This window comes from Cololabis saira, chromosome 12, assembly GCF_033807715.1.
Source record: "Cololabis saira isolate AMF1-May2022 chromosome 12, fColSai1.1, whole genome shotgun sequence".
Classification (NCBI taxonomy): Eukaryota; Metazoa; Chordata; class Actinopteri; order Beloniformes; family Belonidae; genus Cololabis; species Cololabis saira.
In genome coordinates, this window is record NC_084598.1 from 3,771,391 (window position 1) to 3,835,587 (window position 64,197).

Below are 64,197 nucleotides of genomic sequence, written 5' to 3' on the forward strand. Positions count from 1 at the left end.
GGCTCTATAGTGGTTTACCAAGCGGTTTCCAGAATTGTTTTATGTATTCAAATCATTGTATTAGAGTGAGGTCAATGAACAAGTCAGGTTCTTATATACTTCATGGTTAAAATGTACTTTTCTGCTCTTACAACACCATGTACGGCAGCACAATGAACCCTCAAAATATATTATTAATTTATGCATTAATGCTGGGATATTTTCCCTAGTTCTTGTTAGTATGTCTACGATCTACGGTCTTTCTGTGTGGAGTTTGCATGTTCTCCCCGTGCTTGCGTGGGTTCCCTCCGGTTACTCCGGCTTCCTCCCACAGTCCAAAAACATGCGTCGTAGGTTAACTGGGGATTCTATATTGCCCGTAGGTGTGAGTGTGAGTATGTCTGGTTGTGTGTATCTATGTGGCCCTGTGATGGACTGGATACCTGTCCAGGTTAAACCCCTGCCTCTCCCCTGTGATTATCTGGGATAGGCTCCTGCAGACCCCCATGATCCTGCAAAGGATAAAGTCGGTATAGAAAATGGATGGATGTCTGTAATGTGCTTTGGTCAAAGTGCAACATATCCGTCTTTGCCATGCCTTTAGAGCTCAGTTTGAAGCAGCTGGTTGTAGTAGATGAAATCACTCTTTTTTTTTTAGATTATTTTATTTTCAGCATTTTTCAAGGTATATACATGAACACACAAACACAGAACTTCAAACCCCCCCCCCCAAAAAAGAGAGAAAACATAAGTAACAAATAAATGAGGTTGAGAGGTAAGGTAGACAACAGTAAGCACTGACAGCAAAAAAAAGCTTATAAATCTACAACCCGTCCATCATAGAGGCTGACAATGTGTCCATATATGCCAAATAGGGTTGCCACATCTCTGTAAAAGTTTGATAGTCTTTCCTGAGTGTATATGTAATTTTTTCAAGTGGAACACAGCTATTCATTTCTGAAACCCATCTTCCTATAGAAAGATGGGAGTCAGACTTCCATGTGACGGCAATACACTTCCTGGCAACACACAAGGCCAGTGCGAGAAAATTATTTTGAGCTTTTCTTAATTGAGCATCAATATTTGTAGTATAATGCATGTTTGAGGAGCTAATGGAAGACGCACTCCTAGAAGTTTTGTCATGATGTCAGAAAAATCATGCCAGAACGTGTTAAGTTTTGTGCATAAGATGAAATCACTCTTGACTCCAAGTCATCCTCCTGATTTTCAGAGTGCGCATCTTTTGAAATCCATGTTACAACTATACTATTTAAAACAATTCTGGAAACCGCTTGGTAAACCACTGTAGAGCCTCAGCACTAAAGACACCATCCAAAAAAAGACAAACACAAATTGAAACTGGGCAGAGATACACAACTCTTTCAACTGTATGCATTTTGGTTTTGGTTTTTATTTAAGAAAGTTATTTATTATCTATTTATTTTTATCTCTTATGTTGGGGTCTCTGGAAAGCGTCTAGAGACATCTGTTGTATTAGACGCTATACAAATAAAATTGAATTGAATTGAATTGAATTGAATTGAATAACCACTTAGACCACAACAGCCAACTACATGTTACTACACTGCAACCTGTTAATAAGCATAACGTTTGTAGTAAATTAAAGTAGATTTTCCTTCACTAGACACAAGTTACACAAGTTAAACATACAAAGTAGGACTGTTGTTTGATGCTCCAGACTCCAGAAACCCCTTGTCAGATGCTGTAGCAAGTAAACACATTTTGTACAAAGTAGTGCACTCTACAAAAAAATAGGGTCTCCACCCACATGTCAAGTTTTTACCCTGGAGATGATAAATACCGGCAACCATGACAGCAGGGTCATTTGACATGAAATTGAATGCCAGTTGTAATCTTTCTCATTGCAGAAAAAAAAGAATTCAGTGGGTGTTAGCAGATTATTTGTCCAGAGTGAACTCTCTAGAAAGTCTTTAGAAATCTCATATTCTAGCAACTAGTCACTTACATAAAGCACTTTAGGCCATACAATCCTTTTGCTTGAAAAAATTATTAAGGAACATAATGCTTATGAAAAGAGCTTTGTGTTCTTCCGAGCAAACATACATTTCCTTAAAGACAAAAGACCAATTTTCACTTTGAGAACTTACTGGTCAGTCTAAATCTGCAACCTGTAGCTTTTCACAAAAAGCTGGTTTAGGATCTATTCCATCCATTACAAACGTGGATAGTAATAATTAAATAATTTCAATCTAAAGAGTTGCCAACAAAAGTATTGTTTGTGGTTTTTCAACTACCGCTAAAATGGTGTCCTTTGGGAGTTGGGGATGGGAGGGTGCAGGGGATAAACTTTTGGATTAGACAGATAATACAGCAACTCACATATGGCTGCTTTTGAACTTTTTCCTATTGATTTTCAGAGTGCTTAAGAAGCACAAGAAGCTTTGGAACACGAGCTGGGGAATCTGTTATCCAAATCCAGTGCACGATTTTGCTTTGATTGAAGCACCTTTAGCTGATTAAAGTAAGGGTTTCAGCTCTTGCTCAGGTTGAATATTCTCAAGTGACTTCATTAAAAAAATCCCAAGCATGCTCTCCATCTGACCCTCAGACAGGTGATTTGCTGCACTTGCTTGTCAGGAAATCAAATTTACTCTTGACGAGCTTTCATTGCTAACCTCCTGAAGTTTTTATGCTAGTGGGAATCTTGTAATAACACGGCTAAGGTATAAAACAGAAAGCCTAACTAAATATAAAGAAACACACATTATTATAACACATATTCAAACGAATCTAAATGTCAAAACACACATTGAAATCAAAGGTGTTTGAAATGCATTTCCTGTCAATCAATATGTGTTTTGTGACATTGAAGTTCTGGCTACATCCTGGACAGGTTGCCAAGACAGGCTCATTATTATACCAGTGATCAATTTAGAGTCACCAATCAACCTAAGACACTATTTTGGACTGTCAGAGGAAGATGGGGAATCCAGAGAAAAACCTACAGAGGCACATGGAAGACACGGAAATGCCACAGAAAGGCCCCAGGTGAGAGTTGAATCTAACCTTTTTGCTGTGAGATGGCAGTGCTAACTGCCACATCACTATATTGACCTTTATAAATCTATAAATGGGAAACAGGACTGTAGGTAGTGAGGAGAGTGAGGCGGTGAATGGGTCAACAACAGTTCACATTTAAGCAAAGAAAAAAAATACCTCTTACCATTTGCTTTTATTTCCCCTTGGTATTTTTTTGAGCATAACTCCATCCATCCTTTCATCACTGCAAAGTATTTATTATTGTAACCATGACAACAAAGCTCCTCTATGCTAAACAGGTACTTGTTTTAAGAAGTGTTGCCTTGCCAATGGGGATGTTAAATCAGAAGTGTAGTTTTTCAGGGCAGGATAAAAACTGTATTGTTAGAATTGATTATTTGCTGGTAATCATGGAATCAGAATCCAGCTGTGACATAAGTACAAACAAAATAGAGCCAACAATTCAATTCAATTTTATTTATATAGTGTCTATTACAACATAAGTTATCTCTAGGTGCTTTCCAGAATATGACCCCTGAGCAATTATTACATAAAAAAAGGCAGGTAAAAATCTCCCCCAGTGGGAGAAAACCTTAAACCAAACAGTTGAAATAAAAAAAACCCTTTATAGGAGGGAAGAAACCTTGAGCAGGATCTGGATCATAAGGGGGGACCCCCCTAGCCGGAGGCCAGCAGGGAAGAGCAGGATAAGAGAACAGAGAAAGGAGAGACACAGACACAATATCAAAGGTACAAAAGACAAGATATTACTGTCCATGAGTTCTATGTACATATGACTGATGCATGGTAAGTTGGTATAATACAGGGATGACTAAAAAAACAGTAGACACTGAGATGGTCAGGGTGGTGGGGGGGTGTCTGCAGGTGAGGATGTCAGCAAGCATCTAGCAGACATTCATACAGACAAGTGGAAGCAAGCAGTGGGATGATCAGAGAGGGGACTGCAGGTCAGCATGCAGCCCCTGAAGCTCCGGCCTGTACTCGTTTCTGTACTTGAAGCCGTTTTCCTTAACTGAGACGCATTAGGCCGTTGCAGTGCGTTTGACCCTTGTCGGCCACCGTACAGAACACATCAGTGACCTCCTGACCCAGTAAGAACCTTCAGACCCCTCGGATCACCTTGATTCAGTTTCTTATCAGTTTCCAGAGTCAGAGCCAGACACGGAGATGCTGCGTTCAGCTTCTATGCTCCACATGTCTGGAACAAACTCCCAGAAAGCCTCAGATCAGCTGAAACACTCGGTTTACTTCAGTCCCGGTCCAAGACTCACCTGTTCTCACCGGCACTTTGAAACTTGAGTTGCAAAACTTAATTACGTTTTAAGTACCATCTTTATCTAGTTTTTTCTTTCACTCTTTTTTTTCCACATTTATAATCATTCTTTTGTTTCCTATGTGATTATGTTTTAATGTATTTGTAAAGCACTTGAATCATCTTGTTGAATTGTGATGTACAAATAAACTTGCCTTGTCTTGCCTTCAAGAAAAATGTATTTGATTGGAAGGAAACAACCATACATTAACCGTATTAAACATCAACATAACGTATGAAACACAAACAACAAATCAAGGAAGTATAGCTGCATTTTCAGTTTGGCCTATTGCCTCTATGTCCTTCCCTTAAGCCTCATTCTTGACTTCCTCACCACCTGCATTTCTATGAGGTTTTGCTGTCATTGTCATTCTCCATTCATCCACACTCCCTCTGACTTTGCCACCTGTGTTAGTCTTCACTCCCACCTTCAATATGCTACCCTGTCTCTCATTCTCCAATCGCTCTGTCAGTATTTACACCAATCCAATTTCCCTGCCTTTTACTCGAATTGCTGGTGCTGCTTTGATTCTAAAGTTGTCGTCTTGTTTTCTATACCCTGCTTGTATCCGTGTTCTTACACTGTGTGTGTGTTTTCACTGCGACTGATGCTCAGTTTAAGTCTACCTACCTGTCATTATTCTAAATTATTCATATATCTACCTGATATTATATCTACCTGTACATTCAGAAACTCAGTGTTGCTGTCCCTATGCAATAAGTGATGTGTTGCTCTCCTGAAGGACTTATATTCAGAAAAGGTAAACATGAAAACAAGTTTCACAGGGTTTTCTGTGTGGCTTGCATATACAGTACCTGGATAGTGTTACGCTGTCCACTTGTCATAAAATCTAAACTGTCATCAGCTGATAGCAAATTGCATCAATATTCCAGTTCCAGTTCTACATTGTTGAAATTTCATGAATTAGTAGACTATAGTATTCTGCAAATTATGTTTAAAGCTCATAAAAAAACTTTACCAATCAACATTCAGAAAAGATTTGAAAAAAGAGAAAGCCAGTTTAACTTAAAAGGAACAGAGATTTTTTAAAAACCAAGATGCAGGACAAAATTAATGGAACGTTGTGTTTCTGTGAAAGGAATCAGTTTATGGAACAATCTGAATAAAGAAAACAAAGAATCCAAATCAAACATTACATTCAAAAGAACAATTAAAGCCAGAATGTTAAGTAAATATAATGAAATATGTTAGTTAAGTTTGATTGACATACCCATAGACGGCTGTAATTTTATTTTATTTTAGTTTTTTATTTACTTGTTGTTTTTTTTTATTTTTAATTTATGTTATTTGTGAATTTATTTTTTTGAAAAAGGGGCAGATTAGATAAGATTCTTCTTCTTTCTGCTCCCTTTTCATTCACAATTTATGAACATTTGGATTTGTATTTGTATTGAATTGTTGGTTTTATTTTTTGAATGAAATAAAGAATAAAATGAAATGAAAAATGAAACATCTTTTACTCTTTTGCGGTGTTCAACGTGGATGCAAGGAAAGAGACCCGAATGTAATCCGCCAACATTAATCAGATGACAAACAGAAACCTCAGAACATCTCAGAAATCTCATCTCTGCATATAGATTTTGCTTATCAATATGCCGACACGCTGTCTGATACCATTACCAAAAATGTATCACTGCAATCAGCTAAAGATGAAGGGCCATCAACATGCTGAATGTGTCATACACTTTAAGCTCATCATGTTGAGGGCCTTCTGCATAATACTGTAATTAGATCTGTGATACCATGTTCAACAACACACATGGAAGAGTAGTCATAGGCTTTATTTCAAAATGTCGCAGTTACATGGCTCTTAAAGGGAAAGTTTCGTTTTTTACAACCTGGAGCTTATTTCTGGCATTTTTTATGGTTGTATACTCACCCAGAAAAGTTTGGTGTCATTTGGAGTCCTTCGGAAGATATTAGGAGTTTTTTGCGAGCCGCTTCTCCATATAACGGTAGTGAACGGGGCACAGCGGGACACAGACGATGCAGCGTCTAAATAACACATGATTGCCGCGAAACTCTTAATTTATTTTATGAATCACTAGATCAGCTTCCAGGACCTGTTGTCTACATCCGGGGCTGTGTGTGTAACAAATAAATCAGTTTGTAAACAAGACCTCTGACCTCATGACGTCATCTCTGTGCGCGCATCCCGGACAGACAAAACGGTACAAAACGGTACAAAACGGTACAAAACGGTACAAAACGGTAAGGACGTCCATCATATTCAAAGTTGTCGTCCACAACCTCAGAATTTGACAAATATTCAGACATGTTTCAAATAACTATCAGTAAACTAACAGTAGAACTCCAGCTGTACACAGAGCTGTGTCTGAGATGCGCGCACAGAGATGACGTCATGAGTTCAGAGGTCTTGTTTACAAACTGATTTATTTGTTACACACACAGCCCCGGATGTAGACAACAGGTCCTGGAAGCAGATCTAGTGATTCATAAAAGAAATGAACGAGTTTCGCGGCAATCATGTGTTATTTAGACGCTGCATCGTCTGTGTCCCGCTGTGCCCCGTTCACTACCATTATATGGAGAAGCGGCTCGCAAAAAACCCCCTAATATCTTCCGAAGGACTCCAAATGACACCAAACTTTTCTGGGTGAGTATACGACCATAAAAAATGCCAGAAATAAGGTCCAGGTTGTAAAAAACGAAACTTTCCCTTTAAAGTAGCATAGGTATAATTCAAATAGATTTGAAATATGTGTCAGCCAATGTAGTCACCGATGGTATCAGTCAATAGTGAGTATAACAACAGATATGAAGGAAAAATCAAAAGGGAATTTATTGTTCTGGGCTGCTTAAAGGTATTGTGACATGAAAAACACATTTTTCTTGATTTTTTGTGTTTTGTTGGGTGTCTTGACATCAATTACACCCAAAAAACAATGAACTTTTAACATTCAGTGTATTGTGTGCTTTCTGGGATTTTCCACATAACTATGCAAAAACGGCGCATCTGGTTTGGTGGCGGGCCGTGACGTCAGGGCCCGCTAAATCACCGCCCCCTCCACCCAGCTCCCTGCCTCCTCTCCTCTCCAGCGCACCATAAAGGCTGATTTATGGTTCCGCGTTACACCGACGCAGAGCCTACGGCGTAGGGTTACGCAGCGACGCGCACCGTATGCTGAACCCTACGGCGTAGGCTCTGCGTCGATTTAACGCGGAAACATAAATCAGGCTTAACACGGAGCTGTTTAGAGCCCCCTCTGTTCTCATCACCGGAGGAAAACTGCTAAGAAGACCCGCGGCCACTGACTGGACTTAAGATAAGGGGACACTGCTGCTTGCATGCCTTTATTTTTATGATTGTTTGCGGTGGACTACTTCGCCGTGCTGCTTTTCCGTGCATGCTTCGCCTGTCGCTCCCGGCTTAACTCTCCGACGCCGCTGTTAGAAGTCCGTGACCCGACCAGAGGACTCGTCTTCCAGTCGAGTCCTCTGGTCCCACGGACTTCATCCCCGGGCTGTAGTCGCCCTGTCTGGGCTGTGTTTGTGGTTCGGTGTGCGCGCGTGTGTGTGGAGACGCCGGCAGAAGCGTGTAGCAGGAGGAGGAGGAGGAGGTTTGGAGGAGGAGCGGCGCAATGATTGACAGGAAAGGGGGAAAAGGACCCGTTTTTCACGGCGCAAAAAAACACTGTCATAAAAAGCCAGGAATGGAGTACTGGAGTGAATTTTTTCTTGTTACACCCTTTTAGACACATTTGAGGGATGTTGGCCAAGACTTTTAATAGTGTTAAAAGCATGTTAAAAATGATGTCACAATACCTTTAAGAACCAATATCAGATGTCTCTTTTCCACTGTACTTTGTTCAGTTTCAGTAAAGTATTAAAGGTCATTGGTCGATTGGTTGATGCTGTTGCTATTTGCTCATGCTTGATAACTCCTGTGACTTTTTTAATATTGGTATTTTCTATACAGGAAGATAGAGTATATGCACAAGTTACATCCTGATTGTCTATCAAAACCACTAATGGAATTTTGATTTGAGTCTTTCTTGAGCCACCTTGCCAGTAAGTACCCCCCTTGCCTATCCACCCTAACTCCCTGCCTTTAGGCTACACCGGAGACGGGTGATAGGACAAAGCCATTTCATCTTCATTGTAGTGTTCACATTACCATTAATGTGCTTTTTCGTACATAATGCATCTCATCTCTCCCACAAATGCAGTCAAAAGAAAAGTAAAATATCCTGAGAGCTGAGCTTGTCACTTGTGGTTATCATCAAGTCACTGAGTAAGAGTCAAGTGGAAGGTGACTGAGTTGGTTTTCTCTGAATACGCTGCATATGTGTTTAATGTAATAGCCTATTATGAAAGAAAATCACATTACAGAGGCAGATTTAGGAGTATAATTTCCAAATAACCAGGACAGAGCCCTGAAAGTGTGCATTCTCAGGTTGTAATACACCATTGAATACTGGTTTATTCTTTTGGGAAAATCTTCTGCTACACTGCTATTTGCTAACTGTTTTAGATCTATTTAAAAGAGCCACTATAAAATGTTATGTATTTCTTTGTACATATTTGTAGATGTTTGTAATGCTGAAATAATAAACACTAGTGGATACCATAAGACATGCCGCAGTTTCAATGCAACACCATTGCCAGTTCTATAAACTTTATTAAACTGATAAATACAGGACTGTCTCAGAAAATTAGAATATTGTGATAAAGTTCTTTATTTTCTGTAATGCAATTAAAAAAACAAAAATGGCATACATTCTGGATTCATCACAAATCAACTGAAATATTGCAAGCCTTTTATTATTTTAATATTGTTGATTATGGTTTACAGTTTAAGATTAAGATTCCCAGAATATTCAATTTTTTTTAGATAGGATATTTGAGTTTTGTTAAGCTGTAAGCCATGATCAGCAATATTAAAATAATAAAAGGCTTGCAATATGAATCCAGAATGTATGAAATTTTAGCATTACAGAAAATAAAGGACTTTATCACAATATTCAAATTTTCTGAGACAGTCCTGTATGTTCTGATTTAACTCTTCCATTTGTGCTTTCCTCTTCCTCTAAAGTGCTTTGGTAGAAATATCTAACATTCTCTCCCCAACACTCAGTCTCTTTAGACACTGACAGCTGTCCGAATTACAAAGGTACGAATGTGTATAATTAAATAGCTGAAATCTCCTCAGATAAAACCTCCCAGAGTTGCCCCGAGCAGCCTGCCTGACCCAGAATCTGCCCCTTAGCCTGATGAGCCAGATGAGCTTTTTGTTTGGTATTCAGAGTCAGAACGAGGCATAGTAGGCACACGTGGGGGGACTCTGAAAAACTCTGCATACAAATGTAACCCTGCAATTCTTAAACCAAACAAATCAGAGACGCTGTTCCAAGCTTAATTGCATACATTATCCACATATTCTGCACTACATTAAAGTACACATTTTACGGGAGTCTTGTTTGATGCATCAAATTGTTTGGAACTTAGTTAAACTGATGCTGATACCACACTTTCATATCTTGTCTGTATTCCTGTGGAGCAAAACATTTTATATTTGAGGTTTGATTTGACTAATATATAATGCACCAACGTTAAAGATCAACTTTATCTGAGCTGTTTGATGAATAAAACAGCAATAAACATATGTTTTGACTGAATGTCCCCCGCACATATAGAAATGTGCATCTCTGTAAAATATGATAGTCTGCAGCTCGTGAATGTGGAAACAATTTTAATGGGAGCCCTAAGATTGAGGCGACACACAATACAGTGCAAGGTTTGATTAGTATTCAGAGCAAAGTTTAACTTATTATTATGGTTTTGTTCTTATCCATCACACGTACAACCAGACTCTGTCTGCATGCTACTATCTGATCTGTCTCAAAATCATTGTTCAGAGGAACAGGACTGTAAGAGGATTTTTCTCTTTTGTTTTATAAGAATAATTTGCCAAAGCTCACAACATACATGTCATACTTCAGCTGATTACTTGTTGGTGAGCAATTTCTGTCTATTAGCTAAGCTATGGATAGCTATAATTGCTTCAAATGGCATTAGAAGGCTTTTTTCTTTTTTTTCTTCTTTTACCTGTAGCAATGCTCATAATGATAGAATTTTTTCTTGTTCATGCTTTGGTGACCTTATGACTTAATCTGTAGTCACTGTTAAACAGATGTCCGGTTCAAACCTGATGTTACAACGGAGATCGGCCACAAGAGGAAGGTTAATGAACTGCTCAGTGTGAGGAGTAGCGGAGAAGTGAAAATGGAGGACTTGTGAAAATTGTTGGTCCAGTGAAGGGGGATATGTGTGATATGTGTTCTTTGTGGAAAGCATTGACATATATACGTAGACGCCCCATCGAGCTGCTGCGATACATCAACGTCGCTGCCATATTGGATGTGGCAAGACTGCGCTGTAAACTAATACAAGTAAATGGACTTATTTTCATAAAGCGCCTTTATACAAATAAATTTACGTTTTACGTCTCATTTATTCATTCTCACACGCACTAATATACTTGGGAAACAGTTAGGCACCAAATATAATATATTTAATCTTCTCACATGGCAAAAATAAGAACTTTATTGATCCCACATAGGAGTAATTCATGTTCTATCAGCTATAGAGAACAAGGTAGTGCCGAAAAACAAAAATAGTGGTAGGTAGTGCCCTCACAAAAATAAGAAAAATAGAGAAACATATTTTCTCTTCAACAACACAAATTTAAAATTTTTCAAATAACAAAATAACATATGTGAACCATTTTCCAAACAATAAAATAACATTTGAACGATTTTTCAGACAATAAAAGAACTGAAAAAATCTGAAAAATGTTTCAAATATATTTGAAAATTTTTAAATATGTTTATGTAAAATATGCTTGTATCTCATCACCATCATTGTTGTCCATTGTTCTTGTAGTTTGTTGTGCTGGTCTGCCCCCCCCCCCCCCTCTCTCTTTGTCTTTTGTTCAATTCAATTCAATTCAATTCTATTTTATTTATATAGCGTCTAATACAACAGAGTTGTCTCTAGACGCTTTCCAGAGACCCATACCCAGAACATGACCCCTGAGCAGTTATTACATAAACAATGGCAGGTAAAAACTCCCCTAGTGGGAGAAAAACCTTAAGCCAAACAGTGGCAAGGAAAAACTCCCCTTTAGGAGGGAAGAAACCTTGAGCAGGACCAGGCTCATAAGGGGGGGCCCTCCTGCCGAGGGCCAGACTGGTGGGTCAGGGACGGCAACAGCACAGCAGGCAGGTGGAAGCAGCAACGGGATGACCAGGGGTGGGGACCGCAGGCCAGCACGCAGCTCCCGAAGCTCCGGCCCAATCAGCAAGTCCCAGGTTGGGGTGCAGGGTCAGGGAAAGACTTGTGCTCCGTAATGCAAGCTACAAGCCACCCACGACCACCTGCAGAGAGAGAAAAGGGAGGAGAAGGGGGGCCAGAACGGGATGACCAGGGGTGGGGACCGCAGGCCAGCACGCAGCTCCCGAAGCTCTGGCCCAATCAGCAAGTCCCAGGTTGGGGTGCAGGGTCAGGGAAAGACTTGTGCTCCGTAATGCAAGCTACAAGCCACCCACGACCACCTGCAGAGAGAGAAAAGGGAGGAGAAGGGGGGGCCAGCACAAGAAACTACAGTAGCGACTCTGACACACTAAAGTTTACACTACCTAGAGATTTACCAACACCAGCTAGAGGTTTACTAAACACTAACTATAGGCTTTACTAAACAGAAATGTTTTAAGTTTAGTTTTAAACGTGGAGGTGGTGTCAGCCTCCTTAACCCAGATTGGAAGTTGGTTCCATAGTAGTGGTGCCTGATAGCAGAACGCCCGCCCTCCAAATCTACATTTAGATACTCTAGGAACTACGAGTAAACCTGCACTCTGAGAACGGAGAGCTCTGACAGGAACATAAGGCACTATCAGGTCTTGCAAATAATGCGGAGCTAAGCCGCTTTGGGCTTTATACGCAAGCAGAGGTGGCAAATCCGGCTTCAGAAAGTAAAAGTCCTGCCATATATTTGTTCTGTCCATTCACTAAAACCAGGTGAGTTCACTAATTAGCTCATCTACCTGGCTGAAGAGCTGTGCTGATTAGAATCAGCTGGTTGAGTGAATGGACAGAACAAATACATGGTAGGACTTTTACTTTCTGAAGCCGGATTTGCCACCTCTGTACGCAAGTAATAAAATTTTAAATTGGATTCTGAATTTTACGGGTAACCAATGGAGCGACGCTAACACTGGAGAGACGTGGTCTCTCCTGCTAATTCCTGTCAGTACTCGTGCTGCTGCATTTTGGATCAGCTGGAGCCTATTCAGCAAATTACTTGGACATCCTGCTAACAACACATTACAGTAATCTAGTCTAGAAGATACAAACGCATGAACTAGTTTTTCTGCATAACTCTGCGAGAGGATTTTCCTAATCTTTGCAATATTACGGAGATGGAAAAAGGCTATTTTACAAACCTGATTGACATATGGTTTAAACGACAAATCCTGATCGAAAATAACACCAAGGTTTCTCACAGTTGCACTGGAAGCCATCGCAACACCATCTAATCCCTTCCTAAAATTTGTACATGTTTGCAGGCCGGAGCATCAGGAGCTGCATGCTGACCTGCAGATGTCTGCTATATGCTTGCTGCCCCCCTCCCCCTCTGACCACCTCAGTGTCTGCTGTCTACATCTGTTTATATAGACATCCCTGTAGTGCACCAGTTAGCCATTGTGTCTGTGTCTCTCCTTTCTCTGTTCTTCATTCTCTCTGTCTGTTTTCTCTTTTCCTGCTCTGTCCAGCTGGCCTCCGGCAGCAGGGCCCCCCCTTACGAGGCGTCTGCCTTTGTAATAGGGAGAAAGTCACAGGGAAGCACTAGATTTTTATGCAGGACTTTTGTTAGACCTAAGCCGTCCTCTGGCCTCACTTCATAAACCGGACTTTCTTTGTGCCTTCTCTCTGTCACTATGTAGACCTGGTCCTCCCAGAACGGTGTCAACTTCCCTGGGCCTCCTCTCTCAGAGAAGTTACGAATCAGAACTCTACATCTTGGGTAAAACTCTGCTCTATAACTCTTCATCATAGTGATCGTAGTGTGATTGTGCCCTGTCTCTCTCCTTGTGCTGTTTTTGATGCCAAGCAATAAGCCTTCTCCATCCATTTCCTCCACTTTGTGGTGTACTCGCTGTGTGATAAACCCTGGTCACCTGGTTTGAGGCCAAATATGATGTCCACAGGGAGCCTTGGGTTCCTGCCAAAGAGGAGATAATATGGTGCATATCCAGTGGCTTCCCTGTGGGTACCATTGTACGCATTTACGACCTTTGCCAAATAACTGTTCCACTCAGCCTTGGCATCTTCAGTCAGATTTCGCAGCATGAGGATCAATGTCCTGTTAAATCGCTCCACCTGACCGTTCCCTCGTGGGAGGTACAGGGTGGTGCGAGAAGCCCAGATACCACAGGATCTTTCCATGTTGGCAAACAGCTTGTTCTGGAATTCTGTGCCCTGGTCGTGATGCAATTTGGTGGGAAAGCCAAACTTTAGTACAAACTCCCTGAAAACCTTCTCAGCTGCTGTCTTTGCTGATTTGTTGGTGCAGGCATAAGCTTGAGCAAAGCAGATAAAGTGAGCCATGACCACCAAGACGTACTCATACTCCCCTTTGCAGCTCTCAAGATGAAGATAGTCAATTGCCACCACTTCAGAAGGATACGTTGTCACTATATTCTTCAGTGGTGCACTTGTTGGCCTGTTTGGTCATTTGCTTTTGAGGCAGCTGAACACCTTGGTGACATAGTGCCAATGTCTCGCTGCATGTGCGGTTAGTAGAAGTTGTTCTTGAACCAGCATGGATAGTGCCTGTGTCATACTGCTTATCCCCTCAGGCTGCACCTGGATGGAGAAGTTAAAAATGGCAAGCTCTGCCACCCATCGGTGTGTTGTTGCATTCAGCTTGGCTGTTTTCAGGATATATGTCAATGGATTGTTGTCTGCGTAGGAGACAAAGGATGGTGCATAATAGAGATACTCTATTCCCCTTGAGATTTCACTCATGTGCCTTCTCACCAGCTAGCAGGTTATATAGCGACTCTGCAATGCAGGACAAGTTGAGAATGTACTGGTGATAGCAAGATGGAAACCCCCGTAATTTCTTCAAATTTCCCACCATTGTGAGCTTCCTGTCCCTTAGAGCCTGCATGGGTGGTAACTGCTGGGTCCATTTTATATCCACCTTATGTCTCCATCTTGCCCAGGAACTTCAAGCTATCTTTAAACACACTGCACTTGCATGGTGTCAGCTTGACCCCATGTTCCTGGTAGCGTTGTAGAACTGCTCACATGTCTCGCAGATGATCCTCAAAGGTGCGTCTATGCACAAGATTGTTGTCGTGGTACAGCCGACATGAGTCATCCCTGAGTCCCACCAAGCATTCCTTCATGCTTCATTGGAATTCTGCTGGGGCGGAGGAGAGTCCAAAAGGGATCCGCACCCACTCTAAAGACCCCAGGGTGTAATGAATGCAGTGAATGATTGACCGCTCTCATCCAAGGTAGCCTTGGTGACATCCCTTCACTTGGTTGAGGACAGGAAACCATGCACTTCATGTCAAGCTGTTAAGCATGTCTTGCACACATGGCATGGGGTGACGGTCAGGAATGGACTTCCTGTTCAGCTCTCGATAATCTCAGCATAGTCGGAGGCTGCCATCCTTCTTATGAACACAGACGATGAGGGACGAATGAGGATATTGATTTCTTTATCCAACCCTTTATAAATCCTCCAGATACTCCTTAACGGTTTGGGCACTGATGTGTATGTTTGTTTTGACAGGGGTGGGTTCATTCAGTCTAATCTTGAACTTCAGGGATGGAATGCTCCCCACATCATCATCATTTCTCGCAAATGCACCACACTCGTCACTCAACTAAAGTTTCACCATTGTCTGTTGTTCTGGTGACCGGTGGTCCACGGGGACTGGAGGGTCCCATTCAGCTCCAACTTGGAACGTTGCCATCTCTTCACCACTCTGTTTGTCTGTCCATGTAAGTCTTTACCACCTTTGGAGCATTCACTGAACTTGACTCCTCACTCTGTTTCGTATGAGCTGGTTTCTAATCTGCAGGAAAACATATTTTATTCCCTGCACCTCTCCCAACATCGTGCGTGGGTTCAGTGTGATGTCATAGCAGGTGTGATTTATCACAGTTAAGGTAACTTGGGACCATGTTCCTCTCTGCAAGGTGATGATGGTGTCTGGGATGTTCAGCCCATCTGACCACCATTGAGTCCTGTCTGATTCAAACAAAACTTACTGTTTGGTATGAAGGAGGCTGGTGCGCACACAGCACTTGGGCTCTTTTGTCCTGCATGCTGGTATGACAACATGCTGTCACCCCACTTTAACTACTCCCAATTGGTTGTCTGTGTCACTGACTTGGAGTAACTGTGTCAACACTTCAATCCATTTACAGTCAATTGAAAAAGCTTCACTGAAAGCCTTGGTCGGGATAATTCACCATTCCACACAACGTTGTAGCAGATAATAGGATTTTCTGGCACTTCTGGGTCATGAGCAATGAGTGTCACTGTAGAAAGGTGCACTTCAGTCTGCAAACAGCCAGCACGGCTCACAGTAAGCACAGTCCAGTGTGGGCGAATAACATAGCTATGATCGCTGGAGTTTGATACCTGCCTTGGTAGTGGTGGCGTAGTAGGTGTCGGAGAAACACCTGTTTCTTTGCGCTTTGTCTCCTGGCCCCCCGGCAGCCGGGTATGCCACTTCATTAATGGTGTTAACTGGCAAGCTATTCTTTAATTTTGTCATTTCTGCTTTAACATCATCCTGGCTCTTTTTTTCTTTTGTGCACCACTTTTTTGTTTAGGTTTACTAAACATGATGCTACGCTATTATCTTTTAGCTATTTTCTTTTGTTTACTTTTTTTTCTTACTGAAAACCCATGTCACATCATCACAGCATGATGCACTTAACATGACTGACAGGTAGCCTATTAAGGTGATTGGATTATTCCATTCATAAAAACCTTTTTTTTTTCCATCCTTCATGGGCCCCTGGCGATGTCTGGGCCCTGGTGCAGCTGCACTGTTTGCAGCGCCGATATTTACGCCTGTGCTCCACCCCCTTAAACCGACACCTATGAAGTTCCAAGCAAATGTACAGTACATTGTTTAAAACACAACTTTTATACTCGGTCCCTGTGGTGTTTTCACCAAATTATGTCACAGACAATTAAGTAATACTTCATGAAATTGTGGTATCCATTCATCCAGCCATACATAGATACCAGTGATGCGCAGGTAGGTGAAGAAACAACCCGCGATTGTCCGGCTTTTTCAGTCAACCTAATCGCAACTGGAACCACAGATTTTGGTACACAAAAAATACTGTAAATGTATAATATTGGGCGGTCTTAACTTAAATGTTTAAAAATGTGATGATCCATCAAACCAACAAATATGATCTTGATTTACTATTTCCTCAAATTTTTCCCAGTCACACAAACCTGTGCCTGTGCGGGAAGCTTGTGCTGCGTCTTCATGTTAATCAGCCCAGGATGTCTTTGTATTTTTAACTTATCTAGTGTTTGCATTTTATATGCTATAAAATTGTGTTTAAATATTCATTTTCAAAGTGAAATCATTATTTTAACCAGGCCAACTGAGGTCTGACCTCGGGTCAGGATGACAATACCTGAAATACCTCCGTGGGAAGGCGTCCAGGAAGCATCCTAACTGGATCCTCAAACCACCTCAATTGCTTCTCACAATGTCGAGGAGCAGCAATTTCACGTCCCTCCTGGATGATGGGCTCTGAAGTATCCCTATCTCTAAGGAGGAGTACAGCCATCCTACAAAGGACAAACACCTCCAGTTCAAGCTGAAGATCACTACTTAATAGTGCCAGGACAACATAATCTGCAAAAAGCAGAGATGTAATCCTGGGCTCACCCCTTGAACGGACCTGGAAATTCTTTCCATGAAAGTCATTTACAGAGTTAGAAGCGGCAGCCCTGAGGACTAGACCTTCCTCCCCCACATTACTATGGCTGTACTATGGCACATTTCTGAAATGTATGTTTCCCTGGAATTATAAGTGATAATCCTGGCACATCTGCCCGTAGGAGCCCATTGACTGTCAGGTTCTTTGCCATAAACCACACCCTTTGTACCATCGATTTTAGACTGCTTTTCCCCATAAGTTATCTTTTGTCAGTATAATACATTTGTGTCAATCAATTTTATTCATAGTGCTTTTAAAAGATCTCAAAGACACTTCACTTCACAAAGATAAAACATTGAAATCAAGAAAATTAAAATGAAAAACCACAGGATAAAAAAAGATAAGAGATAAAAGATAAAAGACGGTGTTAACTGAAGTCAAATTCCCTGTTTGATGTGTTCAAACGTTGTCATTAAAGCTGATTCTGATTCTGATTCTGATAAGATAAAGGATAAGAAACAAATCACACGTTAAAAGCTGTTCTGAAGACGTGAGTTTTGAGATTAGATTTGAAGGTGGTGTTGGGCCTCTTTTTTTTCTCAGAGTCAGACGGATGGAACGGCGGGAGCCGCCTCTGAAGATCAGTAAGTGATTTAACGTGCGCCCTCGGAACTGGGACTTGCCTGAGAGCTTTAACACCCCCCCAGGACGCTGCCAACCCCCCAAATTCAATCCAAAGTAAGAGGCTTCCGTGTCTGGGCAGGGTTAGTTTAGAGCATTTTGCTTTGTTTTTCATTTACTGTCAGGGTGTATTTTTAGCGCGTCGGCTGTCTCTGTACTGTTGCGTCTGTCACGTGATTCCTCATAGCTGAAGCGGCTCGGGCCACGGTTTTCCTGTTAAAGCTCAGAGTAGGGCGGGTGAGTTCAATCCCGACCAGTTTAATGATGTATTTAATGGTGTATTCATTGCATATTACATCAAATTGGTCACAGATTCTTTCAGCTGTGTGTGAGCCTTTGAAGCGGTTACAGGCCAATAGATTGGACTTTAGTTGTATCGTCTCCGCCTCTTTCTCTATCCAATGCACAGTGATACGAAGGAACCCCCTCATCTTTCGGTCAGACCAAATGTCCACGGTGACTGAAACAATGGTGAGTGTTGCTCAGTTGAGTTTTTAATTTTGAACGTCTCTCTGCAGCGAGGTTCTCTGTTTTTGATGTCAATGTTCTGCGACACACTGGGCTGTACTTACGATCAAGTACTGTCAGAAAGTGCCGAAAGCTCTTGTTTTCCACGATAGACAGGGGCAAGTTGCAATCAATAATCAAGTCAGACAAGGTATTGCATTGGTGATAGCTTTCTGTTGTGGATGACTCATGCTGTAATGTCCAACAGAAGTATCCAGGAATTGTGAGATCGAAGGCTGTTGTGGTTCAGAAAATCGCTTATAGCCACACATGAATTACATGTGAAACTACTCTTCATTACTCACATTATTAACATATCAATCTTAACATTGTCTTACTATTAATTTAATTGTGTACAGTGTTAAGACATCTATGACTGTTTATTGATTTTATAAAGCAAAAATAATGACTACCACTGCTTAGCCAATAGTAGTAATACTGGATGCACTGACTATCAGACTGAAGCTGAAAACACTCCATCTGGATTTCATACACGGTAAATCCATGCAGTAACGTGAACGTTGCGTTACCCTCAAAGCTGAGGCTTTGCAGCCCTGGTTAAAGCCGATTTTGTCAACTTATTTCAGGTGACCATCAAAGTAGGAGTCGGAGAGTGAACCCGCAGTGGACGCAACAGATTACCGTGTTTGTAATGTAACGTTACCAGTACAGCATCATTAACTACAGCTAGCAAAGTTACTTTACTTAGCAGATAAAGTAACGTTAGCTGAGCATTAGCTCGCCAGCTCTACTTACCGTTCTTTGTGCAGCTTCAGATGTCGAATGAAGCTGGAAGTTGTTGCCTCTACGTCTGTGATCTTCGACCCGCATGTTTTGCACACTGCAATTCGTTTTTTGTTCACCACCTCATAGTTTTTGTACCCAAACGAAATTATCTTCGGTATCATTTTTGCAAACCAATCATTTCTTCGTCATTGGTTGTCCTGAAATTTGATTGGATGCTGTCGCAACGTGGATCTAATTTGATTGGATGCTGTGCCAGCTCGCACACACACAAATGCTACAAGCCACCCACGACCACCCTGCAGGTGGTCGTGGGTGGCTTGTAGCTTGCATTACGGAGCACAAGTCTTTCCCTGACCCTGCACCCCAACCTGGGACTTGCTGATTGGGCCGGAGCTTCGGGAGCTGCGTGCTGGCCTGCGGCCCCCACCCCTGGTCATCCCGTTGCTGCTTCCACCTGCCTGCTGTGCTATTGCCGTCCCTGACCCACCAGTCTGGCCCTCGGCAGGAGGGTCCCCCCTTATGAGCCTGGTCCTGCTCAAGGTTTCTTCCCTCCTAAAGGGGAGTTTTTCCTTGCCACTGTTTGGCTTAAGGTTTTTCTCCCACTAGGGGAGTTTTTACCTGCCATTGTTTATGTAATAACTGCTCGGGGGTCATGTTCTGGGTATGGGTCTCTGGAAAGCGTCTAGAGACAACTCTGTTGTATTAGACGCTATATAAATAAAATTGAATTGAATTGAATTGAACAAATGCACACACACACACACACACACACACACAGAGAGAGCGCATTCGTTATTAACATAATTTTTAATCTTTGTGTTTTGGTGAAAGTAGCAAGTCTTCTCAAATCAGGGGCCCAAGTCCAAGTGAAGTCACGAGTCATTGATGTTAAAGTCCAAGTTGAGTTGCAAGTCTTTTAACATTTTGTCAAGTTGAGTCTAAAGTCATCAAATTCATGACTGGAGTCTGACTCGAGTCCAAGTCATATGACTCGAGTCCACACCTCTGGCAGGCTGTGCTTATTTTTATGTGACGCATCGAGGGTCCCGCAGACGAACCGGCGGTCGTCAGAGCGTATTTCTACTGTGATCCTCCTCCTTTCCTCCTCGCTAACCCACACGGGGGGGGAGGCAACGCGTTAGACTCACGTGGCGCTGTACGCCATTTTACTTGTGGGCTGAGTTACGTTGTCCGCCACCTTCCATTCAGGTCACGTAACGTGACGTGGTGTGCCCTCTTGGCTACCTGCCCACGTGACGTGACGTTGCTCTGAGACACACACACACACACACACACACACACACACACACACACACACACACACACACACACACACACACACACACACACACACACGGATGATTGGAAGATTTGCGTATATTGTGGAAGTGTTGCTTTACCATCTTCTTGACACCTGTGTAAATAAATTCTGATTGAAAGAAGTCGTCCTTTGTTTATTTTACACATATTTGCCGCTAATGTTGGTTGGAGGGAGCCTGTGCTCGAACTTTTCTTCCTTCATTATTATTCTGTAGAATAATTAGGGCCTGAGCACTTAATGTGTGAAGGCCCTATTGTATCTGTAGGAATTTTTTTTTTCCTCGTTTTTTTTTTCCTCTTTCTTCTGACAAAAGGAGGGCCTTTTTTCCCCCTAAACGTGCCCCAAAAGTCACCAAATTTTGCACGCAAGCCAGGCCTGGCGAAAAATGTGATATTTCATGGTTTGCATTAATGGGCATGGCCTAATGGCTCAACAGCGCCCCCTAGAAAACTTTGTGCCTCAAGCCCCACAATACGGTTTGAGGTACATGCACGAAAATCGGTACACACCTGTATCATGTCGCAACTTAAAGAAAAGTCGCCATGGCCGAAACCGAACAGGAAGCTAATCGTGTAATTTTGGGCAAATTTATGCCATTTCTTCGCAGAAAATCTTCACCTGGTCAAAATGTTTGAAAGAAGCTGAGATGCAGTGTTGTGGCTCTAGGCTTTTATGTCAACAATCACATGGGCCAATATTGTTCCTTTCATTCCATATTGTATGTAGATGGTGTGCACACCCACTACATATGGCAACTAAAATGAATCAGACAGATTCAGATCATACTCATGCATCTTGTAAGTCCTATCTTCGTCTTTTGCAGGATAAAACATATAGCTGTCTTATCTCAAAAGTTCCTCACTTATTTAGGACCTAACTGTTGTCTCGAGTTATATATAGGATGCATTACATTTAAAAATAACAGCCCTAAATGAAGGACTTACTATCATTTAATCCTTTGCTGAGAATTAAAAAAAATAGGAGAACACACTAATTGTCTTATTCATGAAATGAATGTTGTCAATTTTCTCTAATTCTCTTAGTCTCTCTTAACTATGTTAAGTCATAGGCAGAAATCTCAGATGGGGTCAGCAACCCAACAATTTGAAAAGAAAAACAGGGATGCATAGTCTCAGTCTCTTATTGTAAAATAGATAGATAGATAGATAGATAGATAGATAGATAGATAGATAGATAGACAGACAGACAGACAGACAGACAGACAGACAGACAGACAGACAGACAGACAGACAGACAGACAGACAGACAGACAGACAGACAGACAGACAGACAACAGACGGATACATTTATCTTATAAGGTCCATCTTTATAAGTACTTTGATATTTCACCTGCATCCGGGGTACAACTTAACCATTTTGTCATAAAAGATCAACACAAAGAATCTAATTCAACCAGAACGCCACAGAAAAAGAATAAACTTTGAATCTTATTGAAATATCTGACCCAGGATGAATCAAACGAAAAACAATGGATAAAATAGCTTGGTATCAATAGGTTATTTGTACCATAACTGTGACCAACAATCCTGCTTGGATTTATAATTGGGTTTATAGTTTTGAACAACACCAAAGACTTCTATCTTCCTCCAAGCAGCATTTATCCACTCATTGTACCGGCAGGAAGGCAGTGGAAGATCAAGGAAAAGAGAGAAACCTGTTACGGCCACAATTAACCTTTCCTCCACAGTTGGATAATTATTCACACTCCAATACGACCAAAAGAGCAGTGGACCTGAACCTTCCTGAATGCAATGATGTAGAAAGAAATGTCAACTTCAATTGGTAACACCCTCCCGCTGGAAGCCCTCATTTTAATATTGAGCAAAGTTTAAATTTATAGTGCACTGCTCTCCGAAGATACCTTGCGCAGGTTATAAACACGCCTCATTCCTTTCCATAGGAAATGAATGGGATGTGTGGTACGCTACTGATTTGTCGCATGCAATTGACACTTGACTGTTACGGTGTCACCTCCACTCATTCCACCTAACACTCACCCTCCACAACAACCAGCCTGCCCCACCCCCACAGCTCGTGCACTGCGTGCTCTTCGCCGCAGGTGAGTTGTGGTTGATTGGGGAAGGAGCTTCCAGCCAGGTCCAGCACAGCTGCAGCCACTCTCCTCATCAGATCCCTCTGCCTACTTAAACCCCGGTTTTCCAGTCATTCATCGCCAGATCTTCCCTAAGAATGGCCTGGCAAGTATCTCGTCTGTGTTTGTCGCATACATAGCTGCTCGTTTATATGTTGACACTCCTGAAGCTACCTTTGGTGAATTTTTGATAACTGCCTCCTTTTTGTTGCTCCACAGTTTTTGCCCTCAACGTTGTGCTGCAGTCTGGCTTGACCCCTTACCCACCTACTCCCCTCCTTCACCCTGCTGTCACCCCAGCCTCCCTTGGATCCAGCCCGCCAGGCCTCAACCCTTTTCCCCCCCAAACAGCAATAAAGGCCCTCCCGGGCATTAAACCAAATCTCTGCCATCCTGTGTCGTGCACTTGAGCCCAACGCCTACAGAGACATAACACTTGACCAAGTTGTCAGTTCGGTTATTGTGTCTGTGTTTTATCTTTTGGTGATGGTTACATGATATGGGCTGGTCCAATTGGAAAGATATCTATCCAAATGCAGTTAGTTGGCTTATGATATATTTTGTAGCAAACCAACCTGTCACCGTTTTTGCACAATTATTTAGTGAAACCACAGTTTGGTTCTGAGTAACCCACATACATGCTACATACTGGCAGCACTGTAGCTTAGTAGTTAGCACTGTCACCTCTCGGTAAGAAGGTTCCCAGGGCGCACGGTGGCGCAGCTGGTACTGCAGCCTGGGTTCAATTCCCGCCAGGGACGCTGTGGGTGCCGAGTGCGTGTTTACTTCCCCCGTGACTTCAGCACCCACACCCTGGGTGGGGTTGGTGAAAGGATCTTTCTGTGTGGAGTTTACATGTTCTCCCCGTGTTCCCTTGGGTAGCTAATGTTCTCTACCCTCACAAAAACATGCACACAGTCCTGGGCTCTACTGCCCCCTCTGGCCAGATGGGGCACCAGATGGGGGGGTGGGGGGTTCAAGCAGCGATGAACGGGCCCTTGCGCATGCAATTTTCACCAATGACGGTCAAGGACTCAAAACGAGCACTGCGATGGACTGGTGACCTGTCCAGGGTGTAATCCCTGCCTCTCACCTGAAAGTAGCTGCGATAGGCTCCAGCAGACCCCTGTGACCCTGCAAAGGATAAAGCGGGTATAGATAATGGATGGATGGACTCAAAACGAAGTCCGATGACACCACCCATGACTCTTTATGTCAAACCATTCAATAGTTATGCCAGAAAATAGGGACAGATATCGACCAATTGTTATGCTGTGGTTGTTGAGGACCCAAGCGCAGGAGAGCAGAGTAGGAGGCCGGAGGCAGGAGTTCTCAACCAAAAAGGGTTTATTCACAAATAGGCAAAAACAAAGCGCTGCAGAGCAGGATCAACAAAAAACCAGTATCAGGAAAAAACGACGAGGAGACATGGAGGAAGGAAACAGTACGGACCGACAGGGAACCAAGGAATGACAAGACAAAATATACTGAGGGGATAACGAGACATGACGAGACACAGGTGCAGACACAATCAGGGCAGATGGGGCACAGGCCGGGCAAGACAGAAACTGAAGGCTGGGGGGAATGTCAACCCTGACAGAACCCCCCCCCTCAAGGGACAGATCCCAGATGTCCCACACAGACATTCCACCCAGGGCGGGTGGAAGGGGCCTGGAGGAGGGCCCAGGCCAACACATGGCCAACGTTCCGGGGGCCGTCCTGGGGACTGGGCAGACTGGCGAGACAGCTCGGGGGGGCGTCCCCGAGGCCCAGGCCTGGGTCTTGGCGGGGGGCGTGGCGGGGATTCTTGGCTGGGCTCGGGGACTTGACGTGGCTCTGGGACTTGACGTGGCTCTGGGACTTGACGTGGCTCTGGGACTTGACGTGGCTCTGGGACTTGACGTGGCTCTGGAACTTGACGTGGCTCTGGAACTTGACGTGGCTCTGGGACTTGACGTGGCTCTGGGACTTGACGTGGCTCTGGAACTTGACGTGGCTCTGGAACTTGACGTGGCTCTGGAACTTGACGTGGCTCTGGAACTTGACGTGGCTGCGGAGGTACCCGGGTCCGAGGCGCCGGCTGCGGGGGTACCCGGGTCCGGGGCCACCACTGGAACAGGGACAGGAGCAGGAGCTGGAGCCGGAACAGAGGCAGACAGGATGCGGGGAGCCGGAACAGAGGCAGACAGAATGCGGGGAGCCGGAACAGAGGCAGACAGGATGCGGGGAGCCGGAACAGAGGCAGACAGGATGCGGGGAGCCGGAACAGGGGCAGACAGGATGCGGGGAGCCGGCTTCGGGGCAGACAGTGTCCTCGGAGCTGGCTCGGGGGGAACCCGGGTCCTCGGTGCTGGCTGAGGGGGAACCCGGGTCCTCGGCGCTGGCTGAGGGGGAACCCGTTTCCTCGGCGCTGGCTGAGGGGGAACCCGGGTCCTCGGCGCTGAGGCTGAGGCGTCCGGGACCACCGCCGGAGCAGGAACAGGGGGCGATGCGTCCAGGACCACCGCTGGAGCAGGAACAGGGGGCGATGCGTCCAGGACCACCGCCGGAGCAGGAACAGGGGGCGATGCGTCCAGGACCACCGCCGGAACAGGAACAGGGGGCGATGCGTCCAGGACCACCGCCGGAGCAGGAACAGGGGGCGATGCGTCCAGGACCACCGCTGGAGGAGAAACAGGGGGCGATGCGTCCAGGACCACCGCCGGAGCAGGGACAGGGGGCGATGCGTCCAGGACCACCGAGGACCCAAGCGCAGGAGAGCAGAGTAGGAGGCCGGAGGCAGGAGTTCTCAACCAAAAAGGGTTTATTCACAAAAAGGCAAAAACAAAGCGCTGCAGAGCAGGATCAACAAAAAACCAGGATCAGGAAAAAACGACGAGGAGACATGGAGGAAGGAAACAGTACGGACCGACAGGGAACCAAGGAATGACAAGACAAGATATACTGAGGGGATAACGAGACATGACGAGACACAGGTGCAGACACAATCAGGGCAGATGGGACACAGGCGGGGCAAGACAGAAACTGAAGGCTGGGGGGAATGTCAACCCTGACACCAATCAGCTACTAGTATCACTTCCTGTTTAACGTTGAAGTTTGACGCGGCGCCACGGCCATGCCATTTCACGAAAACTCACGATTTTGAAAACTTTTCATGGTTAAGGTCTTTTGTGTCTCCTGAGCAAGTTTTATGTCGAACGGACTATCCTGCTAGGAGGAGTTTGTTAAAGTATGACACGTGAAAATGGCATGAATTGCACCAAAATTACGGTTTCGGCCATGGTGCCAAGAGACGCTTGCGACATGATACAGGTGTGTACCGATTTTCGTGCATGTACGTCAAACCGTATTGTGGGGCTTGAGGCACAAAGTTTTCTAGGGGGCGCTGTTGAGCCATTAGGCCACGCCCATTAATGCAAACCATTAAATATAAAATTTTCCACCAGACCTGGCTTGGTGCAAAATTTGGTGACTTTTGGGGCACGTTTAGGGGGAAAAAAGGTCCTCATTTCGTCGGAAGAAGGAAAAAAATAACATTTCCTACAGATACAATAGGGCCTTCGCACTGTCAGTGCTCGGGCCCTAATAACTTCACAGCTTAAAATTTAAGGCGCTAAACTCCATCTCACATGGAAATACCTTTTTTTTTTATTACAGATATCACGTATCCTTGGAGTAAATAATAAATAATAAATATATATATATATATATATATATATATATATATATATATATATATATATATATATGTGCGTGTGTGTATATTCTATTTTGGGAGCTTTTTTTTCTCTGTGTATGCATGTGCGCCCAGTTACAAGTGGCTCATGTGTTGTTTTACTTGCGTGAACACTGATTTATAATTCTGTGCAGGTGTTGCGTCTCATAGGGTGCAATCAAACTGAATCGTGCTGTGGCCCAAACCAGGTGCTAAAAACAATCTGCCTCATCTGCTACAGTTTTAAGATTCAATAGATTCAAATACACCTTGAGTATTGTCCTCCAAGAGACCGGATAAAAGGTCGGAGTTAAGTTTTAAATTCAGCACCGCACACCTGCCACCCCTGCTTTGAAGACAGTTGAAATTTAAGATGCTTCAATCCTCTTCTCTGCAGCAAAGTTCTGTGCTCCTGCAACATCGTCATAAAACAACCAACAACAACCAAGTGTGAAGCCCTCAGGAAAACCCTGTTTGCTGTTTCAATTAAACTGATGTAAAATTAAGAGACACATATGCCATTTGCTTAAAATGACTTTCTGGCAGGATTCTTCTTCTACCATAAACAGTCTAACAGCCTGAACATATTGGCCATCAAATCAGGCTGCAGTAAAGATCGTCTCCTATGTTATATTATATATAGTTATATACGAATTAAACACGGACGGTTTTTGCTATGGCAATATGGACGACTGCCCAGGGCGCAATCTATTCAATGGGCTGTTATTGTCACATCAACTTACTGCTGCTGAGAGTCGAGTGTGTGTGTGTGTGTGTGTGTGTGTGTGTGTGTGTGTGTGTGTGTGTGTGTGTGTGTGTGTGTGTGTGTGTGTGTGTGTGTGTGTGTGTGTGTGTGTGTGTGTCATAAGAGCACCTTCTGAACATTCTGACACCAAAATGGAAATTTTCAGACCGACAGATTAGGAGAAAATAAACTTTGTTTGAGACCTGTCTCTGTCTGAGCAACACACTCTCGCGAGATTTGGCTCTCATAGCTAATAATATAATATAATATAATAATAATACATAGCTCTGCTCAGAGTCGTCGGTCACTGCAGAACTGCCAAAGTCGTTTTCCCATCGGATAAAATTAAGTTTAAAACTAAAATAAAACTTGCTTCTTTGCTTAATAATACTGTTATTGTTATAATTGAAGTCTTTTTGGAAGGGAAAAAAAATATTAGACTGATCCGATGATCTTGTACTGGGTGGGCGGCCACGCCCACTTAGGAGACAGGAAGTGAGGTCAGAGGGGCGGCCACGCCCACTTAGGAGACAGGAAGTGGATACCATTTCATACCATTGGCAGTAACGGTAATGCGCTATCTTCTGTATAGAGGATCTTTGGCGATACGGAACTTGGTCTAATGGCCCTTTTCCACTAGTACCGACTCAGCGCGACTCGACTCGCCACGCCCCGGTTTTGCGCTTCTCCACTAGGGGTGGAGGCAGGTGGAAGCGTGCTGAGTAGATACTTTTCTGTATCTATTCTGCTGAGGTTCTAAGCGGCTGAGTCGGCTGTATCTGACATCATCACACTACAGGCCACCGATTGGTCGGGGGGTTGGAGTCAGACGTCTGAGTCAGGAGGAGGAAATCAGAGAAAGAGACTCTGACGGATTCTTGTTCATTTTATTCAACAAGCAATGGCAGCAAAAGTCTGTTTGGTGATCCAACTCTGAGGTGCAGATGTTCATAAACCTGGTGCTGAGGAGAGAATTAAAAAGGGATCTAGACGGAGATAAGGAACAACCAGATCTACCAGGAGCTCTGTCTCTTCATAGCTGCTCACGGCTCCAGCTGACTTTTCAGCAGCGCCGAGACAAACTAAAAAAAAAAGAAAGCGTCGCTGCTTGAAGCTTCTCTCACTCTCATTTTTAAACTTGGTATCAAACACAAGCCACAGACCCAGCAGCACATCTATCATCTCCTCCAGGTTCTACATCTTTAGTGTTGTTGTCTTCTTCCTTTAGATACACAATCAAATACGTCACAGCAGCAGATTCTCATCTGGGTATGGAAAACAAACGAGGGCGAGGCGAGACGAGTCGCTTAACAATAATAAGTGATATATATATATATATATATATATATATATATATATATATATATATATATATATATATATATATATATATATGCCTTTAAAAAAAAAAAGAAAAACAATAATAAGTGATATATAATTAATCAACACATATTATAAGCATCAAATATTCAACATAGCACCCGCCATTTTATTTTCAAATGAATACATTTAATAAGAGGCCAACCTGTTGATCCATTTACAATACCATATTTGACAATTATGAATAAAACTTTTAAATTAACTTTTTGAAAACAAAATGTTAAGTTTTGATGGAAATGAACCTCCTTTATATTTCATGTATCAAATGGTAGTCTGATATATGATAAATCAGGTTTATTATTTCAACAATGTATTCATAAGTACTCATACAGTTCCACCATCAACACCAACAAGTCCCATGAACCTCTACTCGTGAAAAGGTTTTAAGCCTTTGTGTGTAACTGATCTCCTTAATGGAACTTATAGTCACTCTGCACTACCTTTAATCACCTGAGGTCCACAGCGTATGGGAATCACATTAATCATCTGTAAACATATATATTGAAAATATTCAGTGCAACTGAAATAATACAATGTCTTCCCAGTATAATTAATAAAAAAGGCTCTTGTTTGAACCTTGAGATGAAAACAGCAGTTTTGTCTCAGCTCGCAGCTCCCACAAAGATTTAGCTGGAATGCTCATTAATTTACTTTGAGTCAAGACATTTCCTTAAATGTAGTGTCTCACTAGTTGATTTGAAAGGAGACAGAACGGCTGAATAATGCACTTTAATTTTCAACGAGGACACACGTCTTAAATAAATAAAAATAAACAAGTCAAATAAATTAAAAAACTAAACAACATAGGCTTTTCTTGACCATTATAAATCACTACCATTTCAAATCATTTAAAATAATGCTGTTTTGAATTAAGCTACACAAAGAACCTCAATCTGGGACCACTAAATAATATTTATAAGTTATTATTAATCCAAAGGGGAAATGTAAAATCAGACTTTGCAGATTTGATACACTGTACTCTCCATCAACATCTAGTTCTTCTTTTACAGAGCACATGCTGAATGATGATAAACATGAAAACGCTGTCCTCACATCATGGAATAGACTACAATCTCTAGAAAGCACAGTTTAATGGCAAAGCAGGTGAACTTTTTTGTACAGTATTTAAAGGAGAACAATAAGAAATGTATCAATTAAGTAGCCTTAGCAGCAAATATGAGGCAAAAGAAAAAAAAAAGTAAAACAACAGTGGCTTTGGTCTAACCCTGGAGTTGATAACTAAAATGTGTGGGATATGACTCCTACATTTCCAGGTATTTATTCAATTTGCGGCGATATCTCTGTTTGCTGCATATTAAAAAGATTATGTATAAATGTAGAACATTGAGTCTTTCAAATTTCAGATATACTGTAGCTTAAATTAAGAGTCCATACAGTATATATGTCTGTCAATGATAAAAATAATATTCTGTTGCTGTTTTGGTAAATATAATTTTTACACATGGCATATTACTTATAATAAGCAACTGAAGCTATCCTTATTCAGGAGTGGTTACTAAAAATTATTCTTTTTTTTCAATTCAGCAAACCAAATATACATAACAAGAAAGGGATTTGATAAATGCTGCCTGTCTTGTACTTAAAAATATTTTTAACAGGGCTTTTTTCAGTTTGTTTGTTTGTTTTTTAATCAGTATTTACAGTATTTAAATCTCTTTTTTTGCTTTTCTTCTTCTTTTTACTGGAGCTGTTAGGTATGATACGTCCCACATTGTAAGTTGTCAGGAGCCTTGTTGAGTTGACAGCTGCTTTCATTCCCACTTTTACATGAAAGGCCACTTTTCCTTAGCGTTCCCTTTCTGGTAACAAAATCAGACAATATAAAAAGGACAATTTATCACTCAATGAAAATGACGTATGAACCTGTAGAGGGTTAATCTAAGTGAGAGAGAATATCTAGACAACTTCACAAAAGATCAAGTGGATGAGCGGATTAATTATTAGTTGTGGGGGTGGGGAATGCAAATTGGGGCTTGTAAGATTGATTTAGTGTACGTCTGTGAGCTGCAGCAGCAGCACACACTGCAGTACAGGAAGTTCCTCTGCTGTGGACATGAAGAGGAAACTGCCGTATGCTGCAAGCTGAACAGTAAAGAAGTTTATTCATTTATTAGTTATCCCCAGTACTGGAGTTGAGGGGAGATGAGGGGGGACGGCATCCCCCCCTGAAATAAAAACGGTCCAAATCATCCCCCCTGTAAAACTGCCATCCCTCCTTTCCATCCCTTATGTCATTTCATCAATGAATGTGGTTTTACTTCTATTTCAACATTTAGAGTCATCACCAGAAAAATAACACCAGAAAAATAACTTATTTGACAATTTTCACCTGTTTAAAGTAAATTTTCACTTGAAATAAGTAGAAAAATCTGCCAGTGGAACAAGATTTATCCTCTTATTACAAGCAAAAAAATCTTGTTCCACTGGCAGATTTTTCTACTTATTTCAAGTGAAAATCTACTTGAAACAGGTGAAAATTGTTGTTTTTTCCAGTGATGAGTCTTGTTTTAAGTGTAATGAGATTTTTTTTACTAAAATGAGACATTTTAACTAGAAATAAGACAAATATTCTTGTTAAGATTTTGAGTTTTTGCAGTGATCCATTTTACTTATCCTGTGAAGGACAGAGTCATATTGATAAGTTCAGAAAAGTGTTTTTTATTGTTGTGTTTTGATGTATTTGATGTAAGCCCAGTGGATATTTAAAGCTTACAGAAGGCTGCATTTAACTGCTGCTATGTCATTCCTGCAGTATTTCTGCAGGTGTTTTGGTCACTGCTATTATTTGTAATATATTATATTATTTATAATCAGCACAAATTATCTGTCCCCATATGATCAAATCCACCACCCCCCCTGATTTTATTTTACAACTCCAGTACTGTATGTATCCCCACTCTTCCCAGGGGAAGCAATATCATCAACTGTAACATGAATATTTATACTTTACGCATGTTCACCAACTGAGTTCCTCAAGCCCATTAAACTTTACTAAAGTCCACAATGACTTGATTACCTGTGCAACATCTATTATAAATACAATGACAGAAGATGATAACTTCTTACGAATTTGTTCTGCAAATACACTTAAGGGGAAATGTGATGTTGCCTGAATTGTTTACTTTACCAATATAACGAGGAAACAATTTAAATGGAAAAGGTAACAAATTCAGTTGGATCATATTTGATTTTTTGCCCCACAAATATACAATTCTACAAAAAGTTAGGGAATTATTTAATATCTACCTGCACTGCAGCTACTACTGTATTCCCAACATTGTCCACAGAAATGGTGAGGCACTCACAGCATAGAGTTAAACTCAATGAGAACAAAAAAGAAAGCAGTTTTCTATGGAGTATCGTTTTACTCACAATTAAATAAATAAATACTTAAATCAATCAATATTCCATGAAATAAAGCAATATGACAATAAAATAAATGCAAAATAAATGAATAAAGTCTCTATTTTTGAAATAACAACTAATTTATTTCATGACAAAATTATTTTATAATGGTATTTTCATCTATTTCATGACACCTTTATTTGATAATACCACATTTACATATTTTATGACGCTTTCATTTTGTCATTGCCACTTTTACTTCATGGCTCTTTTTATTTAATGGTCCTATATTCAAATGAAGGGGCATGGTTTTTATGTGGCCAGTCGTGATTTCAGAGGATCCTCGTGAGGGAAAGGAAAGCCAGAAACAGAAAACGATAAAACATCAACAAGACAAAATGCAGCAATATTTTGGGCAAACTTGGACTTTCACCAGATGTTTCAGATTTAAATACTGTAAAATGTCTGAGTCTAAAAGCATCCGTCATGAGGATCTGCTGAGATTCACACATGGAAAACCACACCCCTTCATTTCAAGGTAAGAAAATGTAATAAAAAGATCCCTGAAATCAAAGTGTCATGAAATACATAAATGTGGTATTACAAATTAAAAGTCTCACTCATATAAAATATACCATTATGAAATAATAGTGTCATGAAATAAATAAGTTGTCATTTAAAAAATATAGATTGTATTCATTTATTTTGTGTTTTTTAAAGTGTCATATTTGTTTAGTTCGTGGACTATTTATTAATTCTAGTATTTATTTGTTTATTTAATTGTGAAAGACAATGGCAAGGGAGGTATGAACATTTTCTGTTTTGTTAATGTTTTGATTCAAATATCAACGGACATGATCCAAAAATCCCTTAACTCCCATTTAAACTGAAATGATGAAGTTGTTCAGATACACTTACCTATTCATAAGTTTGGGAACCCATTGACTTGAAGAGTTAATAATTTTGACAGTATTCGTGGACAGCCAATGAAATAATCCAAATAATAGAGGACAGATATCTGTGCTATTATAAGTTATTTATGTATAGGATACAGTAGATGGATGTTGGTAAAACATGTTTTTGTTTCTCTGTGGCCATTTCAAGATCACTGTAGTGATTGTTGTTATAGTTTTGTTTTTACTGTTGAGTTTTTTTTTAATTGTACCTCACTGTTTTTTTAAACTATTCAACATATTAATTGTGAACTCAAAGGTCTCCTTGCGAAGGCCATTCTCCAAACCCTTTATGCTCCTGCTTTCTGAACAATGACTACGTTTACATGCAGTCAAAATTCTGGTTATTGCTAATATTCCGGTTACTGAAACATTGGGAATATTCCGTTTACATGGTAATTAATCATTCAGGATATCTGGATCAAACCAGCGACGCACGGAGAACATCATGACACAATTCCCGTCATTTCTGCTTCTTCTTCCTGTATCCAAATTCAAAACAAATGCTGCTTCGCGCAACTTTTCTCTCACCTTCTATAAAACTTCTATCCCGGTACTTTCTACCGTCTACAAATGCAGAAATGTTCATATCCTTCATTACATTTATGAAGTGATTAGTCTCCTCCTGGTCTTGTTTCTCCGTGTTTATAAGAACTTCCTGGACTCAAAAGACCAGGATTCCTTGTGAACAGAGCATGTGCAGAAAACAAATTCCTGTTCCGTTTGATGGGGATGTTGGGCGTTTACATGACCCAATATTCGGGTTTTAAAAACCCGAATATGAGCAAATTCGGGTTATTCAAAGGGGTTATTGGTGTTTACATGGCCGTGCAAATTCGGGTTATTGCCAATATTCGGGTTTTAAAAGGGTTATTGATGCATGGAAACGCAGTCACTCTTTGCAGTAACCCTTCCTTAAAATCTTTTTTTATGAACTGAATCAAATTAAACCCTGAATTAACTCCTTTAACACTATGTCTTTGACTGGGCAGTCGACACCACCACTATCCCTCTCATGTGACCCACATCTCATCTGGTCCTTAGATTACGAGGCATGTGCTTTGTTACTAAGACACACAGATAGCAGAGCCTTATACCATTTGCATCTAAAGAAAACAAAATCAAATGTAATTGTATTTTAAAAAGTAAAGTAAAATAACATAATCATTTAAAAAATGCTAAGCATTTCAAAATATCAGAGTATCAATGATACTCTAGGGTTGTGTTGGTGTTCCCCTGTGGGTCTGCTTGAGTGACAGGAACATATGGTAACGAGAGTGAACATTTGAAGTCTCTTTCATCCCGGCAGCAACTTGGCATCGTCAGAGAATGTGAACAATCTATTAATCGCATAGTCTGACTTCCTCTCCATGTAGTGATCCATTTTCAGCCAGTGGGTTAAATCCAACAGATGCAGCAGCAATGTTTTGATTATAGTGTTACAACACGTTATGAAGAAGTCAATGAGCTTGCTTTTGTCTTTTTTCCTTTTCTTTTCTCTTTCTACAGGGGGAACACAAGGAAACCGGAGAAGGTTGAGTACTGCCATCCACCAACCAGGTTTCCTTTCTCCAGCTTTAAGTAGACTTTGTCCTCTTTGTCCAGATAAAGCAGAACCCCGTTGGTGGCGGCCTCACGCGTCACATCTTTGTCGCCTGCAAAAGCAGAGATGACTGGTTTCCCATTCAACATCAAGTTCACCTGCGTAATCCAAAAGATGAGAACATAGTTAGCTAGGCTGTTGGAGGAGTCATGACAGATATGTTTTCATTACCTTTGGAAGAACTTCATGTGATCTCATGCATAAAAAAAGTAAAACTCGTGAAACCATTAATGAGAATTTAGTGGGTGAATATGACAAGGGAAAGAGGGAAAGTGTTACCCTTTATAATACAGCACTGACTTCCATTTGTGTATTTTAACCCTTGTGCTGTCTTTGGGTCAAGGAAGGAGGAAGAAAAGAAGGAAGGAAGGAAGGAAGAATGAAAATAAGGAAGGAAGGAAGGAAGGAAGGAAGGAAGGAAGGAAGGAAGGAAGGAAGGAAGGAAGGAAGGAAGGAAGGAAGGAAGGAAGGAAGGAAGGAAGGAAGGAAGGAAGGGAAAAAAGAAGGAAGAAAGGAAGGAAGGGAAAAAGAAGGAAGGAAGGAAGGAAGGAAGGAAGGAAGGAAGGAAGGAAGGAAGGAAGGAAGGAAGGAAGGAAGGAAGGAAGGGAGAAAAGAGGAAGGGAGAAGGAAGGAGAGAGCAGGAGGAAAGAAGGAAGGAAGGAAGGAAGGAAGGAAGGAAGGAAGGAAGGAAGGAAGGAAGGAAGGAAGGAAGGAAGGAAGGAAGGAAGGAAGGAAGGAAGGAAGGAAGGAAGGAAGGAAGGAAGGAAGGGAGAAAAGAGGAAGGAAGGGAGGAAGGAAGGAAGGAAGGAAGGAAGGAAGGAAGGAAGGAAGGAAGGAAGGAAGGAAGGAAGGAAGGAAGGAAGGAAGGAAGGAAGGAAGGAAGGAAGGAAGGAAGGAAGGAAGGAAGGAAGGAAGGGAGAAGGAAGGAAAGAGGAAGGGAGAAGGAAGGAGAGAGCAGGAGGAAAGAAGGAAAAGGAGAATGAGGTAATTTTGACCCAGACAGTACAAGGGTTAAAGAAAGCTTAATAAACTCAGTATAGAAAGTAAAGAAGCTGTCAGGTCAATGGATTTTAACTATAAGTTCATAAATGGAGAAATCTCATTTACTTGTGTGTTTTTGCATTTGCTGACTCATACACACAAAGCTATATAAATGTAGCCAGTGATTCTAAAACTGATAAGGAGGGTTTGTTTTTCCTTTTTTCAAACCAAGGAGATCAGCAATAGTTTAGTGATGCTTACCTTTACTGAAACTTACTGAAGGCTTAGCCTCCTCTTTATCTTCAGTCAATAATGTTTCTTCCCTTTAAAATCCATTTTTTTGAGGAATGCAGTGATCTCAAAACTAAAGATCTCATCTCTTATATTATAACCAGGTAGCAAGTCTCACATCAAAAAATCTATGTAAAACAGCAATCATACAAACAGCAGCAACAAATGCTACATGGTGCAGTAAAGAGATGAAACAAGTGTCCCAAAAATTAGAAGGAGCAGCGCAGCATATTACAAAGCATATTACCTTATGCTTTTCTGTCACTCTAGTTTGACTTCACGAGTGGGATACTTTTTCACCACGTATAAACTTTCAGAGAAACACTTGATCCATTCAGTCCCCAAAAAACTACTTAAAAACCTGAGGTATTTGTGGAAAACTCATGGCTTTCCCATAAAGTCCTTTATTCCTCATATCCTGACAGGTCTATAAAGATGTGCATCAAAGATAAAAGCACAAGGGTGTTATGGTGGATTCTGGATATGAACTGGGTGAGTCATGGCTTCCTTCCACAATCTGAAGGTCCATTTGTGATTCTAAAGTAATATTATCTTATATTCTTTTAAATAATTAATCAAATTAGTAAAGTTCTGTTGATAATTAAGCTAAATATATTAATGCATTTGCCTTTGCCTTTGCCTTCATGATTGTCATGTTTGTTAACAAGAATAACCTATAGAGAATACCTATAAAAAATTACAAGATCAGTTAAAGCTGCAAGCAGCGAAGAAACGGGCCCTCGCGCGTGCAATTTGCACCAATTATGGTCAAGGACTCAAAACCATGTCAGATGACACCACCCACGACTCTCTATGTCAAACCATTCAAAAGTTATGGCAGAAAGTAGGAACTATCAAATATGGACCAATCAGATGAAGGGGGGGTGCGCTTTTTGGCGTCTATCGTCGCCACGGTAACGCTTTTGACTGAGAAATGTAATGCGCTTCGTCGCAGGATGGAGATGCACATTTTTGTTGTGATAGGTTAGATAAGGACCCAAACGGAGGAGAGAGAGTAGGAGGCCGGAGGCAGGAGTTCTCAACAAAAAAGGGTTTAATTACAAAAAACAAGAACTAAAAGCGCTGCAGAGCAGGATCAGCAAAAACCAGGATCAGGATGGAAACACTACGGGGAGACATGGAGGTGGAAACAGTACGGACCGACAGGGAACAAAGGAATGACAAGACCAGATATACACAGGGGATAACGAGACACGACGAGACACAGGTGCAGACACAATCAGGGCAAATGGGAAACAGGAAGGACAGAACTGAAACTCAAACTGGGGGGAAGTGTCAAACCCTGACACATTTTGATGTATAACACACCTGGGTGCACGTACGGTTCAGGCCGCATTAATGGCCGAAGAAATGGCATAAATTGCGCCAAAATTACACAATTACACTCTATTTTCTTCTTCTCTTCTTATCTTTTCTCTTCTTTTCTGAGCACCGGACTTGTGCTGACCGGACATTTTGACCATTCTAATGGTTGAATTAAATGATAACATCAAATTTTGTTCAGCGGCCAAACCATTTTTGTGTTGGGGCTTTTATGTAACTCAAATACTACATATTTTTTCCACAAATAGGCATATTTTGAAACATTTTGAAAAATGATTCCATAATTTAAAGCAGCACAACGTAACTTTCAGCTTTTGTTGAGTTTGGCGTCTCCTTTGGACAAAAGCGGTAGTGCTTTACCAGTAGTGTGGAAGGGTTCCTACCATGCTCCTCAAAGTTACATTTGAGGAGCATGACCCCTCAGACCATGACAGAGGTGTCATTAAACCTGTTGGAAGTTGATGTTCCATCACAATTACTCTGGAAATATTATATTAAGGTGGAAAAGTTACGTAGTGTCGCTTTAATGAGAAAAAAAAAAAAAGGAAATACTATTTTCTTTTTTTCTTTCAGTTCTGGGCCCCCCCCCTACCCTGGGCCCGGGACAACAGACCCGTTTGTCCCCCCCTATCGGCGGGCATGTGTATGTAGTATATATACTGTGTGTGTTATTTCTACACCCGATCTGACCCGAAAAACCCAACATTTTCAGGGCCCCTCCGGCCATTTCGCACAGGGCCTCGCAAATCTCCCAAACGGCTCTGGCGCCAATGTTACTGTGGCAGGTTGGAGGAGCTGCAGCCACTCAGGCTGATTAGGGCACAGGTGAGCCCAATCAGCCTCTCCACCCTGCCAGCCTTCATAAGGCAGAGCTGGACAGCAGCAAAGGGGCCGATGAAGCTGCTGGAGCTGGAAGCACGTGTGTCCTGTGTGTTGGTGAAACTGCTGTAATAAAAGGGTCTGCACGAAACTCCGTGTCTCTCCATCCTGTCGGTCGGGCCCCGTGGCAGCGAGACCTGCTACAGTTACGCCTTCCGTATATTTTTCAACTTTATTTTCTGCTTTCTGCTGCTCATCAGGACTGCTCTGGTGAAGGAAGGAAATTCTCCAGCTGCTCAGACTGCAATATCCAATGTCTCCGTATACATGGCGTTAACGTTCCGACTGTGAACGGGTTATCTAGGTGTTGCTATCCGATTACTAAATGTCCGATATAGGTCCAAAGTAGATCGGATTGAGGTGTTTACATGCAGTTTAAAAGTCCGAACGATGTCTTATACGATCAGAAACCCGATTGAACTTCTGCATGTAAACGACTGTTATAAAACAGAAAGGCACTCCAACAGATGCCGGTGTGTGCTCTCCTTCAAGTAAAATAAAGGTTTTTGTTTCTGCCAATATTCAAGCGGAGTCAGTATAAGAATTTTATATGTTTTCCACAACAGCAGGTCTCGAATATTCTCCAAAAACTCGCTGTCTTTTTTTTATTCAGTGGAGATAGGGTGTTACGTCGAGAAGCCCGTGCCTGCGGAGAAATGTATCCCACTACCCTTCACGCGAGCGTGCATAGCTGACACTACTGATGTTATGCTGAGAGGTGTGTCCCTGCAGGTGCAGGACAGAAGTCTAATCAGCGAGATGAGTGGCGTTAATGCGACCGTCAAGAACAGAAGACCTGTTGAATATCATGGATCACTGTGAAACTGCAAAAAAGCCACAGCAAAAGTCAACCCAACTTGATATTTTGGGATTTTTTTAAAGGAAGAGAAGGGATAAGAGTTTGTACCATAAACATCAGAATTCTGGTCATTTGACTTACACAGAACAGACTACACTTTAAAACAGGTGCCCCTTTGCACAGAAAAAAAGACTGCACATTATTATACTGTTGATCTGGAGACGCGTGTCTCTGTCTATTCATATTCATTCATTCACTCACAGCACGACCAGTAGTTCTGATTTTAACCACTCTCAAATGCAACAAATACATCTCGAGAGTACAGTTTAATTTTGTCAAGAGATATGTGTAATGCTGTTTTTCTGTATTTATAGGCTTATTATATCTTGTTCATTTAACTTTAGGAGTTTTAACAAAACAGGCGGATATACGCCTGCTCTGTCAAGGTCAAAATATGAGTACAAAATGATCGTAAAGTTACAAATACATCATTATTAAACACAGTAGCCTTCTGTATTAATTACTCAAGTTGTGATATTTGTTTAAAATGCATCTTTCAAAACAAATATCATCAATATAACAAATTATCTATGAAATTAAAACAGGCCAAGGAGATCATCATTAGCCAGTAAAGTAAGGAACATTGAGGTATGGGACTTGCGTCTGCATCTACTCTCAGTCCCTTGTTTGCATTATGTATGACTTGTCTTAGTTATTTGTTTGCTTATTGGTCTCATAATTGTGTACAAGGTAATGATCTACAGACAGAGGAGCAGACTTAGAATCATGCAGGGAAACATTTAATAATATAGTTTTACTTTGAGAGATAGTGTGTGATAATGTGGTGAGATCTTTTGATTTAAATACTTCTCTGATGTCTTTTCACTGAAAAGCACTTTGAAAGATGTAGATTTCATTAGAGGCCAATACTAGGGGTATAAGAAAATAGATTAATATAGATTAGCATCTCAATACCGTATTGATATTTAAAAGTACTAATCAAAGTATCAAATTTTCCTATGAAAACATTAAAGGGAGTTGCATTTAAACTTTCGACTGCTAGTTGGCAATAGTTATTACCTCCTCACCTCCAACAGGACAATGAGATCTGGAGATAGCGTCAGTCAATAAATACAGTACATCCATCCATACAAACACATACAGATACTTACTGTAAAGGGTGGAAAATGATGTGTTTTGAGATGACTTTTGAAAGACGGCAGTGAATCAGAGTTACGGATGGTCAGGGGGATGGAGTTTCAGAGGGTAGGGCCACCGATGGCAAAGGCTGTGTCCCTTATGGTGCGGTATAGAGGGAATGCGCATGACGTCACAGATGTGACTTCACAGCGGGTTACGCCCACTGAGTGTCAGAAAGACTGAGTGTCAGAATGACTGAGTGGCAGCGTAAACTTTCAGTTTGAGTAACTGGAAAACATTTAAAATAGGAAAGAGCTGTTGTGCGATCGACTGTTAAGAGCTTAAGAGAGACAAATGGATCGCTGCAATTCACAGAAACAACTGGATTCCAGGCACCGAAACGTGGATTTGCGGTTCCCATTTTGTATCAGGTAATGTTGGATTTTTGGGTAGCTAACGTTAAACGGTCAAATCATAAAGTTCGGTGTCTTCATCACTTTAATTTCACCAACAAATCCTGCCTTGAAGTCAGACCAAGCGTCAAGACTTTTGTAAGCCTTCAAGCTTTGCTTCGTGTATTTTCCCAGCGTAGAAATGAAGTACATATAAATATCAGGAAACTGGATTCTTGGCCAAATATTAATGTCCATGGATCACTGGTTCTTGGTAACTGTACCAAATATTAATGTCCATGGACCACTGGTTCTTGGTAACTGTACCAAATATTAATGTCCATGGACCACTGGTTCTTCAGGTAACTGTACGGGTAACTGTCAAGTCCAACTGCCTTTAATATAAGCCAATAATCGGCTGTTATCCCGTCTTCTCCACAGTTTCCCCTGCTAGTTGCAGCCGATTTTGCCAGTTGGATGTCTTGTCACTCAGTGTGAGTAAGGGGGCTGGTCCAGTAGGAAAGTGACGTCAATGCATTCCCTCTATTTGGTCCATTTGATGAGGGTGAGGGTGTTGGCATCAGTGAGTGTGTTCAGTAGGGGTGAATGGGGCGATGGAGGAGATCTATCAGGTATGAAGGGGTGTGTTTTCTAGAGGGGGTGTGGGTGAGCAGTTGGGCAGCAGAGTTTTGAACATATTGCAGTGTTTGAAGAATAGTGGAGGGGATGCTATTGCATTTGGGGCACTGCATTGGCCTGCAGTCGGGATAAATGGAGTTAACAGGAGTGGTCGTGTAAAGGATTCTCTGCCTTGGTGACACTAGTGTAGGTGGGGACCGTGCTACCAATTCATCAAGGTGGTTGGCAGCCTCTCTCAATAAGTCTAAGATGCTTTTAGACTCAGACATTTTACGGTATTCAAATCTGAAACGTCCGGTGAAAATCCAAGTCCGACCAAAATATTGCTGCATTTTCTCTTTCTTCTTTGTTGATGTTTTATCAGTTTTCTGTTTTCTTCTGGCTTTCCTGTCCGTCATGAGGATCAGGTGAAATTCTCGACTGACTAGACCCACATGGAAAACCATGGCCCTTCATTTGTGTGTGTGTATGTTGTAGGACATACAACACAGCTCTTGGTTCAGACTCTGGTCATGTCACGTATTTGTGACACCTACAAGTGTATGTGCACAATTGTGTATTGGTTTTATTTTAATTTTGAGTTTTAGCCATGTAAAAGGCCTATTTCAGTTGCATTTTGTGTTTCAAATTAAAGTAGGAGCAGTTACTTAGTTACGCCACCAGGGGGCATTAAGAAGCGCTGAGTATGCCTTGGGCGTTGCGCAGTGGTATCACCGGTATATGAACCACGGAGGCTACCGTACTTCAGACAGCTTGCAGCCTGCTTGAAGAACGCAACGTAATTCTTTTGTCTTTATTTTCCCCTGTAAAATACAGGTTAGTAAAATGTGCAAAAGCATCACAACTAATGGCAAAGGACTCATAAGCCTTTATGTTTTAGTTTTATCTAAGTAACATGCAGAAATATCGTGTTTTAGTTTATTTTGAGACTTGAAAGAGTACACGTGTTTTACCATTCACAGTTAGCCTACGTTTTGGTGTGTCATTGTACATGTGTTAGAGAGTACAGTATTTCATGGTATTTGAGACCAACTTTTTTGATTAATTCATTTATTTATATTATTATTAAAAACGTTCTAGAAATGCAGTAAGACTGTAAAAAGAGTAAACATTACAGGTTTAAAACAGTATTTAACAGTATTACTGAGAAAGCAAACTAAGAGACTGATTAAAAGTAACAGTATAAATGTGAGTTTTGTAACACATACAGTAAAAATGTATTTCATATACAGTAGTTTTGGTACAGCAGCAGAAATACCAAATGTGAAAGCTATAATTCTATAGTAACAGTTTATTGGGAATTGTGAACATGATTATTGGGAATATGTGATCTGTGATTATTGATTGTATGACATGATGATTGAATGTAAAGAGAGAAAAAAGAGAAAGTGATTGAAAACTAAAATTCTGTGAATAAAGACAGCTTGCAGCCTGCTTGAAGAACGCAACGTAATTCTTTTGTCTTTATTTTCCCCTGTAAAATACAGGACTGATCTTCTGTTACTTGCCTCTCATCTTGAGGCCTGTAACAGAATTCTGGAGGCACCGCTGGGATCAGCACCACTAGTCTAGAAGGAATGCTGATCTAAAACTACAAACCCAGGACACATCACAGTACCAGCGTGGTGGACTGACGGGCGTGCGACTGATGCAGCTGCGGGACCACGTGCGAGAGGGACCCTAGCAGAGTGCTGGACAGCCCGTCCAACATCACAGAACCAGCATACTGGAGCGGCAGACATGCGACTGAGGCAGCCACGGGACCACTGCGTGTGAGAGGGTTCCCTGCTGGAGGAGTGCTGCATGCCTCGCCCTACAGTACTGAAATGAACTGTGTAATGTGCCGGAGCTGCTGGAGGAAGACTACTGAACGGTTTGATGAGCCAGAGCTGCTGGAGCAAGACTACTGAACGGTTTGATGAGCCAGAGCTGTTGGAGGAAGACTACTGAAAACTTACTTGCCAGAGCTGCTGGACGAAGACGACTGAACTGTGTAACTGTGCCGGAGAGCGGGACGAAGATTTCTGAACTGTAAAACGCTGCTGAGTGAGACAAAATGGCGGACAGCGAAGCAAGAAAAGACCTGACATGGACAATAAAGAAACAGTTACACAAGCTGACAGCAGATGAACTCTTTGAAGTTGTCGAGAACATCACACCTGTGCCAGATGTTGACTCTTCAAAGGTAACTAAAGGTGATGAAGAGAGTTGTTTTGATTATATCTGTACGTACTTGCATTGTAAAATACTGCTTGATTCTGAGGATCAGGGTTTCGCACATTTACTTGCTTTGAGAGATATAATTAATGAGATCTTTACTCTCCGTGTCACAATGCCTAGTCCGGCTAGACCAATTTATCCGAGTACAGGAGGTAAAATAGCCAACCCATCTCCTATTAAGTCTGCTGATCAACAGGCAGTTGATTACCAAATGTTAAAGGCTAACTATGAGGCATTGGGCAAGAAATTAGCTGAACATGAACAGATGACCACATCAGCCCAACACACACCTACGTTCACTGTGTCACCACAGTCAGACCTCAGTATAGGGACCATAGCTCAGGACCATCCTACCACAGACCCAGTACACAGACAGCCTGATGGCATGGTGTCCCTTAGAGACTTATCATTCCTACAACACAGAGAATTTAAAGTCCACGGAGGTCAGTTGACAGACAGTACATCAGACATCAGTTACCATAGGTTGTGTAAGCAGATTGATGTAGGGCTAAAAGCAAAGCATTCAGAGTGTGAGATCATTCATGGGGTCCTACGTATTGTCAAACCAGGACAGTTTAAGGACATGCTTATTAATAAGGATGACTTAACCCTTAGCGAGCTTAAGAGCTTCATGCGATCACACCTGAGTGAAAAGAGTGGAAGTGAGTTATTTCAGGAGTTGATGAGCACTAAGCAGCATGAACACGAGAGCCCTCAACAGTTTCTGTACAGAGTGATAGCACTGAAGCAGAAAGTCATGTTTGCCAGGGCCTTCTCCAAAAGTACACAGATGTCCGCTCTGAACTCAAACCCCTTTTGTCTGATAATGCTGTGTCAGATGAGTCACTCAGTACGTGCACATGCAGCGATTCAAGCTGGTTGCAGATCTGATCAGATAATGACATGCAGAAGATTGGATCAACTTGTCTGATTACACATGCTGTTCTGAGATCAGACTGAATCGGATTGAATAAGCCACTGTAACCAGAGCATGGCTGACTCCGTGACGCTAGGTGGCGCTGTACCCGAGGTAACCATGGTAACCATTTCAACAAAGAGCCACTTCCGGTTGACCTCCGCTTAACAACAACAAGGAAAGGAAGAGTGCATTCTCACTGCTTTCCTATTAATAATCTGTCTAAAACAGCCTTTCTCAACCTTTTTTCAGTCATGACACCTTTCAAAAGTGAATAAAATCTCACAACACCCCAGAGTAAAATATATTTAAAAATCGCGCTGCATCGCTCTGACTGTAAATGCGAATCTTACACCGTGTCCACACTGCATGCGACGCGAGCGAGCGTCAGCGTCAAAAACAGTTCCATTGCTTTATGTTTTATTTGCACTGTCTACACTGGTTGCGTGCGACGCGGCGCCGTTTTGAGCTGGACTTTTGTCGCACGCCCTGCTTCTATTTTCTTCCCGTCGGTCGCGTTGAAAGCCGGTTGAAAGTTGGAAAAAAAAGTTGAAAGCGCTGAAGGAAACAGTCATTTCAACACAAGAACCTCAATAAAGTGGCAGCTGGCTGGAGGGAGATGCCAGGCTGGAAGGTTCTGATAAAATAATAAGATATAGCCTAACAAGAATCTTATCTTAATCTTATTTGGGCTTAATTTGTGCCGGATCCAACAAGATCATTTCTCGTGTCCTCTGCTTTCCCCACATCCCAGTAATGATCTGAGATGCTGACATGTTTTCTGCATTAACACCACGAACACACCGCTCACTCCAGCTGTTCGCTGTTTCATTGCGTCACCTCACGCCGTTATTTTGTTCGTTTTTTTCCCCACTTTGGTCGGACGTCAGACCTGCTTATATTCTCTTCCTGCCGCCTGCGTTAAAAGCGCTGTAGGAAACAGTCATGATGAGGAACGGCTGATCCAGTTAGTTGAAATGAGAAGTTATCTCTATGATTCCTCCTCATTTCACTACAAAAACCTCAGTAAAGTTCAGCTGCTGGAGGGAGATGGACAGGGAGCTGCAAAGGGAGCGCACGGGCGGTTGGTGGGGAGAATGAAAGGAGAGTCTCGGGCAGGTGAATAAAGGCAGATTTATGGTTCCGCGTAAAATCTACCCTACGGCGTAGGGTACGCGGCGACGCGCACCGTTAGGTGAGTGCGCCGCGTACCCTACGCCATAAGGTCTGCGTTGGTTAACGCAGAACCATAAATCAGCCTTAAAGGCTGCAGGCGGCGTGTGAGCGACGGATGACTTAAGAGGAGAAGAGTTTCTCCAGGAGTGGAAGCAACGCCGGGCCAGTTATGTCACAGTTTGCAGACGGATTGTTGATCCGTTGGCTAACGTGTTTGCTGGGATTATTTTGCGAGCTTTTGCAAAAGCATGCATTTCCGAGGCGCCGCAGGGCACGGAACGAGACTCTGACAGCGAGGAGTTCGGACTGGCACAGCTGATTTAGCGGAGATCTTTAATGCAGAAACAGAGGATTAGGACTTCGATGGGTTTGATTAATGTAAAAACTGAAATAAAGTAGCCTACAATCAAACAAAGTTTTGCTCCCGCTGTATTTTTAAATAGCACGCTTGTGTGCGTGTGTGTGTTCTTGTGTGTGTGCCTTTTCGGTCGGTGCGCCGTGTGTGTTTCAAATACAGAAATGACACAAGACTGAGGCCTTTCCACACGGCGCCCGTATGGTCGCGAAAATACAGTATTTATATATGAAATGTCAGAATAGGAAATTTTGACGACACTGCTGCTACTACGACGTGCTACTACTGAGCAGCGCCGTGTCGTCTCCTTTCACTTCCGGGTGAATCCCCTCCCCCGGGGGAAAACCCCACCCGGGGGAAAATCTCGAGCATGCGCAGACTGTAATATCCATGTCCCCGTTCACATGGCATTAACAAGGCGGTTGCGACTGGCTTGGGATTGGCTTATCTAGGTGCTGCAAGCGGGTTGATGAATCCGGTCTGATCAGATTGACTGGACTGACTTAAGGTGTTCACATGCAGTTTAAAAGTCAGTACGATGTGTGCAAATGATCTCCAACCAGGTTGAATCGCTGCATGTGCACGTACTGACTGATAAGGCAGGTTAACAAAGTGTGCAGCGAGGAGAGTGAGAGACAGAGAAGGCTGGGACAAGTAGGACATGGCTCTAGTAGAAAAATAACACAGGCTCACAGTGCCCAACTTGAGGATGATGTCACTGAAAAAGAACCAGAAAACAAGCCAAAGACTAAGAATAAGGTAATTGAGGAACTGAATGCCAAGGTGGATGCTCTAACTAAATTGGTTGAATCCCTCACAGCTGTTAAGGCCTCAGAACAACCCTGTGAGTGCTCTCAGCCAAAGCCAAAGCACAAACCAACAACAAGGCGATACGGATGTCCCAATTGCATTGAGAAGGGCTTAAGTTCATGCAACCATTGCTTCAAATGTGGGGAAGCAGGTCACAGGGCACTAGGATGTCTTAAACAGGGGCAGAACAAGAACAATAGCCCATCCTCTGCTAACGCCCATGCTATAAGGAGCAGCGGACAGGAGTGTCCCACAGAGACAGAGCTGACCAAAGAAAGTCAAGCTCATGTGAAAATTAACTTTGTGACCCCCTCGCCCCTAAACAGAGAGAATGAAATTCGTGAACGAGTGGCTCAGCTAGTGGGGAGGAAATGTAAGATCAAGTGTTACATTAACAGTTATGCAGTAGACTGCTTATTTGACACAGGTGCCCAAGTGAGTCTTCTCGATCGTCAGTGGGTAAATACATACCTCCCTGAGCACACAGTGCGTCCATTGGCTGAATTGATTGGACGACAACCTCTCAGTGTGCTGGCTGTAAACGGGGAACCGTTGCCATATGACGGCTGGGTAGGAGTGATGGTTAGTCTCCCTGACAACAGTGACCCTAGTTTGACAGTACATGTACCCTTCCTGGTTAATAGTGTGCCCTTGGACCGTCCATTGATCGGTTTCAATGTGATCCAGGAGCTGATACTGGGTCCAGAGGGTGGTGCAGACCTCATACCCACCCTTGTAGCACTCCTGCGAGGCGCAATGAATCTCCAAGATGATAAAGCCAGTGCAATTGTCAGTTTTGTCCAGACCAAACTCACCAATGACGAGAAAGTCAGTAGAAGTGTGTTGAGAGTAGGACAGCATGACGTAGTCATTCCGGCAGGCCAGGTCAGACATGTGAAGTGTAGGGTTCCATCCCCCTTTGACACGTCCAACCCAGTTGTGCTTTTTGAACCCACTGACAACAACCCACAGCTACAGCAGCTAGATGTTGGTGACAGTCTCGTCGCAATAAGTCAGGCAAAAGTTCCTTATGTGAGAGTCCCCATCGGTAACCACACTAGACACGAAGTGACCCTGCCCTGTAGAACAGTTCTAGGAAGCATTGAGCCAGTGGTTAAAATAGTGCAGACTGACGAGAGTGGTCCGAAGCCCAATGACAGTCAGAAAGTCCAGATGACTCAGCAGGACAAGGGAAGTAGTGTGGCAGATAGGTGGGACCCACCAGTTGACATAAGTCACTTAAGTGAGGAACAGCAGAAGGTTGCACGAGAACTGTTAAGGGAAGAGTCAGCAGCCTTCGCACGAGATGACAATGACATGGGGTGTATACCGAGCTTAGAGATGTCAATCACACTCAATGACAAAAACCCTGTACAAAGATCCTATGCCTCCATTCCAAAACCCCTGTACAAGGAGGTAAAGGAATACATTGAGGATCTGCTTATCAGAGGGTGGATTGTGAAGTCTAAGTCCCCTTATTCGGCCCCTGTCATCTGTGTGCGCAAGAAAGACGGAACTCTCCGTCTTTGTATTGATTACCGTCTCTTAAACCAGCGCACAGTCCCAGACCGCCACCCCCTGCCGAGAATCCAAGACCTCACAGACACCTTGGGTGGGTACAGTTGGTTTTCCATTCTAGATCAGGGGAAGGCTTACCACCAGGGGTTTATTGCAGAAGGGTCGCGCCACTTGACTGCATTTATTACGCCCTGGGGTCTGTTTGAGTGGGTGCGGATACCCTTTGGTTTGACAAACGCACCTGCTGCATTTCAACGCAGTATGGAAGAGATGCTCGCTCCTCTGCGTGACGAGTGTTGCATACCGTACTTGGATGACATTTTATGTTATGCCAAGACGTTTGAAGACCACATTGAAGGGCTGAGGAAGGTCCTTAGAGCTCTCCAGAGTCATGGAGTGAAACTCAGACCCACAAAATGTGACCTGTTTAAACATGAGGTGAGATATGTTGGCCGGTTGGTTTCAGCTGAGGGCATTCGCATCGACCCCAAGGACTTGGAGGCGGTGTACGCCTTGAAAAACGAGACACCGACCACCATTGGAGATGTTCGGAGAATAGCTGGGTTTCTGAGCTACTATCGTTCTTTTGTCCAAGATTTTTCCAGAGTAGCGAAGCCCATCTATGAGCTGCTACAACAGAAAAAGGGCCAAGAACAGCAGCCTCAGGATAGGCGCAAAGCTCAGAAGGGGAAGGGTGCACAATTACCATCCAGAACACCAGTTGAGTGGACCGAGCTCCACCAAGAGACCTTGTGTAAGCTAATTGACCAGCTGGTGAACCCCCCTATTCTTGCCTACCCTGACTTCGAGTTGCCTTTTGTGCTCCACACGGACGCATCTGAAAAGGGACTTGGAGCTGTTCTGTACCAACGTCAGAATGGGAAGCTAAGAGTAATCGGTTATGGCTCTCGAACCCTCAACCCAGCTGAAAGAAACTACCGAATGCACTCAGGCAAACTAGAATTTCTCGCTCTTAAGTGGGCCGTCTGTGAGAAATTTAGGGATTACTTGTATTATGCCCCACATTTTACTGTCTATACAGACAATAATCCCTTAACGTATGTCATGAGTACTGCTAAATTGAATGCAGTTGGATTCCGGTGGGTGGGTGAACTGTCAGATTTTAAGTTTGACATACGGTACAGACCCGGCAAAGCAAACGGTGATGCCGATACACTGTCCAGATGCCCCCTAGATATCAACACATATGTCACTGAGTGTACACAAGAACTTCCCAGAGAAGCTGTCACTGCTACGTGGGGAGGGTGCAGAGCAGGTGAGCAGGGAGATGTTGCCTGGATCGCCGCCCTGGCTCTAGAACAGAGTGCCCAGTCCGAACCAAGCAGCAGAGAAGCTGTGACACTGATTGATCTAGCTGAACTGCAAAAAGCCCAGCGAACAGATCCAGTGATTGGGGAGATTCTAAAAATGAAAGAGTCAGGTGCACCACTGACCGAAAACATGAAACAGAGTGTGAAGGGCGCTGGCAAGAAGGTAATGCATGAATGGACAAGGCTACACATTGAGAATGGAGTGCTCTATCGTAAGACAGCCGAGAGACGTCAGTTAGTCTTGCCCGCTAGCTACAAAGCCCTAGTCCTTAAGCACTTGCACGATGATATGGGCCATGTTGGCACTGAAAGAGTCCTAAACTTGGCTAGGCAGAGATTTTATTGGCCGTATATGAGACGTGAGATTGAAACCTATGTCACAAGACAGTGCCAATGCATAAAACAGAAAAAGCCAGTGACCCACATACGAGCACCAATGGGTAGCATAACTACCAGCTCTCCACTGGAGCTCGTATCCATTGATTATATGCACTTGGAGCCTAGTAAAGGTGGATACCAATACATTCTTGTTGTGGTAGACCACTTTACCCGATATGCACAGGCCTATCCGACTCGTAACAAGTCTGGGAAAACCGCGGCGGAGAAGATCTTTAATGATTACATTCCCAGATATGGATACATGTCTAAATTACACCACGACCAAGGGAAGGAGTTCGAGAATGATCTCTTCCGAACTCTACAGAAAATGAGCACAGTAGGACACTCTCGTACGACTCCCTACCACCCTCAGGGGAATCCGGCCGAACGGTTTAACCGTACGATTCTCCAGATGTTGCGTACCCTGAAGGAGACAAAAAAGGAAAATTGGAAAGACTATCTTCCCCAGATTGTACATGCGTATAATAGTACACGTCATGAAGCGACTGGTTATTCACCTTTCTTTCTGCTTTTTGGTAGACACCCCCGGTTGCCGATAGACCTGTTGTTCAGAATGGTTACCAATGAGGAACCCCAGACCTCAAAGGGCTATGCCGAGAAATGGGCAGAACGCATGTCAGAAGCGTATCGCATAGCATCAGAAAACAGCAAAAAGTCAAGTGATCGAGGTAAAAAGTATTATGACCAACACACAAGAGGTGTAGTGCTACAACCAGGTGATCGAGTGCTCGTACGCAACCTGAGTCAAAGAGGTGGCCCTGGAAAGTTAAGGTCATATTGGGAAAGCACCATCTATATCGTGGTAGAACAAATCAGTGACAATCCAGTCTACAAGGTGGTCAAAGAAACTGATAGAACCAAGTCACGTATATTGCATCGTAATTTGTTGCATCTTGTCAATGACCTACCTGTCGAGCTGCCCAAAGAGGTAGAAAAGTCCAAGTCAAAGAAAAGGAGAGGCACAAATACGCCTTTCAGGGAGACAGAACCACAACCCGACAGTGACACAAGTTCTGATGATGATGGAAACACATACTATGAGTTAAGATATAATCTGAGGAGTGGAAACAGAATAGATGCTCCACCCACAGAACAGAGAAAAAAGGAACAGAATCAGTATGATGGAAATCAGTACAATGAGCCGAACAGTGACATTGAACAGGAGGAACATGAAGGGAACCAAGAGCCAAGAGTCAGTCCCAGGCCTTCCACTGCAAGTGAAAGTGAAACTGAGGAGCCTGCTCCAGAAGTGAATCTAGGGAGACCTAGCCTGACCCCTGATAGTAATGTGCACACACCCAGAAGGTCCATTAGAGATAGGAGGCCAGCTACACGTTTCACTTACGATACCCTAGGTCAGCCTTCAGTTCAGAGAAACCCTTCAGTTGGTAGTGCAGAAGTATATGGGCCCCTACAGATGTCGTATTGGGGAATGCAGGTTAACCCTTTTGCACTTTACCAAGTCCCGGCACCCTACTGGCCATCCCCTTTCCCCTACCCAGTATTCCCGAACATGCACACCTACACTTAGGTGATTGAGGAATCACACTAAAAGTTTGTTATTTTGGAAGTGCTTTTGAATGGTAAAATGTCTGGAGCCATTTTATTTTTTGTTGGGGAGTGTGTGACACCTACAAGTGTATGTGCACAATTGTGTATTGGTTTTATTTTAATTTTGAGTTTTAGCCATGTAAAAGGCCTATTTCAGTTGCATTTTGTGTTTCAAATTAAAGTAGGAGCAGTTACTTAGTTACGCCACCAGGGGGCATTAAGAAGCGCTGAGTATGCCTTGGGCGTTGCGCAGTGGTATCACCGGTATATGAACCACGGAGGCTACCGTACTTCAGACAGCTTGCAGCCTGCTTGAAGAACGCAACGTAATTCTTTTGTCTTTATTTTCCCCTGTAAAATACAGGTTAGTAAAATGTGCAAAAGCATCACAACTAATGGCAAAGGACTCATAAGCCTTTATGTTTTAGTTTTATCTAAGTAACATGCAGAAATATCGTGTTTTAGTTTATTTTGAGACTTGAAAGAGTACACGTGTTTTACCATTCACAGTTAGCCTACATTTTGGTGTGTCATTGTACATGTGTTAGAGAGTACAGTATTTCATGGTATTTGAGACCAACTTTTTTGATTAATTCATTTATTTATATTATTATTAAAAACGTTCTAGAAATGCAGTAAGACTGTAAAAAGAGTAAACATTACAGGTTTAAAACAGTATTTAACAGTATTACTGAGAAAGCAAACTAAGAGACTGATTAAAAGTAACAGTATAAATGTGAGTTTTGTAACACATACAGTAAAAATGTATTTCATATACAGTAGTTTTGGTACAGCAGCAGAAATACCAAATGTGAAAGCTATAATTCTATAGTAACAGTTTATTGGGAATTGGGAACATGATTATTGGGAATATGTGATCTGTGATTATTGATTGTATGACATGATGATTGAATGTAAAGAGAGAAAAAAGAGAAAGTGATTGAAAACTAAAATTCTGTGAATAAAGACAGCTTGCAGCCTGCTTGAAGAACGCAACGTAATTCTTTTGTCTTTATTTTCCCCTGTAAAATACAGGACTGATCTTCTGTTACTTGCCTCTCATCTTGAGGCCTGTAACATATTGACTAATGTAATTCCTTGTTGGTCGGCCTTCCTGCATGCTCAGTTAAACCTCTGCAGATTACCCAGAATGCAGCAGCACGTCTGGTCTTCAACCAACCCAAGCAAGCTCATGTCACTCGCTGCTAATCTCTCTGCACTGGCTTCCAGTTGCAGCATCAAGTTCAAAGCTCTGCTTCTGGCTACCAAGCAATTACCACAATGGCTCCTGCCTACCTTCACTCCTTCATCCAGAGCTACTCTCCCTCTACCTTCACTCCTTCATCCAGAGCTACACTCCCTCTACCTTCACTCCTTCATCCAGAGCTACTCTCCCTCTACCTTCACTCCTTCATCCAGAGCTACACTCCCTCTACCTTCACTCCTTCATCCAGAGCTACTCTCCCTCTACCTTCACTCCTTCATCCAGAGCTACTCTCCCTCTACCTTCACTCCTTCATCCAGAGCTACTCTCCCTCTACCTTCACTCCTTCATCCAGAGCTACTCTCCCTCTACCTTCACTCCTTCATCCAGAGCTACACTCCCTCTACCTTCACTCCTTCATCCAGAGCTACACTCCCTCTACCTTCACTCCTTCATCCAGAGCTACACTCCCTCTACCTTCACTCCTTCATCCAGAGCTACACTCCCTCTACCTTCACTCCTTCATCCAGAGCTACTCTCCCTCTACCTTCACTCCTTCATCTAGAGCTACACTCCATCTACTTTCACTCCTTCATCCAGAGCTACACTCCCTCTACCTTCACTCCTTCATCCAGAGCTACACTCCCTCTACCTTCACTCCTTCATCCAGAGCTACACTTCCTCTACCTTCACTCCTTCATCCAGAGCTATTCTCCTTTGTATATATAGTGTAAAAACATGTTAATTCCTGTATATCCGTTAGTTATTTCACACTGACTGTAGGAGTGACTGTGGGCCAGCGTGGCTGTCTGTCTCTATGCTGCTTTAAGACAGTCAGGTGACGCCAACTCTGTCAACTAAATTCAGCCAAACCATCCGAGAGCGGAGAGCGTTAGTGGTCTGGTAGGAAGGCTGGTATCCCCAGTCTTAACTGCAATCTCTGAACTGTTTACAAGGTCACAACAGCTTTCCATTGAGGTGATAAGGATGTAAGCAGAGACGTACACATGGGGCATGGCATGTATAGACTACTTGTGCTGATCTTGGGAGCCTTAAGTGTTACATAAGCCGGCTATCATCTTTCTCTATTAACTTTGAATAATCTTGAAATGCTAATTATCTTATTGAAGTGCAACTAGCAAAAATAGCTGAAATTACATAAATTCTTATGAAAAGAAACCAACTCGGACAAAAATATCCCTCATAAATTTCTAATGAAATCAAATGTTTTCTTTCCTAAATTCCGTCATCGTTTTTTTTATTTATGGTTTGACATTGCAGCTTTTACGATATATGCATAACAGTGGAAAATGTGGACATTCTTTCTTTAAAAACACCAGTTTGTGTTGGAGAAAATGTGTATGCGTGTTTTTTGTGTATGGATTGTTTCTCCATCAGCATGCTTTGTCAGATAATCAATCAACTACACATGACTCCCGCTCTATGATTGCGTTTGAAACGTTCTGCCAGTTGAAGTGTTCTAACTTTGTTTTTTGAAATAAATCCATCTATTTCTCCTCTAATCCTTCGCACTTACAAAGGTTCTGGTTGCTGGATGATGGCAACTCCTCTGAAGAAGGGCAAATGTCTTGAACTTGTAATTAATCATTGTCACTATGCAATACTGCAAAAAAGATTTGTATATTCCCATATAACCCTTTCCAGATTGATAGGCAGCAACAGTTAGGCTACTTGTCATAAATCTCGGCTGATGTCTTTTCTCCTTGGCTTTGTGTTTAACCAAACCTAAATGCTTCGGACTAGAAATGTGCCAAAATGTCTGTTTTAAGGAGTTGGGCATACTTGTTGGTGATCAGTGAATCAATTGCCTTTTCTTAGCAGCAGCTGGCTGTTACTAACCCCTTTACCCTTTACTTTGTTTTTGCAAAAGTTGGCACATTTTCCTAAAGCTTTCATTAAAATGTCTGTGTCAAAATTTAGTCAACAGGCTGGATTATCAAAGTGGCAATATTAATGCCTTTGGCTATGTTCTTCCTTAGTTTTCATCTCACCAAGACCTGGTACTGTGTCTGTGGTACATGCTGTACACACTGGCCAGTGAACATTACTTATAAATGAGTTACTTCTGTGCTTCGTCTATTTTGTTTCTACTTCCTTGGTCAAAATACCAGTCAAAAAACAACTCCCCTTTACAACATACAGTACTTTATTTTGCAGCTATTTTCATTAACAGGCAGTCTTAGGGGTGGAGTCAGCCACTGGACTTGACTCCACCCCTTTCCCTTGAATGACTTGCATCTTTTCAAACTGGTGTTACAATCAGCACTGGAGTTGAGGGGGGATGAGGGGGGACGGCATCCCCCCTGAAATAAAAATGGTCCAAATCATCCCCCCTGTAAAACTGCCATCCCCCCATTCCATCCCTTGTCATTTTATCAATGAATGTGGTTTTACTGCTATTTCAACATTTAGAGTCATCACCAGAAAAATAACACCAGAAAAATAACTTGTTTGACAATTTTTACCTGTTTCAAGTAAATTCTCAGTTGAAATAAGTAGAAAAATATGCCAGTGGGACGAGATTTATCTTCTTTTTTTTTTTTTTTTTTTTTTTTTTTCCTACCTTGTCTGCACACATATTATTGATTGATACCATGACGGTAGAAACCAAAAGTGTATATATGTGCATTATTACTATATATAATATATATACATATATATACGCACACATATGCGTACACATACATAAATATACACATACAAACCCAGTGTTTTTTTTTTTTGTTTTTTTTGGGGGGGGGGGGTGACGACATCCACTGCCAATCCAGGAAGCAGGAACACACGGAGACACATGTCAAGCACTGGAAATCTGCAACAAAAAACCACAAACAAAGCACGGAACCGGCACGGAGCCAACCAAAACAATAACAGCAATCGACCTAAATCTTGAGATCTGATCGCAGTCTGAGCTAAGCTATCGCTACCGCTACCTAAACCCAAAAACTAGAGAGCCAGCATGCAGGTGAACAAGCCAGTGTGTATGTCTATGTGTGTGTGTGTGTATGTATATGATCATGCGCGTGTGTGTGTGTGTGTGTGTGTGTGTGTGTGTGTGTGTGTGTGTATGCATGTGACTAAGTGACTATATGTGTGTATGTGTGTGTGTGTGTGTGTGTGTGTGTGTGTGTGTGTGTGTGTGTGTGTGTGTGTGTGTGTGTGTGTGTGTGTGTAATAAACCAAACAAAGCTCCACCTGAAGTGTATCTATAGTGGGGGAGCAACCCCGCCACCCGAGAGACCAGAGGCCGACACGGAAGAGCCCGGAACCCAGGCCACCGGCAACCCCACAGAGGGGAGAAGTAGGAGGTAGGCAACCCACCGCCTGCGAGGCCCCCCCCCCCCGGCGGCGGCCGAGGGGGCCCGCGGGCGGGGCCCCCACAGCGCGGGAAGAAGCAGCCAGGGATCCCGCGGCGGCGGACCGCGACCCAGGCAATCCCCGGCCACCCGGGCCGGGCCGGACAGAGAGCCAGCCAGGACAGGTGGCCAGGAGGCCCTCACCCTTCAGGCCAACGACCCCCACCCGGCAGGGGGCCAGCCTGCCTGGAGAGACAGAGCCGCCCCGGCCACCGACGCGGGCAGGCGCACCCGTCCCCCACGAAAGTGGCCCCCCAAGACCAGAGGGGCGCCCCGCCGCAGAGGCAGCGGGGGGGACCGGAGACGGGCCCGGAGAGAGGGAACCCCCCAACAAGGCGACACCCGTGCAGGCCCGACAACGGAGGGCCCCAGACCCAGGCATCCCATTCATTCATCCATTCAGCTATCCGATACCTATACTAATAATAATATAATATACTATACATAATAATAATACTACTAATAATAATACTACTAATAATAATACTAATAATAATAATAATAATAATAATAATAATAACCATCTTTGTATAATATAATATTCATAAATTATTAAGTTTTGATGTCCTGCCAATGGAGGCTCAAATCCTCCATGGCAGGACCCTTCCATACCGCATTCTCACCGACACAGACATACAATCACGCACCGTTTCCCCCTCCCCGGGGGGCTCCAGCACCGCCAGAAGGCACCCCAGGCTGCATGGCGGGCCCCGCCAGGCCCGGGTAACCCGACCCACCTGTCCCAGGCCGGTGAGGGAACGCGGGTGATGTGGGACCCCCTCCCGCCCCTGGTGTTGAGTGCGTGTGATTAATGCCATAAAAACAGGGAGGGGGAGGGCCAAGTATCGATTGACACCGACCCCCCCCCCCCCTCCCGAACTACGTGTCCTTGGGACGGTGCCCCCCACGACCCGGACCCCCCGCCCTTCGCCTATGTGCGTATGAATCGTGTAGGGGGGGAAAGAGGGGGAGCGGAGGCCGAAGCCAGGAAGCAGGACCAGCAAAGCCGGCCCTGATAAGACACCCGCGTCCCCCCACCGGCCATCCAGTAGACGGGGGCCGGCCCTCCGAGCCGGGCCAGGGCCCCACCGTACCTCCACGGGCGCCCCCGGCGCCGCCGGAGCCCCCAGACGGAGGGGGAAACGAGATTTATCTTCTTATTACAAGCAAAAAAATCTTGTTCCACTGGCAGATTTTTCTACTTGTTTCAAGTGAAAATCTACTTGAAACAGGTGAAAATTGTTGTTTTTTCCAGTGATGAGTCTTGTTTTAAGTTAAGTTTAGTTTCGGTTCCACCCCAAAAATGTAAGTGGCCACCCCTATGAAACATTTTTGGAGGCGCCCCTGAATAGAGGGTGTAATTACTGGCTTCCATATCCTAGATAGGATTTTCTGATATAAATTATGACCTTCTGACATCTCATGTGGTGTTGTTAAGACCCTGATTAAAAAAAAAAAAAAGAAAAAAGGAATACATTTTATTTCCCCATGCCTAAAACCGTACAATGGAAGGGAGATATAATTCCTTTTTCACATGACGTGTTTAGAAGCTACAGTCATTCCTAGTTTGCTTTATGTGGACATGAACATGCTTAAGTTACGTATAGGCGACATCTTAAATGATGATCTGAGTGGTACCAATCTGTTTACATGAGTGAGATAGTGAGATTAGTTCCCAAAGAATATAATAAACATTACCTGTATGGTTTGGCTCTGGTACACTTTAATCACGTGGAAGTTAAAACTGTAGACTCCTTTCCGTGGGGACAAAAATACAGATTCAAATGTGAAGTAGTTTCCTATATTCACAAGCACCTGCAAGAGGAAGCAAAAAAGAAACAATAAAAAAAGTGATAAAATAATAATAAATAAATAAAGATACACAATGAAAAGTGTTTGTATTCAGCTCTTCAGTAACGGCTTTCATTTCAAAGGGGATTTGGGATTAAATATTAGAATATGAAATAAGCCATGCTCAACTGATTGCTAGGGCAACCGAGCCCCCTCTAGATGAGCACATGACACTCTTCACAAAAACATTCATTCATCCTTTATTCTCAATGGACAAAATCCAGTCTCCAGATATTCTTCAGAATAGTTTTCCTTCTTTTTTTTCTTTTTTAGAAAATGTCACACAGGGTGTTTTTGAATCACTTTTCTCTGTGGTGCTTCCATCAGCTTAACACATGTAAAATAATCTAATGACATTTATAGACCTGCTAAATAAATAACTAACTCCCCACTTTAGTTTTAGTTTAGTTTAGTTTATTGGTCCTTTCAATTTCCACAACACAAATAACCCAAAGTACAGCTGTAAATCATCAGTGTAATACAAAAAATATATAATTTTGGTATATATATATATATATATATATATATATATATATATATATATATATATATATATATATATATATATATATATATATATATATATATATATATATATACAATTTTAACTAAAAACCAAGGACCAAAAGGTGTAGACTGAAGCCTAAGCATATTTTCACAAAAAAAATGTTAGCTTTTAAAAACTAGTGCATTTAGGATTTAGAGAATGAGTTAAATACTTTAACATGCTGAAGTGTATCTAACCTGAATATGTCTGCCATTATACTCAGCACTAACACAGTCTCAACGTGTCACTAAAAGGCTTTTTTATTTTTTTGTTTTACCACAGTAACATTAGTAACCTGTAGTCTATTCCACCCTTGTATCACACCTGCACTGAGGACTGGGTCAGAATCCCTGACAGATATTGCTCTCAGAGCAACATTGATATGATTCACACCAATCAGCCTCCTGCAGGGACAGCAGAACCTGGGCATGCAATTCAAATGAGGCCAGGAGATCAACACCCAACACTGCCCACCGATGCGTGACACTTTTTGTTTGTCTGCTTGTTTTATGATGGTTTTTTTGTGTGTGGGTGAGGGGGGGATGAGGGGATGGCATCCCCCCCTGAAATAAAAAGGGTCCAAATCATCCCCCCTGTAAAACTGCCATCCCCCCTTTCCATCCCTTATGTCATTTAATCAATGAACGTGGTTTTACTGCTATTTCAACATTTAGAGTCATCACCAGAAAAATAACACCAGAAAAATAACTTATTTGACAATTTTCACCTGTTTCAAGTAAATTTTCACTTGAAATAAATAGGAAAATCTGCCAGTGGGACAAGATTTATCTTCTCATTACAAGCAAAAAAATCTTGTTCCACTGGCAGATTTTTCTACTTATTTTAAGTGAAAATCTACTTGAAACAGTTGAAAATTGTTGTTTTTTTTTTCCAGTGATGAGTCTTGTTTTAAGTGTAATGAGATTTCTTTTACTAAAATGAGACATTTTAACTAGAAATAAGACAAAATTCTTGTTAAGATTTAGAGTTTTTGCAGTGATCCATGTTACTTATCCTGTGAAGGACAGAGTCATATTGATAAGTTCAGAAAAGTGTTTTTTATTGTTGTGTTTTGATGTATTTGATGTAAGCCCAGTGGATATTTAAAGCTTACAGAAGGCTGCATTTAACTGCTGCTATGTCATTCCTGCAGTATTTCTGCAGGTGTTTTGGTCACTGCTATTATTTGTAATATATTATATTATTTGTAATCAGCACAAATGATCTGTCCCCGTATGATAAAATCCACCATCCCCCCTGATTTTTGTTTACAACTCGAGTACTGGGTATGGGTGATTGTCTGCACACTTGTATGAGGGTGGCACGGATATCTTGAGGCAATACAGTTACTGCTCTGCAGGATTCCCGCCCTCGAACATGATCCGGTCACTTTTGGACCCGTGCACGTGAAATACGCGCGCATTAACGCACACATGAACGGAATCTGCGTGTCAAAGACAACCAGCACCCAACTAAACTCTGCGCTGCCGCTGGACTTCACACCGCAATGACTTTTTAACGTCATGCATCACCATTTAAAACTGAGGCAATAATTAAGATTAGTTTATAAGAAAATAAAGTATAAATAAAATATAAATAAAAACTATAATAAAATAAGGGAGTGAAATTAGTTTAATCAGAATCAGAATCATGTTTTGGCCAGGTCAGGTCAGACAAGACATGGAATTTGACTCGGTTATTTTCACTATTTTGCTACAGTAAATAGGTAATAGACAAATGACAGCTCTTATTAATACAATTTTTAAAAAAGTGAAAGGTGCAGCGGTATGAGGTATGATTATTGGAAGGTGCATTGTCACAGTATATGATTGTGTGATTATATTGCACGATGATTGATTACTCTGAGACTCTAGATAATATCAATTAGAAAATAGCCTACATCAAAAGTCGCGATTGAAAGTGCCCATTAAACGTCCATTCGACCACTTTTTGATCTGAATATTGTTAAAGAATAGAATCTAGACCTGGTCGAAGTAGATGATCCTGGTTTTGTTGCTCATCTCGGAGGGCTCGTGGTTGTTGCTCCGCACCGCGGAGAACGCCACCTTGGAGCTGGCTGCGCGCACCGAGATGCCCAGCGGGGAGGACGAAGCCCTCCAGTCCGCGGCCGGGTTGGAGTCGCACACCACCAGGCATTTGCCCTCCAGGACGATCGGTTCCGTGTCGTTCTGAGCCCTGGCCAGCCCGGAGATCACGGCCCAGCTGAGCACCAGCAGGGGGAAGTTCACCATGACGCGCTCCGGTTGGAATAAGAGACGGACCGTCTGCGCAACTTTCCCAGTCCCCCCGCTTGGTCTTCCTCCCCGCAAACGCGTCTGACGCTCAAATTCTCTTATTGGATCCAGAGATAAGCCATATCCGAAGTGGAATATTTTAGAGAAACAATCCTGCTACGTCCAAATCTTCTTTTACGCAGATATCACCGATAGTTTTCCGTGCTGCTTCTCATTTTCATGAGTAATTTGTTCAAAAATCGTTGATGAGACAAAAGTAGGGATGTTGCACTGAATACTGTTCCAGCATAAGAAGGCAATCAGACAACATTTGTCCGCAGATGTCATCCCCGTCTCTGATTCCAGCTGCAGCAGTGGTGCTGCCTGTGCGCTCACACATCCATGCAGGTTATACTGACACACGCAGAGTCAGAAGTTTAATACTCTCTCTAAGTACATTCCCAAACTTAAGCCTTTATACTTGTTAATTGCATCTTGATCCACGATCATATTTTATGTTCATTAACCCTTGTGCTGTCTTTGGGTCAAAATGACCCAATTCTTCTCTCCTTCTTTCCTCCTGCTCTCTTCCTTCTTCCTTTCCTCTTTTCCAAATTTTTTACCCTCCTTTACTCCTTTTTCTTCCTACCTCCCTTTCGTCATTCGTTCCTTTATTACCTTATTTGCTTTTCCTTCCTTCTTTCCTTATTTTATCCATTCCTTCCTTCTTCTCTCCCTTCTTTCTTTCCTTTTCTCCATTCCTTCCTCCCTCCCTTCTTTCCTTCCTTTCTACCTTCCTTACTCCCTTTCCTACTTCCTTCCTTCTTTTCTCCTTTCTTCCTTCTTTCCTCCCTTCCATCTTTTCTCACTTCTTTCTTTCCTTCTTTTCTCCTTTCTTCCATACTTCCTTCTTTCCTTCCTTCCATCTTTTCTCCCTTCCTTCCTTCCATCTTTTCTCCCTTCCTTCCTTCCATCTTTTCCCCCTTCCTTCCTTCCATCTTTTCTCCCTTCTTTCTTTCCTTCTTTTCTCCTTTCTTCCTTACTTCCTTCTTTCCTTCCTTCCATCTTTTCTCCCTTCCTTCTTTTCTCCTTTCTTCCTTCTTTCCTTCCTTCCTTCTTTTCTCCTCCACCCTCCCTTGACCCAAAGACAGCACAAGGGTTAACTGTTTCTAATCAGACCACACCCAGGCATGAATTAGACCTAACTCTGATTGTTCCATCTAGGAGTAAATACTAAAGTAATTCTACCCGAAGCACTTTCTCTGCTCTGTCTCAGTTTCAAGAGACTAAGTAGTGAAAAATACATAACTGAATCTCTTTCAGAGCAAGCGTTTGACCTTCCCTGACCCCACAAGTCCCCTGATGTTTCACTGTTGTGGTGACTCCTGATAACATCCTGGGGCTTGTGAGCTGAGAGTCTGAGGCTTAACAAATGGCACTGTGGCGTTTTACAGAAGCCAACTAAGAGACCTTTAGTCGTGATTGTCAATTTTGTTCACCACAAAAGGCAAGCAATTTTTTTTTTCTTCTTCATTTCAGATGCAGGCTATTGTGACAGCCATCCTCCTGAAACAGTTCACGCCCTTGGCACTAGATCACAATCACAATCAGAAAGAAGTTTATTATATTATATTATATCAATCAATCAATCAAATTTTATTTATATAGCACCTTTCATCCAGGTACATGAAATACAAAGTGCTTTGACATTTTGATTGACAAATAAGCGTAATAAAAACAAAAAAATAAAAACTGGGAGACCAATGCACACTGACATAGGATATAGTGGATTAAAATGAAATAATGATAAAAGTTCAAGGATTAAGGCTAAAACATAATCAGTCCACAACAATAAAATATAATAATAAAAACATTACAAGAAATAGATAAATAAATAAAACAAATACCTTTAAAAAATGTTAAACAGAATAAAACTATAAAATTTGAAGCTACATAAAAGCCAGACCAAAGAGATGAGTTTTTAGTCTACGTTTAAAAATGTGCACATTTCCAGCTCTATAGTTTAACACACACAAGGAATTTGTATTGCTGATTGGTGAAATACAAAAGAACAAATAATATTAAAAGAAAAAATGTACAACATGTTGGTTTTAAAGTGCCGGAGTAATGAGTCCGTATGCTTCTGCACTGTTTTATCACAGTTAAACAGAGAAACCTCTGACTAAATGGCAACTACTTCAGTGTGGATTGTGGATTTTTGGAATAAAGGAGTTGATTCAAACTGAGTCCAGAGAGTAAAGAAGCTCTAATGTGACATTTGCTTTTGGGCAATTTTTGTGAAGGTGAATTTGCAGCAGTGTTGCCAGATACCGAAAACCAAATTATTGTACAGAGAGTCTGAAACTATATTTTGCGTAAAATTATCCTATGCTAAAACAAGGGCGAATGAGAAACAAGTTTGCTGATGGCATGAGGAGGTGTGTCTGTGTGAGAGACAAAGTGAGGATAAAATAAAAAAAAGTGACAAAACCAGATCAATTATGAACAAATGGCTCTGCTGAATATGATTAAAAATCTGACTAAATGCAAATAACAGTCATGAAGAAATACAGTGAAATTATCGTACACTTCCGACTATTGTACATCATAAGGAGGTCCAAATTATCGTAGAAATACGATAATTATCGTATATCTGGCAACACTGGCTTGCAGACTGAGACAAGAAAGCAGGAGTGCGGCAACGGTGGAAGTGACGAATTTCAAAAATTCAAATACCTAAAGACTAATGAAAATAAATGACATAATTTTAAATAATTTTATTGCAGTAAGGTACCAGATGAACCACGGCCTGGTACCGGTCCTCAGCCTGGTGCTTGGGACCTCTGCTATACAGTGTGCCGTCGCAGCAGAGCTCTCGGGTCTGTGACATATCAGAGTAGGTGATGTAAAATAATAAATATAATAAATGACATAGTTTTAAATAATTTTACTGCAGTAAGGTACCAGATGAACCACGGCCTGGTACCGGTCCTCAGCCTGGTGCTTGGGGACCTCTGCAACACAGCGTGCCGTCGCAGCAGAGCTCATATCAGAGTAGGTGATGTATGATTTATAGATCAGGTTTTACATTCCACACCTTCAGTTCTGCAGTTTTGGTTTTAAATTCCACATGTTATTGGAAACACAGAGAATCACTTAATTGTGGACTGTAAGACTAAATACCTAAACATAATGCAAGATGCAGCAACCCACTAAAAAAGAACTGAATATCTGGCTGAAACAGGTTTCAGGAGTTGTGCAGATTAGACTAGAGTCTGGAGATGCAGACGGTGACCTGGCAACAACCCTTTTATGGATGGAAGCCTGCTCTACAAGAATGGTGCAAGCCCCTCTAAAGGGCTCAGTGTGTAGTGCATTATTTATTGGAGGTGAAGTCAGTACTTGTAAGTACTAACAATTGCACCAGGACTTAAAGGCATCGGTTAGGATGTGACATACATACAATGAAAAATTCTGAAAAAAAATTACATAAGTAAAAAGGTCTTGTAACACTTTAAAATGACCCTCTGTGGTACTTTTATACATTTTTAAATTATTATTATGTTTTCTTTTTAATTATAAGTATTTTTTTGAGTACTCTAGGTGGAAAACTTAATGGTAAAAGCTTGTATTGGTGACTTTTCTTGAGGAAAAGGCTCCAAGATAAACATTTACTATTACTAATACTACTACTGATTTATTTATATTTTTTATTTTATTTTTTTTCATATATAAGACAGTTACGTCTAAAAGTCAGTGCAGTTTACTAGATGCAGAAGTGCTGAGTCTTTAGCTTGCTCTTA

At 42.3% G+C, this 64,197-nt stretch overlaps 1 protein-coding gene across 1 annotated transcript; it reads right to left on the bottom strand.

Moving 5' to 3' along the window:
* Positions 1-34,127: 34,127 nt before the first annotated feature.
* cbln4 (cerebellin 4 precursor) lies at positions 34,128-60,455 on the bottom strand. Its single transcript, XM_061734692.1, has 3 exons — positions 60,146-60,455; positions 57,461-57,577; positions 34,128-34,541 (listed from the first exon to the last, which is right to left on the bottom strand). Exons 1-3 carry the CDS (start codon positions 60,410-60,412, stop codon positions 34,344-34,346), a joined length of 582 nt encoding a protein of 193 aa, XP_061590676.1. The 5' UTR covers positions 60,413-60,455; the 3' UTR covers positions 34,128-34,343.
* Positions 60,456-64,197: the final 3,742 nt, after the last annotated feature.

Bases quoted from the DNA above. Each gene is read 5' to 3' on its own strand.
- cbln4 (XM_061734692.1), bottom strand. From the start codon at position 60,412: ATGGTGAACTTCCCCCTGCTGGTGCTCAGCTGGGCCGTGATCTCCGGG. The intron at 57,578-60,145 runs GTCTAGATTCTA...TTCCTCTTGCAG, and splicing joins GGATCATCTACTTCGACCAG to GTGCTTGTGAATATAGGAAA. The intron at 34,542-57,460 runs GTAATGTTTATT...TGGATTACGCAG, and splicing joins ACCAGAGCCAAACCATACAG to GTGAACTTGATGTTGAATGG.